General features: G+C 31.7%; 4 protein-coding genes across 5 annotated transcripts in view; all 4 read left to right on the top strand.

Annotated features, from left to right (window-relative positions):
- Positions 1–468: 468 nt before the first annotated feature.
- LOC145325704 (glutamate receptor ionotropic, kainate 1-like) lies at positions 469–13,780 on the top strand. Its single transcript, XM_080168657.1, has 16 exons — positions 469–661; positions 1,409–1,466; positions 2,326–2,435; positions 3,487–3,560; positions 4,012–4,052; positions 4,416–4,485; positions 4,690–4,773; positions 5,656–5,729; positions 8,147–8,212; positions 8,951–9,026; positions 9,446–9,549; positions 10,148–10,214; positions 11,064–11,135; positions 12,034–12,114; positions 13,147–13,251; positions 13,655–13,780. Exons 1-16 carry the CDS (start codon positions 589–591, stop codon positions 13,778–13,780), a joined length of 1,281 nt encoding a protein of 426 aa, XP_080024783.1. The 5' UTR covers positions 469–588.
- A 1,432-nt stretch (positions 13,781–15,212) lies between these two features.
- LOC145325702 (glutamate receptor ionotropic, kainate 1-like) lies at positions 15,213–21,975 on the top strand. The gene is made up of 6 exons (XM_080168656.1): positions 15,213–15,251; positions 15,835–15,925; positions 16,292–16,361; positions 21,274–21,342; positions 21,572–21,641; positions 21,898–21,975. The coding sequence occupies exons 2-6, from the start codon at positions 15,865–15,867 to the stop codon at positions 21,973–21,975; spliced, it is 348 nt and encodes a 115-aa protein (XP_080024782.1). The 5' UTR covers positions 15,213–15,251; positions 15,835–15,864.
- Positions 21,976–22,571: 596 nt separating this feature from the next.
- On the top strand, positions 22,572–34,683 carry LOC145325701 (glutamate receptor 4-like). Its single transcript, XM_080168655.1, has 12 exons — positions 22,572–22,698; positions 23,184–23,252; positions 27,528–27,584; positions 28,078–28,132; positions 28,322–28,366; positions 29,598–29,620; positions 29,724–29,800; positions 30,455–30,539; positions 31,270–31,322; positions 32,138–32,237; positions 33,894–33,948; positions 34,559–34,683. The coding sequence occupies exons 1-12, from the start codon at positions 22,621–22,623 to the stop codon at positions 34,681–34,683; spliced, it is 822 nt and encodes a 273-aa protein (XP_080024781.1). The 5' UTR covers positions 22,572–22,620.
- A 4,951-nt stretch (positions 34,684–39,634) lies between these two features.
- The window catches only part of Galphas (G protein alpha s subunit), a 21,791-nt gene continuing 477 nt past the window's right edge, over positions 39,635–60,948 (top strand). The window contains exons 1-12 of one of the 2 annotated variants that reach the window (XM_080169056.1): positions 39,635–39,870; positions 45,190–45,251; positions 46,599–46,647; positions 48,973–49,080; positions 51,561–51,713; positions 52,415–52,567; positions 53,060–53,144; positions 54,044–54,121; positions 54,782–54,959; positions 56,174–56,261; positions 58,663–58,811; positions 59,622–60,948. The exon at positions 59,622–60,948 is cut by the window's right edge and continues 477 nt beyond it. In XM_080169056.1, the coding sequence (XP_080025182.1) occupies positions 45,238–45,251; positions 46,599–46,647; positions 48,973–49,080; positions 51,561–51,713; positions 52,415–52,567; positions 53,060–53,144; positions 54,044–54,121; positions 54,782–54,959; positions 56,174–56,261; positions 58,663–58,811; positions 59,622–59,799 (1,233 nt within the window). In that variant the 5' untranslated portion in view covers positions 39,635–39,870; positions 45,190–45,237 and the 3' untranslated portion in view covers positions 59,800–60,948. Of the gene's footprint in view, positions 39,871–40,631; positions 40,881–45,189; positions 45,252–46,598; positions 46,648–48,972; positions 49,081–51,560; positions 51,714–52,414; positions 52,568–53,059; positions 53,145–54,043; positions 54,122–54,781; positions 54,960–56,173; positions 56,262–58,662; positions 58,812–59,621 lie in introns of those variants that run through there. The other variant, XM_080169055.1, reaches the window with a different exon arrangement.

Genomic DNA, 60,948 nt, shown 5'->3' with positions numbered 1-60,948 from the left:
AGCTTCAAGTTAATAAATATAAATATAATAGCGTAAACAGTTAAATAACAAGAAAAAAGATGTCTGCAATTTGCACAAAAATTAATTCAATGAAAGAAAATATTCTGGTAATATATTATATTAAATATAGAAAAACTGGTTTAGTAAAAATTTGTTCTTAAACTTAAGTTCAGCGTGCTAGAAAAAAAAACTTTTAGTTGTAGGGAAAAAATATGGATTGGCAAACGGTCAAAAGCTGCTTCATATAGATGTTATGTACTCAAATATGCACAATAATAATGGAAGTGAACGAGAAGAAAAATCTAAGTTTTAGCTTTAGCAGCTGAGTAAATGTATTTTCCGCATAGCGGACAAAGTGAATTATAGAGCAGCTTGCTATTAAAAAAGTAGGTAAATACTACGTTCATATTTTGGCAAAAATCGACAATTTTGCCTAGATCAGCAAAATTTCAACTTTTCCTTCCCCAGTTTCTTTATTGACAGAGCTTTCAAAGTTTAATGACATAAACATGCTCCAACTATTTTCAAAATATTCTATATAGTTAATTATAGTTAATTCAGTTAAATTGTGATTTATGAGTTATAAAAATGACTATTATAGTGCTATTGATTTCAAGCGTTTTTGGATCAGTTGCTACTCTCCCTAATTTGATAAAAATTGGTAAGTTCATAAAAAAAATTATTATTAAATTAATGAATTTTGAAAAGTTGTCATCCTAAGTATTACAAGACAAAAAAGAAACATTAGAAAAAAATCTGTTTAAAAAGAAAGAAAAAAATGGGAGAGGGTTCCCTAGGGTATCCTCCCTTAAAATAAAAAGTAACCTTTCCTTGAACTATACGAAGCATTCCTGTTAAGAAAATCCGACATATTGGTTAGCGAGATTTTAAGCTACAGACTTACAGATAGACATACACCCTGTTACTTTTATATAAGGATAGGCTGCCACATATTTATATCTTTAGTCAATAATATGCTAATTTTGTACATAACATCTTTTATTTGATCTTCGAATCAGGGAACGAAAGGGATAAGACAATGGCCGATAAATTGATTTACATTCCCAATGATGATACACAAAATTACTCCTTCTGTAGATTACAATTAGTAGTTGAAACGTTTGAAACTTAAATGAAGTCCCCAAGGTTGTTAATCCATCGAATAAGAAAACGTTATTATAAAACTTTGGAGACTAGTGTAATAAAAAGCCCAGTGCCCCCTCCCTCCCTGTCTTTAACTGGATCGAGGCAAATGTCCAGTGTGGTTTGTTAGACTCATTATCAAATAGGGAAATGCAAATATAGACCCCCCAAAAAAAGGGAAAAGTAAATTATAACTAGCGAAGAATGAGAAAATGTTGACAGAATAGATTTTTTAATGCTTTTTATTTTTTACTTGTATCTTTAGGAGGGTTGTTTGATCAAAGAGAAGGTGGAAGACCTAGCATAACAGAAACTGCTTTGAGGTAGAAATATTGATAATTTAAAAAAAAAATTGGGGGCTAGGGAGGGATGGGAAGATACAGGGAGGGGAAAGAATAACAAGGGGAGGAGTGAAGGGAAATTAAAGTAAATTGAATTATATGCTTTTTAAATGGAAATCAGGGCACCCTAGAATTACAGACAGACAGAAGAACAGAAAGACACTAAAACGTTTTGGAGAAAACGTAGGATAACGTAATTCTAAAACTTTGAATACAAGTGTAAATTACAGCCCAATGTCCCCTTCCTCCCAAGTAGTTTGCACATTAACCCTACCGGGACCAATATAAAGCTTCCATTAAATGGAGAGCTTAATGAATTCAGTGGTCAGAGAAATACAGGACAAATAATTACCTTTATAGACAACTTACATAAGTTACAAATTATTGATATTTTATTTTAAAGTTGATTATTAGTTATATTGGGCAATATTGTACAAATAATTAAATAAAATTCAGAGAAGTAACTTTCTTTCCTTCATAAGAAAATAATTTTCTTTTCATATTAAGTTTGGTTACATTAATATATATAATATAATAGGATTTGGGTACTTGCTAAAAAATGAGTTACTGAAATATTAAGTGGTCTTAGGTTAAGTAACATCAAATAGACAACCAAACCTTTCATTTGTCTGTAAATGCTTTTCCTTTAAAGATAGTAATGTGATTTGGCTGTTTGTGAAACAGGGCATTCTCCTTTACATTCTTACAATTAATATATGTATACAGCATCATGATGTAGTAATTCTAATAAATCTAGTAGTACTTAGTGTTGTCAAGACTGAAAACTGACACCCTCTTAGCTAAGAGATAGAATAAACTAATAAAAAACTTAAATTTATAGATATGGAGTTGAGCAAATAAATCACAACAGTGCTATTTTACCAAATACTCGATTGTCTGTTCAATCTGAACAAGTTTCTACTATGGATACTCTACTAGCTACTAACAAAGGTATATTTATTATATGATTAAATACAAGGATATTTGTATATTCTGAACAAGTATCTTCTATGGATACTCTACTAGCTACTAACAAAGGTATATATTTATTATATAACTAAATACAAGGATATCTGTATATTCTGAACAAGTATCTTCTATGGATACTCTATTGGCTACTAACAAAGGTATTATTATATAACTAAATACAAGGATATCTGTATATTCTGAACAAGTATCTTCTATGGATACTCTAATAGTTACTAAGAAAGGTATATTTATTATATAACTAAATACAAGGATATCTGTATATTCTGAACAAGTATCTTCTATGGATACTCTATTGGCTAATAACAAAGGTTTTATTATATAACTAAATACGAAAATATCTGTATATTCTAAACAAGTATCTTCTATGGATACTCTATTGGCTACTAACAAAGGTAAATCTATTATATAACTAAATACAAGAATGTCTGTATATTCTAAACAAGTATCTTATATAGATACTCTATTGGCTACTAACAAAGGTATTAATATATATAACTAAATACAAGGATATCTGTATATTCTGAACAAGGATCTTTTATGGATACTCTATCAGCTACTAACAAAGGTATTATTATATAATTAAATACAAGGATATCTGTATATTCTGAACAAGTATCTTCTATGGATACTCTATTGATACTAACAAAGGTATATTTATTTTATAACTAAATACAAGGATATCTGTATATTCTGAACAAGTATCTTCTATGAATACTCTATTGGCTACAAAGAAAGATATTATTATCATATAAATACAAGGATGTCTTGTCTATATTCCCTGGTAAAAAGATTTGTAGTTATTATTTAAGTCAACATAACTATGTTAATAATATGTAAGTAATTAACATTTGTGAATAAACCACTGTATTTCAATTGCATATCGTTAGAATGTCACAATTTTGACATGGTTTTGAGCCAACAGACATCACAAATATATATGTACTGGTGTAATGTCAGACATTAGACATTAATACGAGGGATACTCACTCTTACATTTGTCCCTTGTTTTCAGTGTGTCATATTTTGGGAACTGGAGTTGCAGCAATCTTTGGACCTGAGTCTGGCACAACTTCAAATCATATTCAGGCAAGCCATTACAAATTCTTAGGTACTTATCTAGCGTCCCTTTTGATTAGAGAAAGTACAGAAGCCATACATTTGGATACATAAAAGTAACTGGATGTCTATCTGTCTTTGTTCTGTAAAGGATCTCTCTAACCACTGAACCGATAGTGTTCTCCTTTACAATGAAACTTTTTGCAGGTCTAGGAAAGGTTTATAATAATTTAGGGGAGAGAACCTCAACCTTCACAAGAGAAATCGAAAACATAAATCTCCAGTAAAAAAAATTACTTCTACTTTTTTCTAAAACCAAAATTTTAACATTCCCAATTGCCAAGTAAATCCTTTACAATAAGTACACTAATTTATAGTTGAATTTTTAAGGTAATATGCAGTTTTGGTGATAACAAACTTTAAATTTTGTTGAATTAATTTCATTATACTCTTCCAAATTTTATTTATTTTATTTCTGCAGAGTATTTGTGATGCCATGGAAATTCCACATATCAAAACAAGGTAATATAATCATTAAAAAAACGTTTTTAAAACAAATTAGCATTAAATCTCTAAAGAGAGTCTATAGGACTTTCAAAGCTTACTGAACTTCCATCTATTTGATTTCAGGTTCCAGGACAAACGCATTATATTAATTAATTATTTCTGTACAGATTAGGTTAGTCTAAGATATGAATGTACAAATAAGCCCCTCGCAGGGGTTAGGCATTTAAAAAACCTATAAGATGGTCTAAAATAGGTTAGGTTAGGTTAGGTGTCCACACCGACGTTTGGGACTCTTGCGTTTGTCCTAGAACCGAATTTCAAAGTTGCATGCAAATGGTATATTTTATTTAAAAACTAATTCACCGTTTTTTCTTTTAGATATGATTATTCTGATGGAAAAACAGACTATTCTATCAACCTTCACCCTAGTTACCATACTATAAGTCAGGTATTGGCTCAAATTCTAAACTTGCTCTCTGATTGGTTATACTCACAGGTATACTCCTTTCCCATTGGCTCGAGCACAAATAAAGAATCTTTTTGCACATTGGCTTATGAGCTAAAGCTGGCCTCTTATTGGCCAATTACACAAAGACTCTAGGCTCTTATTAGTTCAAATTCTAAACACAAATAAATATAAAATGTATTTTAGGCGTATGTGTCTGTTATAGAAGCATATGGATGGAAACATGTAACAATACTATATGAGGATAATAATGCTCTTATTAGGCTAAAGGTAAGAATAGTTTTTCTCATATCGTGTTGTAAGCAGCTTTCTGCAGATATAAAATTACATTTTAAAGATTAAAACCAGTTTTTGTTAGCCCCGAGATACCGAAGGTTTGCGATCTTAGGACGTTTAATATACTAGCAATTGGCAATATTATCCAGTCTAGCCTAGGAGTTTCGTTAACCTTGCATAGGAAGTAAAGAGATTACACAAGAAAAATAATGCCTGATTCCACCAATAGGAGAATTCTTAAAGAACCTTCAAGAGATCTCATTGGTTGAAATTGTGTACACATTTTATTACGAACGCATGTAATATTTCATTTCATACATAGACAAAAGTCAGCTGTAAACAGTATAATTTCTTATTACAATCTTTTGTCGTAATTCTTTAAAATGTGAAAGCTTAAAAACAGAGGCAAAATTAGTTTTGTAAGAAATCATCCAGAATCGCATAAAAATCTACAAAAATAAAAGGGTTATTAACGTTAGATTTTGTTTAATTCTTGTAAATTTTTAAAGTGATTTTGGAGGATTTTTCACAAAAAAAATTTTGCCTCACCAGCGAGTAACAAGCCTATTTTTTCTAAGAATCCATACCAGCTTAAGTCAAGAAATCTGTCATCTGCGAGAAATGATCCTATTTAGATTTGACAAAAAATCGGGTCAAACGGGTAATCTAGTAATAGTATGTCTGTTGCATAGGACTATGAAAGGCTTAGGAGGCCCTACCTTTAGCTAGCATGAGAAATGTTAAAGGATTTGTCTTAATAAACACAAGAAATTCTGAAAGAAAAAAAACATGCACAGAAAAATGTAACTAAAGCGTAGACTGGATAAATTTTTGTAATGTTTGGACCATAACTCTAGGATCAAAATCTAATTTTAGAAAGTCCTTGCTTTGCCCACAAATTCAGATGTAAGACTGGTTATCAAACAACTGGGAGATGAGAATCATAATATGTAAGTAAAACTTTGTGAAAACGGAATAGTTCGCTAAATCATGCCACATGATAAGGTATAAAAGTTCTTAAAAGATCTATGTGCACGTCATTTGTCAAATTTTTGTTAACCCTGAAAAAAGTTGAAATTGCATTAGTAAACACAACAAAGATGTAACTTTAGGTGGTTTCGATGGTTATTTACAATAGATGTGTCACACAATGAATTGAAAAAAATGCATTAAATGGTCCAATTTGCAAGCAAAAAATTATGAGAAAAATTTAATTAAAAACTTAATCAACATAACTAAATCTCTATAAATCTTGAAACGTTGATATTTTTTTCTAAATTTTGTTACATGTACGTACTATATGGTCCTTTTGGTATTAAGTTTTTTTTTCATTTTGCATATTATCATCTAATTCACAATTGTGCAAATCATCCCCCTTAAAATTCAAATTGAGAATACCTTACCACTTTTTCACATCCTCAATTAATAAACCCCTATAGCAAAACCCTTTACACACCACTGAAATCAAATTAATTTATTATTATTCAAGCTTTGCTCTTGGTAAACTAAAAGTATAAAGTATAAACTGTAAATAGCTTCTGTTCTTCCATAAATGCTGAACACTAGAAGGATATCTAATAATTGGATTTAAATTTACAATAATGCTTTACAACAAAATTGACCCAAAGATATATTACATAACATATGACTTTTAGTACATACTTCATTTGGTTAATTTTTTTTATAAAAATATTTTTGCATGATTTACAACAAGCATACTTTAGTTTTGGAAACAAAATCTTTATACAGAACAGAAAAGACTTTCCGCTTCTTTATCCATAATCCATCTAAGACCTCAAACTAATTGTATGCATTCACTTGCGCTTATTATCACATCTGCACAAGTTCATGCTTGTGGAAGGTACAATAGCATCTACATCCAAAGTGAATTTCATGATAAGATTAAATTAAGCAAGGAGGCAACACTGTTAAGCACTGATAACCTCAACTTCCTTTTTTAAAATAAATTGAATATAATGGGGAGGGGGGGCCGGGGGATGACGGGGGATGACGGGTCTTTTTGTTTGTCTGTTTTAATTTTCAAATTATTGGGTACTGGCTTCAACGCAGGTTATGGAGCCGAAGGTATATGCCTGCAGGGGTTAGGCAATGGGCATAGGAAAATAAATTAACAATTTTCAATTTGAATTTATTAATCTATAATACAAAGTAGCTTGATGTCTGTCCGTCTGTCTGTCTGTCCCTTAAGATCTCGGTAACCACTGAACTGATCGGATTCTACTCTTCAGGGAATATACCTACTGGTCCTGTGGTGGTTTTAGGCTATTTGGGTTGGTGGGACACCCCCAACCCCCCCAAAAATAAAAAAAAACAACCCCCCAAAATTTTTTTTTACATTTTTTGTAAAATCTCAGTAACTGCTGATAAAATTGGGCTCTACCCTTCTGGGAATATACCTACTGGTCCTCTGGTGGTTTTAAGCTATTTTCTTGGGGGGTGGGACACCTCAACCCCCCCAAAAATAAAAAAATCCCCACTTCCAAAATTTTTAATTTTTTTAAATTTTGTAAACAAAAACCAGTAATTGAGGTGGGGGAACCCCACTGCAACATGGGGCGAAGCCCCCATGAATCCCCCCCCCAAAAAAAAAATAAAAATATTTTTTTTTAATTTAAATTTTTGTGTATGCGAACAACCTAGGATTAATTTTTACGAATTGAAATTTTTGTGTATACGGCAAACAAATTGGGTTAAATTTGTACAAATCAAAATTTTTGTGCATAAAGCGTACAACCTGGGTTTAATTTTACCGCAGAGTAATTAAACAAAGAATATTTTTTTTGAATATTTCTATTAAGAAGGGTTGACTTCCCATAACTATATAGGGCGAAGCCCCTAGAGGCTAGGGGCGAAGCCGCTAGTATATTTATATATTAATAGCGGCTTCTCCCCTAGTCTCTAGGGGCTTTGCTTTAAGAGATTTGATCAACCTATTTTTGTGTTAATTAAATTTAAAAAGAAAAATAAAAAACTAAATTTTTTTTCGGGGGGGGGCATTTTTCTATTTTTTTGGGGGGTTGGGGGTGTCACACTCCCTAATAAAATAGCTTAAAACAATTACAGAACCAGTAGGTATATTCCCTGAAGAGTAGAGCCCAATCGGTTCAGTGGTTACTGAGATCTTAAGATTCAGACAGACAGAAAGACGGACAGACAGACAGACAAACATCTTACTACTTTGTATTATAGATATGTATATGCATATATTGGTGGGTCAATCGGTGCTCGGCCGATATTTTGAATAAGGGCACCAATAATTTGCAGTTATATTAACCTAATTATATGATACAGAAGCGGAAATGAATGTTACCCCCCAAACTAACTGATGTAATTATACTTTTGACAGAAAAGTTTTCCGAGAGTTGAAACAGGATAAACAAACTCATTTTCTTCTAGATTGCTCCTCAGAAAGGTAAGCAAGATTTCTGTCCCTGTAGCCATTATTCCGTCATTGCATTAGCTGATATACAACTAAGGGTTGTCCGTATGTCGGTTGTGTCAAGTTTAACCCAAAAATGGATCTATTCTTTATTTGATCTTACACTAGATTTTCATGTTCACTAAGTAAAATTTCTTCACTATTCCCTCCCTACTACTGGATGTTCGAATAGGGAACTAACCAATAAATGACAGGAAAAATAGCAACCTAAATTGACGACTATTTTTCCCTGTAGTAACATCCCCGTATATTCTACATCCATAGACCCCAACAATGTAGTAAATTTTATTCCTAATGCCATTAAATTGTTTATTTCAAGAAACAATATCATAAATGCATAAAAAGTCTTTTAGTTTTCATCATTACTATATTTATTTTTTTCAGCTACTATGTAACCTAAATTTACCTTTAAAACTACAGTTAGTTATCAATTTTAATATTTGATTTGATATTATTCCTTTTTTACATGAATTATTATTTTAGTATTGAAAGCATATTGCAAACTATCCAAGCTGTTGAACTTATGAATTATTATTTTAGTATTGAAAGCATATTGCAAACTATCCAAGCTGTTGGACTTATGAATTATTATTTTAGTATTGAAAGCATATTAAAAACTATCCAAGCTGTTGGACTTATGAATTATTATTTTAGTATTGAAAGCATATTAAAAACTATCCAAGCTGTTGGACTTATAAATTTTTATTTTAGTATTGAAAGCATATTGAAAACTATCCAAGCTGTTGGGCTTATGTCTCATCATCAACATTTTCTTATAGCTAATCTGGTAAGTAAATACATTGTAAGGGAGGGGAAAGGACAATGACAGAAATTAAATCCACTCAAACAATCCAATCTGCATATTCAATTTGTTTAAATTTTTTTGCTCATTGAATCATTTCATGATATGCAAAAAAAATAGTGAGCCAAGCCATAAAATCTATTTCCAAAGATGAAATATTTTATTTAAAGAAAATTTTAATCGACAAAAGAAAGCCTACAAATATTCTGAAATAGCCAATACTCAATAATAAAAAAAAACTTGTATTGCGCATGTTATCTTTCTGGTGTTGATTATAACAATGTTTGGGTACAACATGAACGTTCAGCCGTTTGGCAGCTAGCATTAAGTTAATAAATTTTTTGAGATAATCGATTCAAGGAACTGCACCAGATCCATAATAATTATCACCCTCCCTGTTAAAGGATCTGCACCTTGCAAATTTGGAGAACTACAAATATGGAGGGACAAACATAACTTCTGTAAGATTACTGGATCCTGTTAATCCTATTGTTATTGATGTAGTCAGGTATAAACTTAATATTCAGTATCGAGAATGACTTACATATTATCTTATTTAAAAGTAATATAATCATTAACATATACTGTATGTGCAGTGCATAAAGTATATTTCAGTATCATATTTTATACTATAATTCATAAATTTTTGCATAAATACGACAAAATTATGTATCGCATTTTCGTAATATTGCACTTACGGGAATAGGTTTTTAATTTATTCTGTCAATATTATGATCAGTGATCACATGAAAAAAATTGTAATTTTTACCTTCCTTATAGATGTATATACAGATAACTACCTCACTTCCTTTTTCAATGACCTTATTCGTCTGCTACCAAATTATTTTATGCTACCTGACTGTGTTAATACACACCACACCATTGGTTGATTTTCAATGACCCAATTGAAAGTGGACACAAGGACAGTGAGATGGAAGATACAGTTATTTAACCCTTTCACTCTCTAGTGTTTTACTCTAATGTTTTGCCATATAATCAAACATTGACAGAATATTTGGAGTAACCATTCCAGCATGAACAATATTACGAACAAAATATCATAATATCAAATGCTTTGCTAAAGTCTAAAAACCAACTAATTCTAGTACATGGGTTCTTGGAGAAAGAAGGTTTCCATCCAGAAATACTTTCACTCAAGATTATCAAATTACAGTAAGTTTTAATAAAAATATTTTAAATCAACCTTCAATTAACATAATGCAAATGTGGAAATCTATTTACTCAACTATTTTGAGAGATAGTTGTCAATAAATGTCGCCGTAGAAAAGTTTGCTCTAAATGTCATCGAATTTTAAAGAAAACAATCATATTTTCTCAGCAGCGATGAAATATAAATGTCTGAAACGTCCTGATAGAAATCCTAGAATTATTTACCACCTAATATATAACTCGTTATTTATTGCATATTGGTGATACTGAAAATTGTTTGAAAAAGTATCAGATTCTTTACTGTTTAAAAAGTTGTAAATCAATAAATTAATAAGTTGTATAAAGATTCTTATGATTAACTTCAAATTTAATTTTGACTTCCTTTAGAATCACAAGCTTGGTAATAATTGAAGTTTTCAGTTTTGTTTAAGTTTGAAAATTTATATAAACCCCAAAAATTGTTCTTAATCAAGATGAGAACTATTGGTTGAGAAGTTGAAACACTTTTAGTGTGAATCCAACCAATCAAAATTCCAGAAATATACCCGAAGTGAAGCTAGTAAAAGTGGCTGACTCAGATTATGACGTCAAAAAAAATTAACAAATGAGAGGCCACTTTAAATTTTACCATTGGTCAATTACAGTGTATACTGGCCTCTCATTGGTTAATTTTTTTGACGTCATAATCTGAGTCAGCCACTTTTACTAGCTTTCCCGAAGTTTTGAAGCCAACGTATAAGATAATGTTGTTATCAAACTTTGGGTGTCAGTGTAATTAACAGTCCAATGTCCTCCCTTCCTGATGAAGTGCACAAAATGATGCCTTCAAAGTTTAATGCTGATTATGTTAAGACTGAAACAGCCCTGATGTACGATGCCGTCAACGTTTTTGCTTCTGCTTTACATGACCTAGATAAATCACAGGTTAAACCTTTTTTTTCTTCTGTCTTTGCTGAAACTTCCATTTTGTTTAAACCCAATCTAGAATCTATAAAAGTTATCAATAGTTTAAGGCTAACGAAGGAGAGAACGTGTAAATATAAATGTATGAATAATAAAACACTATAATCTACAGTCCCTTCCCTTCCTTGTAATAACTGATATTTTTAAAATGGAATTGCTCAAGTTTTGACCAAAATTCTTGTCAATAGGACCAAACATGTAAATTAGTTTCATAATACACAATGACATGAGTTTGAGTCTGTTTCGGCTATTGGACGACAAAAAGGTTTTTCTTAGGTTAAAATTTTCCATTTCTTCCGACATAACTGGAATGGAATGCACATTAACAATAAATATTATTATAATTCGTGGCCTTTTCTAAAAGAACGTGTCCTAACTTTTGTGATTTTTTTAACCCATTCATTATGAGCCACCAAAGTTCAAGGTTTTGGTTCAACGGGGTTCAACAAAATAGATTTTTTCAATAATTACTCAACAGAATTAAAAAAGTAAGGTGTCAGAAAAAAGATCTTACTATCTTTGTTCATAAAGGCAATTTTCTTCTTTTTTTGTTGCGTTTTAGTACCTAAAAACCAACTTAATTTTTAAAAAAAACCTAAATTACTTCAAAAATAAGAGGTCTACAAAAAAAATGTATTGCATATTCAAATTCGATGGATCAATTTACATCTACTAACTACTAAAAAAACGGACTAGCTATTTTTTTTTTAATTACAAAAGTTAGGACACGTTCTTTGAAAATACATTTTTAGAATTAAAATTTATGTAAAGTAACTTATTATATGACACTTTTCGGCACCAAAAAATATTTTTAAACCAAATGACAATTGTTTAAATATCCTTTTTTTCATAAATTTAGGATGTAGTGGCCAAACCATTGAGATGTAATAAAGACGAATCTTGGATTCATGGAAATTCTCTCATCAATTATATGAAAATGGTATATTTTAGTAGAGCAAGGATGATAACATCTCATAAAGCATAGCTCAACAAAGTGAAAAATAACATTTATAACATTATTTATTTATTATATAAAACATTAAAGTGACAGATTTAATAAGTTATAAACACAATATTCTAAAAAATAAGAATCTAAAGAAAAAATTATCTTAATTCATAGGTCAATGAAATATGGCATGGACTTAAATAATATGCTATGCTTTATTTATAACATAATTCCCAATTTACCATTTCAAATTAATTAATTGAAGAAAAAAATAGAAACAAAGCAATTTGATAATGGTAGGTTCATCTGTTGGTCTATAAAGGATTGCTCTGTTAAATAAGGCATGTTATAATCTTTTAATCATTTTAGGATAGAGGTATGATATGTTATATTCCCATAACCATCCGTGTACATCCATATGTTTGGGTGTTTATATTATTATTTTGTAGTAAAGGTTCGCAGGGAGGGAGGAACTTTGGGCTGTTTACTACACTAGTCCCCAATGTTTTTATAATAACGTTTGCTTATTCGTTGGATCAACCACTTTGAGGACATTTATTGATTGATTAGCCATAGTTTGAAGTTTCTTAGGGTTTGGGCCTAAGTATTCATGGAGTTGGCTGAGACACTTTTGTCTAGCCACTAGGGCTATCAAGCTCCACGTTCAAGCAAATTACGATTTGACCCGCTGTCTCATGAGAGCTACTCATTATTACCTCACCCTCGCCGAGTATAGCAGGTGTCCCAAATTAAGCCACCGTAATGAATGACGCTCTCCGCAGAGGAGCTTGGGATAAGGGTTGTACAGATATTATGTTCGTGACTATTAAGTATCCAAACCACTTAATAATCTCCCTTCTTACACAACCAGGGGAAGTTGTGTGAATATGTTCAACTGAGAATCCGAGTTGCCACATGGGGACTTGAACTCGAACTCTCATCACCGTAACTCAGTGCGTTACCACTGAGCTACGACGCCCCTGGACGCCCCTGACGTTCATGTACATCAATTAATCGGTTTTGCAGGTAGAAATGACAAGTTTGACCGGAAGAATAAAGTTTAATGCAGAAGGTATCCGTACAGACATAAAACTTGACTTGGTTGAGCTACAGAAAGAAGGTCTTGTTAAAGTAAGTTATTAGATATTTCAAACTTAAAACTGACTGGAAATAATGCTTTCCAAGAAAATAAAAAAAGGTTTTAAACCATAAAATAATCTCTATATTTTTCTTTGAGGGGGGGTAATTTCTTTAAAGTGGCGATTTCTCTTGGGATGGTTGTGGTACCAAACATAGAAAATAATTATAACCCTTCCCACGACCCATTTAAAGCTACTGCATTGTAAAAGAGAATCATATAGGGATCTTTTGGACAGACAGACATCCTATTACTTTTATAAAAGGATTTTTTCCCTTTAATTAGCTCAAAATAGTTGCTCTTGCGAAAGAAATGATTTAAAATGAAAACATACTTTACCCAAGCAATAATTTCAATATTATTGTTTATCATATGATAAATATACCTTTTTTTTAGATAGGAACGTGGCATGAAGGGTACGGTCTTGCATTTGACCGCAAAGATCCAGAATCTGATGGAGATAAAGTGGATTCTTTACAAAATAAAACCATAATTATAACTACAATTAAGGTTAATTTTTAATACTTAATCTGTCCTATAGCTAACTTTTCTCGTTGTCTGTCCAAACAACATATATAATCCGATAGCTTATTGTTATTGTGCTACTTATAGACATAATTATCATTACTTAAAAGTAACAGGATCTCTGTCTGTACCAAAGGATCACGCTCTCTGCTCGACCAATATGGTTCTTCTTTACAGGGTTGCTTCTAACCACCATCCCCAAGAAAATCGCAAAAAAACATAACTAAATATTTTTTGGTAAACAGTTGATCTTAACATAGATTGAATAAAAAATATTTTACGTGCCCCTAGAGGCCTCTAGAGACTTATCCGCTAGTATTAGTTATATTTTAGTCAGCTCCTTACAGTATGTATAAAGAATCATCAGATAGCCTATTGGGGAACCTAGCTTTCGAAGGAAAACCAACCAAATTCAAACTTCAATACCAACATTAGAGTAAAACACTAGAGGGAGAAAGGGTTAAATAACTGTGCCTCCCCATCGCATCAACCTTGTGCATTGTGCAACCTTCCTATTGGGTCATTGAAAATCAACCAATTGTGTCGCTTAAATTAATAAAACCAAGTAGCAGAAAATAATTTAGACGCAGACGTAAATGTCATTGAAAAAGAAAGGGAGGTAGTTGTCTGTATATACATCTATATACTATAGATCTGTTATACCAACGCTACTCTCTAACAAATAGTCTAAAATTTTGTAATAGATTTACGATAAGTCGGCGCAGATTTCAGGACATTATATAAAGGAACACTTTTCTCCCCCCCCCCCCCCTCCCCACAAAAAGGTAATAAATACAAAAAAAGAATTGGTTGGTTTAATTTTAGGCTATGCTGTGGATTTGATCGAAGAAATTGCTAAACAACTACGTGAGTATCTGCACATCAGTATAACAAAAAAATCACGAAACTTTGATAAACATTTATGTCATTTAAAGCATTAACGAAAGACAGACGGACATATATATACTAATATTAATAGTGTAAAAATAGCGAATATTTTCTATAACCTGTTTAGACTTTAATTACACATTAAAATGGGTGGCTGACGGTGCACATGGAGCCAAGAATCATAATACAGGAAAGTTCTTTTGTTTCAAACAACAAGGGTTATAATTTCTTGGATATTACACAAGATTATCATGTACTCTAATAAAGTTAAACTTGTAGGTGGCCAAAAACACGATCCTCACATCCATCTCTCCTCATCTCCTACTGGATGAATGAACTGACTAATAAATGATTTCCATATTGGCAACCTTAATTCACGAGAATTTTTCCCCTGTCATAATATCATTTGAACATTTTGATATAAATTTTAAAACAAATTTTTCAACTTAGGCAACGACCATTCTTTAACTTATTATTAAGAAAAATTTTACCTATCATTTTTAAAAAATCAGACACTTATTACACACAGAACTTAAATTTAGGGGAATGGAATGGTTTGCTTGGAGAACTTTTGTCTAATGTAAGTAGAAAATTAATGTTTCAACTTGAACACAAAAAAAATCTCAATACAAATATTATGTATATCTTACATATAAATGCTCAATTCCTAATATTCTTTCAGACTTTCTGATCGTTTTTTTCTCTACATTCAGAAAATAATGTTATTATGCATAGATTCATACCTTACAATTACATATTCGGTCATGTCTTAAACAAGGATGACATCCATAAAAGCGAAGCTATGAAAAGGTAGGACAAACGAACATTGACACTTGTATAGTGTCAGAACTAAATAATCAGAATATAAATACATTAAAGTCAAAACAAAATTGCAAGTAAATTTGTTGAAAAATTGCTGAAACACAGGTTAATGTTTAAGGACATACTTACATTTTTAGACCTTAATTATAGAAATGGTATGTTACGCTAAATCGTACCTAACTATTACAGGAATCACCATGCAAAGTTTGAAATCGATAGGACATTCTAACTAAAATACCGAAAAGAGCAAACCGTTCCACTAAAAAAGCTAACTGTAACAGACGGACGGTCCGACCCTAATTATAGAAAACCTACAATTTTAAAAATATAAAACTTTTTAGCCACCCGTAGCCGATTTAGCCATAGGAGATATGACTATAACTTCTGAAAGAAATGATGATATTGACTTCACACTGCCTTTCATGAAATTAGGTTAGAATTCTAATTTATTTTGTGTAGAAGAGAGGTAGGACGACTTTCTATATAATGAGATTTATCTAACCACTGATTTTTTTCTTCAGAGAAGTATTATTTTTAAGACAAAGCTACTCTATAATTCACTTTGTCTGCTGGTCCATAAATTCTGATATACTGCTGACCTTTTTTCATGCAACTCCCATGGTCTGTCGGTGTATCGATCATGCTATAAAGGGCATACAAATATTTTTTTTTTATAAAAGTTTCGTTATTTTCTAGTTTCTACATATAATATCAATTTTTGTTTCAAATAGTGTGTTTGTTATACATTACTATTTATTCTTTTTAGGGAAGCCTAAAACTGATATCTATGATATTTAGGAATATCTCTGTTGTACCAAGCCCCTAAGAAGGCTCCTCCCCAACTGTTTGCTTTCCTTGATCCATTCAGGTGAATAAACTCACTGAAGCTTTTTTTTCTAGTGCCTTTAAAAAAAGACGTTATGCTGGCCTATCACTGGTCAATGTATACTGGCCTGCTATTGGTAATTTAGTCTGTGTAGCATTGGCTTATCATTGGTCATTTGTATTATATGACGTCATTTTTTTATAGGCACTATAAAGAGCTTCAAACTAACTTACTTATACAACAGTGAACAAATATTAATATTTACATCATACGTGACTACTATAATTTAATACTTCTATACCTGAACCAACCCACCTTGTCCTGCTTGGGCCACCACCGAGCCACCACTCCTGACAACAACATCACCATTTTACTATTAATATTAATTACTCTATTCCGGAACCAACTTTACAGGCAAGCTTTCCTTGTAACAGTGGATAGCTTACATGCCTTCTTGGAATCTGGATCACATGGATCTTACCTTTTATGAACTCGACCAAAATCATCATGATTTACAATATACAACAATAGTAATAATTAATAAAAATATTTTATTTGTAAACATATTGTCAATTTGATCTCATGTAATAAATATTTTAGCATTTAGCATTTACAACTAAAACGCGGCATTAGCGTTAATAATAGCGTGGCTGCTTGTTGTCGGAGTGTCGGGTTCGAGTTTTGACCACAGTGCATCATACTAGAGAGGTTAAGATTATACATTCTGCTACTATTTCTGGTATGTGACGCGGACAGTAAGAGCTGTGGGGTTGATACCTTGGCTGTAAACAGGCTAATTTGGCAACTAATTACCCTGCAAAGTTAGGACTTCCATACATAGGTTCTACAATCAAAGGGTTACATCAGCAGATGATGCCCTTGTATTAACTAAGGGATCACTTGAAGGAGAGGTAATACTAGATAATATCTATATTTACCTTATTAGTTTATCAAGTTGCAACACTTTAGGTGTCATGACATGTAATGCAATTAAATGATTTCTAAAAACTAATTAAATTTATCTAATGAATGATATTTGAAAAGGATGTTTTATGCACTGTCATACAGTAGATTTTATTGTATTATTGTAAGCGGTTTCAGTGAAGAGTTCCACTTTAAAAAGATTAAATCCAATATGACTTGCTATTATCAAAATGTCTTTCATTTCGCAACTTCCTTGGCAGTTACTTGAAGTAGAGTATTCTTTTCAAGATTTATTCGTTTGATTTAATCATAACTTAATGACTTTCAATTTGTTATTAAGAAATTAAGGATTCAAAGGAGGGAAAAGTTATTTTTTTTTATAATTGCATACTCAATTTTTTTTAGAGTTATTTATAGCATGGTATTATAGACAGCTTTCCGCAAATAATAAAATATAAACTTATTTTACTAAAACCAGTTTTGTTAGCACCGAATTTCTGGACTAACGAAAATGGTATCAATATTAAGATTTTGAATTAGGTATTTGTGGAAAATTGTCTGTATTACGATGCTATGTATGATTTTTAAGAATGTCTGAGAACCGGATCTATTACTGCGTTTTTGAAGCCATACTGAAAATTCTGTAAATCGCTTCTTTTTTATGGATATTGCCATTCTTGTTATAATAAAATAAAATTTTGGATGATCCTGTTAAAATAGTTGAAAAATTAAGAAAAATCCAGAATTTTAACCTTCTCAAATACTGTTTTTCTGAGTAGGTAATTATAAAACAAGGATGGCAACATCCATAAAAGCGAAGCTCTAAAACTTTAGGACAAACGAACATTAACAAAAACTGAAAAAGCAGAATATAAATGTATAAGTCTAAACAAAATTGTAATTAAGTTGCAAAACTGATTAAATACAGGATACCGTTCAAGGCCATACTTACATTTTTAGGTCTTGATTATAGAAATGCTTCGCTTATAATATTGTACCTAGTTGTAATAGAAATCAATATCTCAAAAATCAGATAAAATAGGATAATATATCACATAAAAATAATTGTTTTAAAGGTTAAAAAGCAACATGTTTTTAATAACGTGCTTTCTGGTAACGATTATAGAGTTGCGAAATTCCTAAATCGTACCTAACTTTTATAGAAATCTTCATGCAAAATTTTAAATCGATAGGACAATTCTAACATGTCTAAAATAATAAAGCCATCCGTTCCGCACGGACGGACCCAAATTATATTATATTTAAATAAAAGTATATTTCAATATATTATACAACTATTTTAATAATTATAGATCCATCCACATATATTTCATTAGAAAACAATAAAATTATGTTTGTCTAGTAAGATCTCAAAAATGAAACAATGATTATGTTTAAATTTTTAAGTAAATCTTCAAATGTACCATGATTTTTTTGGTCTATTTTCATAAGATTTATTTTGTATCCTTATAATAAAGTAACAGGATGTTTGTGTGTTTGTCTGTACCGAAGGATCTCGCTAACCGCTGAACCGATCGGGTTCTCCTTAACAGGGTAGATTCTCATATGTCCCGGGAAGGTTTATAACTATTTTGGGGGAGGGTACCACCACCCTCCCTAGAGAAATTAATTTTTTTCTTAATTTTCGATTTTAGAAAGAGAGTTCAACGAAAATAAACGTCAAAAGTAAAAAAACCCACATATTTTAAATATATATAAAAAAAAACATTTTAAGTGCCACTAGAGGCCTCTAGGGGCGTAGCCGCTAGTAATATATATTACATTATTTAAAAATTACTTTTAAAGCTAGAACTAATTTTTTTTACCACAGGGCTACGGAACCTGTGCCTACTTTAAATTGGGGCTTTGAATATCAACCAATAGCCTCAGAAATATTAATACAAAAGAGCAGGAAGCAATTTTATAATTAACAAAAAAGGTCCCCATCATCTGGAAATAATTAGTATGGGTTCTTCCTTCAATTTTAGAGGCCTTGTCTGTTTATTTTAATTTCAAGTAAAAGTATGAAGACACTTCAATGTAGAGGCGGAAAATACATATTAAATGAAATATTATTTTCAGATTTTTTCCTGAATCCGTTTAATTTGACATTTGATAAATGGAAAATGATCAAAACCAAAATATGACATTTTCTATAGAAAATTTAAAGCTAGTCTCTTTGGAGTTTTTTAGGGGGAGGAAAAACATAATTTTGAGAAAATATTCGTCAATTAATCATTTTTGAATATCTATTTGCCTTTTGAATTTATTTTTTTCATTCTTTAAGATTTATTCAACAGATAAGATAATTATTACCTTCGCCTTTTCATGAAAGCTTCATATAAGTCCTGATATAGTTACAAACAAGAAAGTGTTAGAATAAAAAAAGACTTCTTCCCCTTTTTAAAAGCGAAGCTTTTCTATTATTAGGGTCGTTAATTTAGGCATGTTAGAATTGTCCTATCGATTTCAAATTTTGCATGGTGATTCCTTTAGTAGTTAGGTACGATTAGTAGCAACTCTATAATCATTACCAAAATGTCCGTACGTCCATGTTAAATATGTTGATTTTTCTACTTTTTTAACAACAAATTTTTATGTTATCTAATCATCCGATTGATCTGATTTTTGGTATATTGATTCCTGGAACAACACAGTATAACGTTATAAGCGACGCAACTCTATAATCAAGTCCTAAAAATGTAAGTATGTCCATAAACATTATTCTGTTTTAAAACAAATTTACTTACAATTTTGCTTCGACTCTTATACATTTATATTCTGATTATTCAGTTCTGACACTATATAAGTGTTAATGTCCGTTTGTCCTACCGTTTCAGTGCTTCGCTTTTATGGATGTTGTCATCCTTGTTAAAACTAAAATTTATCTTTAGCAAAGCAACTGCGAGGTAGAGAATACATAATATAGTTTTTTTTTAATCTCAATATCTCAGCTGAAATATTAAAATTGAAATATAAGGATAATTGTATATAATCCATATACAATTCAATTCAAATAACTCTTAACAAGTTATTATAAAAGTTAAATTATTTTGGCTGTAAAAACATAGAAACGTTATTAAACTAGAATTTTAAAATGTTATAATGTTATAATACAAAGTAGAATAATGTCTGTCCGTCCCTTAAGATCTCGATAGCCACTGAACCGATCGGATTCTACTCTTCAGGGAATATACTTACTGGTCCTGTGGTGGTTTTAGGTTATTTTCTTGGGGGGTGGACACCCCCAACCCCCAAAAAAACAAAAAATCCCCCCCAGTCATTTTTTTCTGAAGATTTACTTGGTCCTTTTATGAATTTCACCAAAATTTTTTTTTTGATCACCTCTTGGGGCAAAGCCGCTAGTATATTTATAATACTAAGTAGAACGATGTCTGTCCGTCTCTTAAGATCTCGGTAACCACTGAACCGATCGGATTCTACTCTTCAGGGAATATACCTACTGGTCCTGTGGTGGTTTTAGGCTATTTTCTTGGGGGGTGGGACACCCCCAACCCCCCAAAAACAAAAAAACCCCCCCATTTTTTTGCTGAAGATTTCCTTGGTCCTTTTACGAATTTCGCCAAAATATTTTAATCACCTCTTGGGGCAAAGCCCCTAGAGGCTAGGGGCGAAGCCGCTAATATATATATAAAGAACTGTAAGACTTAAGAACTGAGGCGTGCGGTGGACTGGTGTAGTTGGATGTCAAAACCCCCACTTAAATTTAAATTGGAAATGTTTGCCTTCCTCTTTTCTTATTCCCTAGAGGATTCAGACCCACTTAAACCCTATCTGTAAGGCGAGCCTAAGAAATTTTAAAGGATTTTTTTTGTAAATTTTCTCTTTTTACAAATTATATTTTAAACATTAATTGATTCCCTTGCTTGTTGCCTACTAAAATACAGTTCAATAAACTTTTGATGTATTTATAAAAAAAATTTCATGTCAAAACTCAAAATTACACCTATAATCTAATAATATAAAAATATATCTTTATATTTCTTATTGAAAACTATTTATGTTTCAGTGGACAAGTGTGGATATATGTGCTAGCAGCCAATATAGTTGTTTCAATCATGCTTTATCTTGTTGCCAGGTACACAACAGCTTTTCCAGTATAGCTTCCACACCGATTAGTATCCGCTGGATTAAAACCTGTTTTTAGCCATACTAAAATAATGTATAGCATTGTATTACAGACAATATTCCACGAATAATGAAAGAAAATAGTATGAGATCGATAAATTAAAATATTTATTATTAGAAGACATATATCTGTAGTATGCTGCGCTCGTGACTGACAAAGTTGTCCTTGTTTTACATAGATTTTCTCCATATGAATGGAAGTTTTTGGATCCTTGTTTGAAGGCAAAAGAACTAGATATCATCCCACAGGTCAGAAAAAAAACACTCTTAAATGTTGTTGACATTCAAAGTATATTACATAAAGCTTCGCTCTTCCACTCTGTAACTAGGTATTTTACACTTAAGTAACTATGTTTTGCAAATATGTATAAGTAAAGTTATCGTAAGCTGATGAACAGATATTTAGAGAAGTTGTACTTATATTCAAATTAGCATTAATTGCAGGATAATTAAAATTACTTGTACCTGTACTTAATAATCTTTAAAACATGACTTTCTAATATAGGAAATGAACATAAAACAATCATTTTGGTGGACTATAGCTGCTATCATGTGGATGGGATGTGAGAGTGCACCAAAGTAAGATTTGGATGTTTATAAAGTAGATTTTGAGGTTGTTCTTTCCTCGTGAAATGTATGAGATGCAATTATGGCACAACTCATTACCATGCAGTACAGTTAGAACGACCTTACAAAATATAAAAAGAAATTCTTATTTTATTATTTAGGACTTCATTACCTTGGAAAAAAGGGTATTTTTGTGCTAGGTTTTGTGACTTTTATGTCTGGGCTTTATGTATCTGATTTGTGGTTGGTAAATGGTATTAGCACATACCTGTGTTTATCCAGTTTCATAGGTCTACAATTTTTGGGAAGCTTTACATACTTCTTTAGCAGGATTTAATTCTTTTGTGGAAAGGGAGCATTCTATTATTTACTTTCCATCACCATAATCAAATGAGGAACTGGACAAAGTGTCTCATAAATCAGCCATGTGACGTCATAGAAATAAGGGAGATGAGAGGAGAAATGGGAAAGAAACCCCTAAAAAAGAGATGAATAATTCCTCATTTTTATGACCTCACGTGGCTGATTTTTGAGCCACTTTGTCCAGTTACATCAAAGGAGCATTGGTGCACATCCACTTGTAAATTAATTTGATACATTTGTATAAAGGGCTCTGTCTACTCGGTTTGTAGCTGGGATATGGTATTTATTTACCCTGATCATGGTTTCAACATACACAGCAAACCTGGCAGCCTCACTGACTGCTGAAAGCCTCCAGTCTCCTATTGATTCAGCAAAGGTAAAAGAAAAACTTTAAAAACCTAAAATTGTACTTAAACTGAAAGTTGAACACAAACAAAACATAATTGTTAAAAGCGAATCTTTTCTATAATAAGGGTATAGTGGGGTCCATCCGTAATGGTTAGCTCTTTTCGTTAATTTAGGATTATCCTATCAGATTCAATCTTTGTATGACGATTCCTATAACAGTTCAGTACAATTAGAAAGCGTGGCAACTCGATAATCGTCCGTAAATTTATTTAATACATGTTGATTATTTAACTTTTTTGACAACAATTTTTATGTGATATAATTACCTATTTGAATTTTAAAATACTGATTAATATTACAACAAGGTACAATGTTATAAGCGAAGCATCTTTATAATCCAGTCCTAAAAATGGAAGTATCTCCTTAAACCATATCCTCCATTTAAGCAGTTTTGCAACAAATTCACCTGCAACATATATGGTAACCCAAATATATTTTAATATCTTTTACAAGGACCTTGCAAAACAGACTGATATTGAATATGGATGTTTAAATGGTGGTTCCACATGTAAATTTTTCCAGGTAGGCAATACAATATTTACTTGAACTCTAATATATTAACTTTTCACCCAGTTGATTTTTGTTCTCTGTGAAAAGGGTTTATTTGTATAGTGTTAGAACTTAATAATTATCATAATATAAATTTATAAGAGTCAAAGCAAAATTGTAAGTAAATTTGTTGTAAAACTGTTTGATACAGGATAATTTTTATGGACATACTTACATTTATAGGACTTGATTATAGAGTTGCTTCGCTTATTACATTATACTTTGTTGTCCCAGGAATCAATATACCAAAAATCAGATCAATCCGATGATTTGATCACATAAAGATTTGTTGTTGGAAAAAGTAAAAAAATCAACATGTTTAAAATGGACGTACGGACATTTTGGCAGGGCAGGAGGTACTTCTTGAAGTACTGGGGGATATTGACGTCCCTCCCCTTACCAGTCACCCATCCTTCCAGGGATATGGAAGGTTTGCGTAGGACTAACTATCCTACCTATAAAACCAAAAAGTTCAAGAAAACACCCACAGAACCTCAAACACTAATGGCTTTCACACAGCCAGAGGTGTGCATGAAACAAGAACCGTTGGAACTGATGCTCAGTTTACTGAGAATATGAAAGATGATGGTGAAATCCGAAAGGAAGCTATCAACTTGATGACAGGACCAATAAGTTCTAAGCAAAGCTGTAAGATAGGAACCTGGAATGTTAGAACAATGTATGAGTCAACTAAAACAGCCCAAGTAGTTAAAGAAATGACAAGTTACAATATTGGAATACTTGGGATTGCAGAATGTAGATGGACAGGACAAGGACAAACTACAACCAAAGATGGCCACCTAATACTTTATTCTGGTCATGAAAGCCAACATATGTATGGTGTTGCTATAATTATTCAAAAACGACATGTCAATTCACTAATAGACTGGAAACCTATATCAGACAGAATAATTAAGGCTAGATTCCAATCAAGGCACTGCAAGTTGACCATTATCCAATGCTATGCCCCAACAAATGACAAAGATGGAGAAGTAAAACAAGAGTTTTATGATCAACTGCAATCAATTAGAAACTCAGTACCCAAACATGACATGTGCCTAGTTCTTGGAGATATGAATGCTAAAGTAGGAACTGACAGGACTGGAGTGGAGAATGCAATGGGACACTTTGGCATAGGTACAAGAAATGAAAATGGAGAACTTTTACTTGAATTCTGTTTAAATAATGATATGGTTGTAGGAGGTACATTATTCCAACACAAAAACATTCACAAATATACCTGGACAACACCTGATGGACAAACAAGAAACATGATTGACCACATTATGATCAATAGAAAATGGGTCAATTCAATGCAAGACTGTAGGAGCTATAGAGGAGCCGACATATTTAGTGACCATGAGCTAGTTGTCAGTAAGATTAAATTAAAGCTGAAGCGTACTGGTCATGATAAAAAGAGTGAGATTGGTAGACAATATGATTCTTCAAGATTAAAGGACCCTGTGATAAAGAATGAATTTGTCTTAAAACTCAGAAATAGATTTCAAGTCTTAGAGGACCTAAATGACGAGACTGAGATCACATGGACTTCAATTAAAGAAAACTTTCAATCTACTGCTAAGGAAATCCTAGGACACAAGAAACCAGAGAAAAAGGACAGGATCTCTGAAGAAACATGGATCAAAATAGAAGAGAGAAAGAAGCTCAAAAACAAAATCCATAATGCTCAACATTTGGCTGACATGAGCAATTTAAAAGCTGAATATACTGCTAAAGACAAAGAAGTCAAAAAGTGCACAAGGAAAGACAAGAAAGATTACATTGACAATCTGGCTGAAAAGGCCCAGAGAGCAGCTGACTTTGGTAACATGAAAACAGTATACAACATAACCAAGCAATTAAGTGGCAAATATAGCAAAAAGAGTGGTGAAACTATCAAGGCTAAAGATGGTAAATTACTCACTACAGAAAAAGAAATTGCTGAAAGGTGGAAATCACATTTTGAAGAAGTGTTGAACAGACCTGAACCAGAAATTACTGCTGAACCAGAACCAGGACATGAAATAGACATAGATATAAGACCACCAACTATTCAAGAAGTTAAAGCTGCTATACATAGCCTAAAGAATGACAAAGCACCAGGACCTGACTTGATAACTGCCGAAATGCTTAAGGCAGACATAGATCTTTCTGCTAGGACTCTAACTGATCTTTTTGATAAAATTTGGAGGCAAGAAAAGATACCAACGGACTGGTCTAAAGGTATAATCATAAAACTACCTAAGAAGGGAGATTTGAACAATTGTGATAATTGGAGAGGAATTATGCTGCTTTCTATCCCAAGCAAGGTCCTATGTAAAGTTATTTTAAACAGAATTGATGAGAAAATTGACAATAAACTGAGAGAAGAACAAGCTGGATTCCGTGCTGGAAGGGACTGTGTTGACCAAATTTTCACCCTTAGGACAGTTATTGAACAATGTGTTGAATTTAACAAGCCACTTCACGTAAATTTTGTTGATTTCTCTAAGGCCTTTGACTCCATACACAGACAAACACTCTGGAAAATACTAAGAAGTTATGGTATACCAGAAAAGATGATAATTATGATAACTAAATTTTATGACAACTTCCAAGCCTGTGTTTCAGTTGGAAACAATAAGACATCTGATTTCTTTAAAATAAGCACTGGAGTTAGACAGGGATGCATTTTATCACCTATTCTATTTATATTGGTCATTGACTGGGTGATGAAGAAAACCACAGAGGACAAAAAACGTGGTCTCCAGCTGGGCATACTAGGACACCTAGAAGATCTGGACTTTGCTGATGACCTGGCACTGATTTCAGAAACAATTAAACATCTACAAGCTAAGACAGATAGACTAGTCAAATATGCAGGACAAGTCGGGCTCTTTGTTAATGTCAAGAAGACTGAAATTATGAATATACCTACAAACCCTGATCAAACTATAACAATAAATGGTGAACAATTGAAACAAAGCAACAAATTCACCTATCTGGGGAGTGTTATCAGCAGTGAAAATGGCTCAAAAGCTGATATTAAAACCAGGATTGATAAGGCTAGGGTTGCTTTCAACAGTCTACACAACGTTTGGAATTCAAAGAAACTTGCTCTGAAAACAAAAATCAGACTTTACAACAGTAATGTGAAATTAGTTCTTCTCTATGGAGCGGAATGCTGGAGAACTGTGAAAACTGAAACAAATCAACTTAATGCATTTCACAATAGCTGCCTAAGAAGAATTTGCAAAATATTCTGGCCAAACAAAATATCAAACCTTGAGCTGTATGCTAAGACCAAGTGCAATAGTATTGAAGCAGAAGTGAAATATAAAAGACTAAGGTGGCTAGGACATGTGCTCAGAATGGAACAAAATAGGTTTCCAAAAAAGTGCTTAAAATGGAACCCCACCACTGGTAAACGTAATCGGGGACAACCAAAAATGACCTGGAGGCGGAGCACTGAAAAGGACCTCTTTAATTTGGAATTAACATGGGGAGAAGCTGAGAAACTTGCCAAAGACAGCAGGAATTCATGGAGCAAGGTGTCCGTATTCTCTGGCCTTCACAGTCAAAAAGAGAGATGCGTCTGATGATGACGGACATTTTGGTAATGATTATAGAGTTGCTACGCTTTCTAAATCGTACCTAACTACTAAAGGAATCACCATGCAAAATTTGAAATCGATAGGACAATTCTAACATGCCTAAATTAACGGAAAAAACTATCCGTTACGGACGTACGGACGGACCGACCCTAATTATAGAAAAGCTTCGCTTTTAAAAAATGAGAAAACACCTCTTCCCCTGTAAGTATGGAGCATCAAAAGGTTTATGCCAAAGACATCTTTTTTAAATTAAGAAAAAACTAGTGATAGAGTCCCCTGTAGGTGTTAGGCATATGGACCTCCACCCACCTCAACTTATTTTCAATTTGTTGTAAAATGAGGAGGGGGAAGTTTTCAGTGCTCAACAGACACTTTGGGTGAAAACACCTCATTTGATAATAGTTATTTCTTTCATCGTATTATAGACGGCTTTCCGCGGATATAGAATGTACAATTATAAGATTAAAACCAGTTTTTTAGCCCCGAGGTGCCGAAGGCATGGGCTAAAAAAACTGGTTTTAATCTTTTGATTGTACATTTTTATATTTGTAGAAAGCTTGATATAATACAATGCTAGACATAGTTTTTTCGTATGGATAAGAACCGGTTCCTATCCACCGGATTCGAATGAATACGAGAAATATTATTAATTTAGAATTCTGAAGATGTTATTTACCAACAAATGTGGAATAATATGGCAACAAATCCAAAGGTAAGTTCTCATTTAAAAGCTTTGGATATGTTCTGTGTAAACTTCCGAAGCTTTTCCATAATTTGAGTAAGTCCGTCCAAAACAGATAGCTATTATCGATTCTAACTTTGCATGATAATTGCTATAAGGCAAGGTACAATTTAAAAAGCGTAGCAACTCTATAATCATTACCAAATAGTCCGTACGTTCATTTAAAACATGCTGATTTTTTACTTTTTTTGACAACAAATTTTTGTATGATAAAATTATCCGATTTATCTGATTTTTGGAACACTGATTCCTATTACATCAAGGTACAATATCATAATCAAAACTTAAAAATGTAAGTCCTTAAAAAGTATCCTGTATTTAAGCAATTTTGCAACAAATGTATATATTCTGCTTATTGAGTTATGACACTATACAAGTGATAATGTTCGCTAAACCTTATTTCTGGTTTTAGAGCTTCGCTTTTATTGATGTTGTCATCCTTGTTTACTAAATAATTGTTAAGGTTTTTACAAAGTCCAATCCTGAAGGTATTCAAAGAGTTGTCAATTCAAAAGGAGGTATTTAGATTTTAAATTACCTGAAAAAAATATTTTTAAATTGTCTATTATTCGTTTAAATTTAGGATGTCATAAAATGTTATAGAATTAATAAGTTTTATTCACATTAATTTGGAATATTTTTAACATTTATAGTAGATTTTGGATTATATCTTTTATTTAATATTTGATATTATTTTTCTTTTACAGGATATGCTTTTTTCATGGAAAGTACTTCAATTGAATATGTCATAGGTAGAGTGTTTTATAAACATTGATTTAATACAAAAAAATATTATTATCTCCTAAATCAGGGAACTTAAGGGATAACCAATGGACGATAAATTTATTTATAATACACTCCCATTTATGATAAACATAATTATCCTTAACAATTAATAAAAATAGACAGAGCTAGTTTAAAGTTTGTACAATTAATCAATGATTTTAATTCAACAAATAAGAAAACGTTTTTACAAACTTTGGGGATTGAAATAATTTAAAGTCCATTGCCCCATCTTCCTTGTTTGAATGTGAAACACGGCGACATTCGAACATAAAAACTTAAAGATAAAATGAAACGTAATAATAGTTGTTGAATCATTGTCAAACTAAATTTCTATGGTTGATTTCGTCAATAAGTAATCAGAAAAAGTGGACATGGTTTATATATCAGTATACTAGAGTTGGCTCAATATAACTATATCGCTATTGGCTAGTTTTCTATAAGTACATGTCTATTTATCTATTTCTCAATAAATCAATTTTCCTCACCCGCCATTACTATTACTATCTAAAAGAAAGAAGTAAATATTTATTAATTTAAATGATTTTAAAAGATTTTTTCAATTATATTTTTTTCACATTACCATCACCAAAGGGTTAATATGATTAAAATTTTTGTTTTAATATTTTAACACAAAGGAAGTGTCGCCACAATCGAATTCTTTTAAAATAGAGTTTTCTTAGATTTACTCTATTATGAACGTATATTTTTTATTTATGAAATAAGGATTAAATACTTCAATGTAATTCAAATATCTACATGAAGTGAAAAACTTAATTCATTCCATAAACAAATAGAATAAAGGTCTTATCGCTTTGGTCAATGAGAGTTTATTATGGATTATTGGAGCACTATGAGTTTTAAACACTTTACCATTGGAAGACTCGAGCTCGTTTATAGACGTTTATTTCCTATACAGATCTGTCATGGATCTTGATTTCATTAAATAAAAATAATCGCAAATATACTTAGTAAATAAAAGTAACAAGATGTGTTTCTGTGTATTTGTAGCTGAAAATTTCAACTACCGCTGGAACGATATTTATCTCCTTTACAGTGAAGCTTCTTTAGGCCTCTAATGTTATAAAAAAAAACATTACAATTAGAATTTATATCTATATTAAAACTAAATCTTATGTGGATTAAATGTTTCATATTATTTTGATTGATTCATTTAAATAATTATTTGTATTGTTTTAGAAAGAAACTGTGGCCTTGCAAAGGTAATCTATTATTATACTATAAAAAGATGCATATATCTAGCTTTTTTCCAAAACTGATTATGTTGGATATTAGTGAACTTGTTTAGATCACATCTATGTCTAGATTGGAGGCGAGCTAGATTCTAAAAGTTACGGAATAGGACTAAGAAAAGGTTCCCCTTACACAAATGAATTAAATGGGTAAGTTAAAATCTTTCAAACTTTTTACTTTTTAAAATTGTTCAACAAAGATGATATCAAAGCTATCAACGCAATCAATCTTACAATTATAGAAGCTTTTTGAAGGGGTATGTCACACTCCCAAAGAGATCTTAATAGTTAAAATTGAAATAAAACACAGCTAAAATCTTTTAAGTTGCGTGGCTTCTCTTGAGATACTTACCAATTGTGAAAGACTAGCGCCTGTGGATTAGCATTAAGGGGCTTTGTAATCAAAGGGTATGCAATGGGAAGAAAAATCAACACTAAAATCTAAAATAAAAGTAGACTAAAACCATCCCGAATCTGTTTGAACCTATTGTGATATTGACAACTCAATCAGTTCGGTAGTTATTGAGATCTTAAACTTCAGACAACAACCATTCTACTTTAAATAACAGGATAAAGGTTCTTTTGTGTACCTACATCCCCTTATAGGTACGTGTCTAAAAATTGTTACTGATTCTTGACTGCTTATTTTTTTGTATTAACTGTTGATTGCCATTTCTACCTGTTTTCTGTTTTTTGGAATCTAAGAAGAAATCGCCTGAACTCTGAACTTTTTATTGACATCCTGTCAGATCAATCCTTTTTTAGCTGCATCTTTATCTGCATATTTACATTTTCTAATCGCAGAGCGCTGTTAAAGCTACAAGAGGCTGGTGTTCTTCACAAACTCAAGACAAGATGGTGGAAAGAAAAAGGAGCAAAGAATTGTGCAGTAAGCTATTTTTATAGCGCTGAATAGGCATACTCCAACCTGATTAACCTCTAGAAGAGGGTATCAGGGCGGGAGGGGACATTGGGCTGTTTATTACACTAGTCCCCTAAGTTTTCAATAGCGTTTTCTTTTTCGTTAGCTTAACAATTTTGGGGACTTTTATTAAATTTGGATTGGTTGGTTCATTTAGTTGATTGTCCAAACGTTTCAACCACCAATTGTATTTTATAGGAATATTTTTGTGTATCATCATTGGAGTTTCTGAACCAAATCACAAACATCCAACCCTTTAACTGTACAACCTTTGTCTAGAAGTACAAATAGTGCACAGATATGAGATGCACCTATGTTGGGCATAGACATTCCCCTGACATTATAGAAGAACGATTTTAACATCTTGCGTTATGACGCAGTGTTCTAACCTTTCACCAACCTAACAAAGATCGCGGATGCGCTATTGTTCTGTCACCGTTGTATACTCTACAACAATTGTTTATCAGTATGTCACAGAATCACTAAGTAAGCAAAAATAAACGAATTGTAATATAAACAATTTTAATAGACATATTAAAAATACTGATTCAAACAAGCCCAAACGATAAAGTGCTTGATATATTTTAATAACATTATCCAGAAGTTTTTTGTATTAAGTTAACTTAAAAATATGTCTTCTTTTTGCTTCTCCGTATATATGACGTTTTTCCAAAAAAAATTTCAATTCTATTTTTAGGCTTCAAGAAATGCGCCAACTCAAGCTAAACCATTGACCCTTGCTAATGTTCTGTGAGTATCTGTTTTACACTCATTTGAAAAGCACTCTGATACACACCTTCTAGTTGCGATGCTACTCTACAAATGACCGTATTTGTCTGTCTGTTCCTCATTAATACTAAACTCGATACTTTTTTACTTTTTTTACTTTGAATCTATTTATTTCTAACTTAATAATACATACTTTTTGCAATCATCAGAAAGATATTAATTGCAAAAGTTAACAATATATTTTACTATAAATATATTCGTTTATGTACGCCCTATGGTAATCTTATTGTTTTAATAACTTTTTAAAAGCGAAGCTTTTCTATAATTAGGGTCGGTCCGTCCGTACGTCCGTAACGGATAGCTTTTTTCGTTAATTTAGGCATGTTAGAATTGTCCTATCGAATTCAAATTTTGCATGGTGATTCCTTTAATAGTTAGGTACGATTTAGAAAGCGTAGCAACTCTATAATCATCACCAAAATGTCCGTACGTCCATTTTAAACATGTTGATTTTTTAACAACAAATTTTTTGTGATCTAATCATCCGATTGATCTGATTTTTGGTATATTGATTCCTGGGACAACAAAGCATAATGTAATAAGCGAAGCAACTCTATAATCAAGTCCTAAAAATGTAAGTATGTCCATAAACATTATCCTGAATCAAGCAGTTTTTCAACAAATTAACTTACAATTTTGCTTTGACTCTATTACATATATATTATGCTTATTCAGTTCTGACACTTTACAAGTGTTAATGTCCGATTGTCCTATCGTTTCAGTGCTTCGCTTTTATGGATGTTGTCATCCTTGTTTTAATATCAATTATTTTTTAGTGGTGTGTTTGTAGTACTGATAGCTGGACTTTTCTTGGCTACTATCATGGCCTTTATTGAGTTTATTTGGAGTTCAAGAAAATTATTTATGAACAAAAATGTAAGTAGAAGAATTAATTACTGAAATAGCTAGATATATACTATCTGATTTGAACTTAAAAAAAACTATTCAGTTATAAATCTTTCTCAACCCAATTTAAAAGGAAAAAAGTCTTCTTCATCATTCCGAAATATATTTCAAGTAAAAAATACTCATTATCAATCGCATCTGGAAAAAAAAACAACAAAATAAGTATATAATAAAACATTCTTTAAGGGTAAAACATTTAAACCTAACTTTGATAACAAATAATTATGATAAAAAGCAAAAAAAGCATTATATACCTAGGTACTAACAATTCACTAAGAAAAAATATGTATGACTTTACTATAAGATGGTTGTACAAAAAATGAAGGGGGAAGCGGTCAAAATAATGTGAATTGAGAGGGGAAGGGGGAAGGTTTGAGTTTTGTGGGGTGTCTATAGTAGCACAGCTGCTCTATAACTGGTGATTTTTTAAAAAAAATTGCAACTGCATTTTGACTAACAAATTTACATTCTGCGATTTAACAAAGGTTCAAGTTTTCTAATATAAAATTTTTCTCTGGCTAATCTTACCCAAGGATTATTGCTTTTAATTTGTTCAAAAGGAATAAATTGTAAATGACTGAAATTATGGCCACTTTCTGAAAAATGTTGGCCAACTGCTGTGATTGCGTTAGGTGAAATTGAATTTTTATGCTCAGAAAATCTTTTAACTGCTTTGCGGCCAGTCTGTCCAATATATTGTGGGTGTGTTTTACAGTTTCCATTGTCTTTGGTACATGTTATTTATGGCTTTTTATATGTTGTTGGGTTGCTATTTTCTGTTTATAAGGGGGGAAGACCCATTAATTTTAAAAGATCAATTAGTATGGTTGATACTCCTTTAGGTAGAGGCGAAGAAATTAGTGATATGATGATGAATGTCTTTTATTTTACCCATATTATTTCATCACATACATAGATGACACAATCCAAAAGTAACGAAACAAAGAGTTAAAAATATTGAATGCACACTAATTCTAAAATATTATCCACAATCTAACAGATATACTGCTACAAAGCTATCATTTGACAGACAGTCGGACGGGTAAAGTGAGTTGTCGAAAAGATGCTTATTAGTTATGATAAATTTTTTTTTATCTTTAATAACTACATTCAATGTGTTTTTACTTAGAATCTTAATGAATAATCGACTAAGCAATCCTTATTTGATAGTAATAGGATGTCTGGATCTCATTAACCTCTAGACCGTGATGGTTTTTCCTTTAGAATTTAGATTTTCGTGGGTCCTGGAAAGGTTTATTGCTATTTTATGGGAGGATATGACAACCCTTACAAGAAAAATAGTCCCTAGAAAAAAATTACCCCAATTTTTTTTCCATTTTGAAACCTTCCCCCCTCCCCCCTTAAGAAACATGCATTAACAAAAATAATTTTTTTAATATTAATTTTTATAAACGATATGGTTTTTCTTTACGATGTAGATTCTCACAGGTCCAAGGAAAGGTTTACAACTATTTTGGGTGAGGGTACCACCACCCCTAAAGAGAAAGCTCCTAGTATAAAAAGACCTCCAATGCTTTTACTTTTTTTTCTTCAAAGGAAATCCCTAGAAGAATCTATATCTTCCAAAAATCTTCACTTAATTAATAATTTTGCTGCTTGATTAAGGTTGACATGCTGAGTCAGTTGAAAAACGAAGCAGCCAGCAGTTTCAGCAGAAGAGGTATCTACCTTTTTAACAGACAAATAAAATAAATTTGAGGACAATTGAATTTTTCTTTATACTTAAATGATAACTGAATGCTTTACATTTTCGGATCAGATAAAGTTTATATTAAAATATTGCTAAGATCAATTATCTCTAAAAAGTATATCTACTTTAAAGACTGCTAGCTTATAATAATATTTGGGCAAAACTTTTATGTTCAATAGTTTGGCAGCTAGCAGCCTTTAAAGTTCAAAGATATTTTGGGGACTATCAATACCAGTAACATTTGACTGTGAACTACAACAGATCCACATTTTCACGACAAAAAGATTCACATGGGATTTCTCATATTAACTTTTCATAAAACTAACATTCCCTGCAATAGTTTGGAAGTATGACCGGGTGCGAGACTTATATCTTCAATTTAATTGATATTTTTTATGTATTTTTCTTTTCTTTTCATACTGTAATCATGCTGTCATATCCTTAATTATAATTAACAGCCAGGTAGTCATAAAATCCCAAAATAATAGATATTTGAAAACATAGAGTAGTTCACCAGTTCACCTATACAAAGTATCATTTTAGGACTTATGGCATATGAAATTTTTTTATAAATTTGTAGGAATCAAATCCAATCTTGGGGCTGGAAATAGTATGAGGAGTATACACAGTGGTTATTTTACCCCTAGACTTTCCAGAAGGGGCACAAGGAACAAAGCTTCTCTAATATTAAATAAGTTTTGCTGAAAACCAAAGTTAGACCAGCGAATAATTAGTTGGTTGGTGCATTAAGTTGAGTGTCCAAACGTTTCAAACCTTAATTGTAATCTACAGAGGTGGTCATGTTATGTATCATTATTAAGGATGTACATTAATTTATTGGTCATTGTCTTTTCCCTTTAGATCCTTGACCTAAATTACTTTCATATGTATAGTGTTGGGCACTGACAAATGATTTATAAAACTAAGGATACTGTGGAAGCTGTTTATAGTGCAGATAAAATTTGACGTCATACAATACAAATGACCAATAATAGGCCAATGCACCGACTAAATTACCAATAGCAGGCCAGTATACATTTTAATTGACCAATAGGGGGCCAGTATGATGCAAATTTTAAGGAAGGAAAAGAACTTTCATAGACAAACAGACTGACTGACCTTCAGAAAAGCTTTGTCTGCCTTACCAGAACCTCTTGGTCATCAGAATCTATACCTGGAGCCCTGAACAGTACCAGGAATTATATCTTTTAACATGTTGTTTTTTTGTATTGATTAAAGAGTTCTCGTGTAGTAAGTTGTACATCGAACCTATAGGCCTTCAAAACATATAATTAACCGTCAATCGCCACCTTACTTAAAAAACCTAAATCTTGAATTTTTCATGGAACTGATTAGACAGAATATCATGAAAAGTGGGTTGCTTCCTACTGACATAAATCTACCCTTAAAAAAACTAGCAGCTGCATATACTTGCTGAACCTATTGATATTGGAATTATCTTATCGATTTAAAACTTTGTAAGATGATTACTGTAATAGTTATGTACGAATTAAAAACGTAGCAACCCTATAATTGTTTACAGAGAGTTTGTATTTATACATTTGAAAAATACTGATTTTTAAAAATATAAAAAATTTGGACAATGAATCGTGGACAAGATATAATACTTTAATTGAAGTTTCTCTATAGTAAAAATGTAATTATATCCTAGAACAGTATCCCGTACATTTATGCATTACAGCATATTCATGTACAATACCTTTTATTAAGTTAAGACACTCTACAAGTGTTAATGTTAATCACTTTTATGGATGTTTTCTCCCTTTTTTAATTGTTTTACAGCTACTTTTCGTAATGACATTTGGACTTTAAATAAATAATCTTAATGACGCATAATGAATTTATACAAAAGATAATATATTTTAAATAGATCGGTATCTCCAAGATCAAATGGTTTTAATCCAGAGAATTCACCTGGGTCATCTGTGCTAAAATATTCAAAGTAATTTCTTTTTCTATCTATATCAGAGTAGCTACTATATAATTAGAGTCTTTCCATCCGAGTAACTTCATGCCAATTGTTTAACTTCTTTGTTTATTGATAGATTTTAAAAATTGAAAAAATATTTTACAAATTTCGCACCTTCTGCGGCTTAATGACTTGATTAATTAACCTAATAATTGGTTTTATTTTGTGCAGATCGATTACTGTTTTAGATTTTTTTTGAAAGTTTGATGTAATTAACCAAATTTTGTTTATTTAGGTAAAAAGAATATTAAAGGTACAAGACCAATAGTGTATTTTTCTGTTTCTGTGAAATTTTTAATTATTGTGAAAAATCATTGTGAAAAAAATGAATAGTAAATAAATTTTCTTTGATTTGTTTAATTTCTGATATAATTATATATACATTATTAGCAAGATAGGCACCTAGAGGTCTCTAGGGGCACTTGGATTTGGGGGAAGGGTGTCAATTTAGTGTTAATTAATTAGTGTAGGATTGACGTTCCAGCGTAGCCAAGGTTGTGCCATTATTTTTATTTATCGCATCGTATCATAGACACTTTTTCGCGGATTTTAAAAGACACAAATATAGGAATAATCATAGTTTGGTTGGCATAAATGGACCGAAGACCTGTGTTATTAAGTCCAGCGTAAATTAATTAGATTAAGAACCATATTGGATTAACAAATTAAGAATTTATTTGATTTTATTATAGTTTTAAAAAATTGTTAAAAAATCACGAAACCTTTACGATTATTTTTGTTGGAATTAACCAAATTTTACATTAAAAGTAAAACCTTGCTAAAATAATTCTATTTGTAAATTGTTGGTGAAATATATTAATGTCTACATTTTTAGTATGACTAAATAGTCTGAATGGTTTTAGGCTATTATTTATTCTAGGGTCAAAATGACTTTGCTATAATTACATAAGTGCTACCAATTTCAGGCTTCGAAGCTGTAAAGGTTAATATAAAAAGATCTAAAATAGCACGAACTCATGAATTCAAAGACAAAGATCCATTTGCCCTTGAAATTTACAGGTATATTTGATTTGAGGATTAAACAACAAGAGATTTTTTACTTGAGGATTGGGGGGGGGGGGGGTTAAATTTTTTGGGAGGGTTTACCTGACCACCCTTATTTCAAAATAGATAGATACTAAATCAGGATCTACTCAAGGGCCAGCGCTTAGGGAAATCGTATAAGACATGCAGATCATTCTTAATATGTCCGTTTATTTATTATAATATTACTTTTATTTAAGCTTCTTTTATTCTTTAATATCTAAGTGCGTTGATGGTCAGAAAAAAAGCCTACAACCACCCTTAGACATTAATACAGCTTTCCTAAATAAAAAAGCCTATTCGGACCGACCATTTTCGAGATCTTTAGCCTCAGACAAACAACCTTAAAACTTTTTATTATTGGATGGTTAATGTTATAGCTGCGCTCCTATATGATATACAATTCCTACCTGAAGTTAAACGGTCAGGTCGTCTTTGCCACACACAACAGAGACTACACAACATTTCATGAATGAAATTCAACAGAATATCTATCCATCTATCCATCTGGCATGTTGGTATCTGTCCACTGTTTGTGGTGGGTGTGTATCTATCTATCCCTGTGTGTGTATCTATCTATCCATCTGAATATTATTATACACTCTGCTCACAGCTATAAGAGAGTTATCCCGTCACACAACAACAATTGTCGAGCTTAAAAACGTAAAAAAGGTTATTTGTCATTTACAAAAAAAAATGATGCTCTATCCTATTCTATAAAGTAGTAAAAGTTTTTTTTTGTCTGAAGCTTAAGATCTCAATAACCACCGAAATGATTTGGTTCTGTATTTTAGGTAAGATTCACATAGGTCCTGTGATGGTTTTAGGCTATTTTGTGTCCTGATGTGAATCTCGGGATGGTTTTAATCTGTTTTACAAGCCTCATTCTGCCCCTTTGAATACAAGAACCCCGAGATGCTAGGGTCGCAGTCGCTGGTATAATAAAAGTAATCCTTGAGAAGATAGGTGACACATACAAATTGTCTGATCAAAAGTTTCAAGAATGAATTCATCTGTTCAGAATTGCGTAAATGCAGGATACTTTGTATAGAATTATTCCTTTTTGTAATGACATTATTGCAGAAATGTTATAATTAAAATATTGTGCCTAAATGTTTTAGGATTCACATAAATATGGTAACTATGACAAATGCCACAATTGATTGTCAAATTGCTAAACCTCAAATTTTAAATGGATTATGGCAGACTTTACTTTCATAAATTTCGCTTGTACTACATCGTTACATTAATTAAATTTTTTTGCTGTTTCGATATAATAATTTTGCTGTATTCTTTATAACTTTTACAAGAAGAAGACAAAAATCGAGGACTTGGACAAGCTTGGCCCCTTTCTCTCCCCTTCCCCAATTCTCTTCCTTTTCCATCTCTCTTTTTTTCTCTCGTAACCATCCTTTTTTTGTGTAAGATGGTTAAGGTTACGTATCAAACATAATGTCATCTTTAAGGCTCCCCAAAATTAGATTACAATAATACTTTTTTATCATTATAGCAAATGAAAAAGATACGTCTATAAGCTGTACATAAATAATAACAATTTACGGCCGTTTTTATATTTTATGTTTATAAAATTTTGATATGATTGTAAGGAGGAGCAATATTATGCTCAGGGAGCCAGAGGATAGTGGACTGAGCTGGATCTTTAAATCATTTCAATGGTGCGCCAAATCGGGGTGAGCCAAATTACCACCAATGACAGCACAGCATTTTACGAAATGCCGCGCTGTGATTAGCTGAAATTCGGCGCACCCCGATTTGTCGCATCATTGAAATGATTTAAAGATCCAGCTCTGGTATTAACATTGCTGCCCAAAGTTTTATAAACACGCTCTCTTACTCGATGGTAGAGCAGCTGTGTACATGTATGAATTCTTTGATTGGTTGGTTGAAACTAGATGTTTCCAAGCTTTCCTTTTCTATAATATTAATCTACAGAGTGGGTAATTTTGTTTGACATAAATGAGGATGTAGCAAAACTTTATAGTTCATTTTCTTATCCCTTACGGTTCCTGTAAATAGAAAGAGAGAGAGAGAGATATTTTTAAAGATGGGGATATTTCTAGCCAAGGGGGGAGAGGGGAGACAAGATATGAGAGGAGGGGAGGGAGGGGGGATAAACAACTGTCGTCGGAGAACTTGAATAGATAGATACATATCTCAACAAGGCCGGAATTTAATAAATTGTTGCAAAAGCTGGCTGTAAACAATGTAAAAGTTGACTATTTAAAAACTGATAATTTGAGGCTTTCGTAATTATTAGGTGTATTTTTATAGATATTTTACAAATTTCACACAATATTTTTAAATTCAACAAGTTGGGAGTCTTTTAAATACAATTTTTTATAAATTCAGAACTTTAAACTTAAAAATTTGTAGTTTTATTTCAAAATTAATTTAAAGGTTTATCAATATTTTATACAACTTCTATTAAACTTCATAGATTAACTTTTATAACTCAAAAAAAACTTAAAGAAGTCGACAGCTAAAGTAGCAATACAATCCCAGCCCTCCTCTCAGAGACAAGAGAGAGAGAGAGATTGAGAGTGTTAAAGGGGGATATTTTACAGAAAGAGAGAGAGATAGAGAGAGGAATAAAGAGAGAGAGAGAGTGAGAGAGAGGAACAATGAGAGAGAGAAGACTTTCTTTCTAAGGAGTTGGGCTGCTTTCCTGAAAAACCTTGTGTAAAACGAACAGAGGATAGAAAATATGTATATACTATAGTCTGGAACTTTTACACAGTACACACACATAACAAACTTTAACATATTTTAATTTTTACCAAGCAATGACCAAGTTAAACCTAACCTAAGTGTTGTGCCTAAGTAGTTACCACCCCTAGGTATGTAAAACTCAAGTATATGGCAGCCGTCAGGTGGTGCAAAAGTGGCTGTTTTGCCACGCAAAAAGTTGTGCTTTTACAAAAATGGAAAATGAGATAAATTTTAGTGTTTCAAAAAAAATATTAGGGTTCTTGTAAGTTACCATTAGTTATTCTAAGTGAAAAATTATGTATCTATATCAAACCTAATAAATATCTATATTTTTCTATAATTGTATCATTTTATTATATGTTTATATATTGTATAGTTAAAAATTGCTTTCACTACCTCCTAATTTAAAAAAAAATTTACCTTTCCTATCATGTAACTTATTTTAAATCTATCTCCCCTTCTGCCCAAATTCTCGCCTCCCTTATCTCTAACTCTCTTTATAACAATAACCTATCGCCTCTGAAAATTAAATTCTCATGCAAAAAGCCTCTATTTAGAATTTAATTTATTACAGAGAAATAAATCATTTCTACCTTTCTTTCCCTTATCTGCTCTACATAAAAAATTATTCAAAATTCCCCCCCCCCCCCTCTTTACAAAATTAAATAAAGTCTTTAAAATCTAAAGAGAAAAACATAGGTATAAAGAGAGAAGTTTTGTTGAAGCGTGTAGATTTAAATTTTGAAGAGAAGCATCCCCGTTGTCATGGACACGATAGTTGTGGTTGATATGTAAACAATACTCTAACCAGACAAAACATACAGATATACACAGAGAGCCAGATAGAGAGAGACAATTCAGAGGAATCTTAACAGCCTATCTCGCTATAGTCGTGTTTCCACTTAGAAAGAGTGATTCCAAATAAATTATCCTAATCAGCATTAACTGTTAAAAAAAAATACTGTAGCTGTAATTTTATCAACATAATTAAGTTTTTTAAAAAAAGCTACTTGTGGTGAGCTTGTGTGATTGTTGTCTATATGCGCATGTGTAGCTGGGTCGGGCGGGTGAAATGAAAGAAAGTGGCAAGGGTCATTTTCTGATCAATTGCCGCCCCAGCGCTTCTAGCCAAGTTCAGGTTTGTCCTAAAAGTCTTTCGGACAAAGTTTGTGCAATTAAAGGGTTGGTTGTTATTGAACTCAGTCTCATCTAGTATATTTTATATTAGATCTGTCATTTGGAGGCTAAATAAGTAATGTTACATGGCTTAGAACCCTTTAATTGCACGAATGTTGTCTTTAAGCCTTGCAAGTATACTTAAATTAAGCCCGTTATGACACAATGTAATTACCTCTTTATGCTTGCTGTGAATTCTTGACAGACAGTGCCTACCACTCTAACTCAAAGCCCTTTAACTAGTTTTACTTTTTGTACATCGTTTGGTACATCTTTCAATCTTTCTAACAATCTATTTTAAATATGATTTAACCTTTCTCGTGCTTGCCAAATTTAGTTTTATCTGTCTTATTTACTTTTAAATTTTAATAAATCTATTTATTTAGACTGTCTTGTCTATCTAACTCATTTCAAAATCTATCTTTCTATCTGTCGATCAATTATTTTTATTTCTATCCAACATTAAACATTAGTCATCTTTTTTTTCTGCAATTAATTTTTTTGTGAAAATTTATTTGTCAATCCATTCTATTCATCCATTAATTTTTTGAATAATCTACTCTGAACCGGTAATAATTCTATTCATCTATCCACATCTTTAAATCCTTCCTGTCAATCAATAAATCCATGCCAGTCTATCCATCCATCCATTCAAAGATTCAACTGTAATCTTTCTTTATACTATACAATCTATTCACCAATCTATTAATTTGCAATCTATCAACATACATACAATAAAATCTATCAATCCATTTATCCATTAAATTGTAATCTATAAATATACTATAAAATCTATCCATCCATTTATCCATTAAATTGTAATCTATAAATATACTATACAATCTATCCATTAATACATTTAACTGTAATCTAACAATATACTAAACTATCTATCCATTTATCTATTCAACTGTAATCTATCAATAATTGTATACTAAACTATCTATCCATTAATAGATTTAACTGTAATATATCAGTATACTAAACTATCTATCCATTCATCCATACAACTGTAATCTATCAATATTCTAAACTATCTATCCATTTAACTGTAATCTATCAATATACTAAACTATCTATCTATTCATCTATTCAACTGTAACCTATCAATATACTAAACTATCTATCCATTAATACATTTAACTGTAATCTATCAATATACTGAACTATCTATCTACCTTTTTTGTTCTATTCATATAAATGTATATATATTGAATGTATGTTATTCTTTCCATCTACCATATATTTATATCAAAAGAAAAAATCTATTTATCCAACCAGTAGCGTACAAAGCTCTTTACAAGGGGGGTGTGAAACTTTATACGGGTTAAAAAAAGGGGATAGAGATTCTTTCATCCTATTGTCTTGGTTCAGGGAGGTGATCATTTTGGGAGCATCAATTTATTGTCTATTGTCTTATCCAATAGGATTCCTAATCCTGCACCTGTAATTAATTTGCTGTAATAATACATTTAGGTAGCCTTTGATAATTTACTTTTATGTCTTTATTTGGATAGTCTTGGGCAATATTTAGGCCCCCGTTTATTCACCTCTTTGAATACAGAGCCATTAGGTATTTCTTTATCTTGGTGCGCCTTCACTTGCGCATTTTATTAACATCCATATAAAATTTCACAAATAAAGAAAAGAGGAAGTGTTAAATGATAAGAAGAGGGGGCATTACTATTATACTTGTGCTGTTGTATAATATTATGCGGTCCTTAGTATTTGGAAATGTTTTACATTCGCGTAAATGAAGACACACCTTTATTTGACAAAACAAGTGCTTTACTTCTACAGTTTGATACCACCCGCCCCTTTTTTTTACTTACATAGAAGAAGAAGGGATTATTAGGGGGTTAGTTGGTTGAAAGAAAGAGGAGTATGGGGGTTGTAAATGGTTTGTTCTATGCGTAAGCGTGCGCGTTTTTGTGCGTGTAAATTGCGTCGTATTTTTAGAGTCAGTGTGACCAACGCATTTTGGTCAAAGCTTTTGCGTATTTTGCGTCATTTTCAGGCCAAAAACTAAAATACCAAAATTTCATATTTTTCCCTAAAAACTCACTGTTTTATGATAAAATTATTGTTTGTTTAATTATTGATATAAAAAAAGTACTTTTTATCATTTTATATTAAAAAAAAATATTTTCAAAAACACTCTAAAGTTCCATTTAAACAGGTTGAACCATAGACATTTTAAAATATTTTATTTATCGATCTAGATAGGGCTTATTTAGTCCGTTTCTAAGCCATAGTGCTTTAGGGAGGTAGAAATTGTAAGTCAACGCTAGTAGATGTTATGATAGCCTGTAGAAAAATACTGTGTCTTTCATTTAGAAAATTCTATGTATTTAAAACTATTCCTTATATCATACATATATTTTTTTAAAACTAATAAAAATATTGCAATACATTTCTCATATTGTTACTAGTGATAGTTATGATAAATAATGAAGTTTAATCTAATTTAAGTATATATGAATTTACATCACATACAATGTACATATTACTTTAGAATTACTATACTACATATTTCTATTGAAGTAGTAAGGTTTTTTGTGTGTCCAATAAGATCTTATTGACCCCTAAATAGATTAATTTCTCTATTTTAGAGAATCTTGATGTAACTCCCAGTATAGTTTAAAGATATTTCATTTTGATTAACGTTTTATAACTCTATTGCTAAGGCGGAGCCACTTACTTGAAAATATTCTCTAGTATACCTCTATTCGTGTGTGTAGCCTCTATTATGAACTTATTTGAAACTGGTTCAGCATAACACCATATAAACTCTCTCACACATATAAACAGATATATACAAATACACAGATTTTAATACATATATTTTAAACATTAAATATCAGTGACTCATTATATTGGTAGCACAGCTACCTTATAGTAGAAAATTTATGTATGTTTGTCTTTAAATAAGCTACGTAAATGAAAGAACGTGATTTTCTTAACTTTTACTTGAAACATATTTTTTTAGTGAAGATTCTCATATGATTCATTTAGTCTGTTATTTAGACTTTAAAGTAATACAGTTTATCTCTGTGTGTTTGTTCAGTAAGTGTTGATCACTAGTCTTTCTACTTATGGGTAATGTCACCCTTGTTTTACATATTGATTATAATAAGACAAAATGTCTAGTAGAGAGAAATTATTAAAATCAAGTAAATGTGTGTATGTGTGTGTGTGTGTGTGTGTTATTTAACGAGTTAAAACATTTGTTAATAATATCTAAACTTATAAATATCTAACACACTACTTTTATATGTTTCTAATCAAAGTACTTTATTATTAATAAATATTTGCTTTTATACTATAGGATCTTTGATTTTCAATTAAACTTTAAATCAAAAGATTTTTATGTTAACAAGGGTGATAACATTTATATGAAGCGAAGTGCAGGAATAGACTAAACTTCATTTCATGAACAATGACATAAAAACGGACTTCAAGAATTATAAATTAGATACCCAATTAACATTCCAATTTGAATAAAAATACTTATACTTTATACTTGTAGCATATGTATGATATATCTAAGTTTATATCCAGGCCTATCAGAAATAAAATATTTAATACCTAACTATAATGTATAACTACACCCACACGGGATTAAACCCCTTTAAAATAATTACAAGTCAGGTTAGGTACCTAAGGAACAAGAAATTTTATTTTAAATTCAATCTAGATACCTACCCATATTTTCATGCTTAAAAAAAGTTTACCCCATTTTTACCCCCGCTGTAAATCATAATTTTCTAATTTAATTATTTTTTTTAATAACAGCCCCTTAGGTTAGATTTTGTTAGGTTTGTTAATAGTAATGACCTTCTCATATGTAGGTAAGTTTAGCCCAATACAAAGGTTAGGACCCTGCAGAGACTTGTCTTGTTGATGGAATCCCGTGTGGGTCAAATTTAAATTATTATAACTTATAGTCAATTTATTATACTTTTTACCGAGGGAAAATATTTTTATCTCACCTGTCTAAGGGGTTTTATTATAATAAAATAATTCCATAAAAGTATTCTTTCCATCATTAAAATATACAAATTTTTGCATTTCATAAGCTTCAAATATTTTAAGAATACCAGGTTTTCATATGTTTTGTATTGCAACAAGGCTTAGATACCTAATATCAGCAAATTGAACTTAATAAAAAAATAATTATAGAGTTTAATGACAAGGTTTTTTATTTGTAACTTGGACTTACAAATTTTTATTATTTTTATAAATCCATTATTAAAGAATTCATTTTTTAGGAGTTAAAGGCGAAAAATGATGAGACGTGTGTTTATGCTGCTATCTACATGAAAAAAGAAAGGTATCCAAACATATTTATCCCCCCGTTTTAGAGTAATTTGGCTACAGATTGGCAAAATCGAAATCTGGGGTACAATTTTGTAACACCCCCCAACCCTTCTCGAATTTTAACTTGATTTTAACCCCAGTCGAAAGCACTAGCCTTATGAGGCAACCCTAACCTTTGAAAACTAGAAAATTTTAATGAGAAAAAAATCTTATTAATGGTGTCAAATGTAGGTTAGGCTAAATAGTAAATAAGCGTTAAAGATTATACAACTTTTTAAAAACACTTTGGTTACCTCTAAAACTGCATAACTTCAACCCTACGGGAATTAACCTTAAATGATATGTATAAACATAAGAATTGTCCTTTTGTTGCTCCTAAATAGGTATTTTTTCTAATTTTCGTATCCGTGGTCAACTAGATAAAAAACTAGATACAAAGACTAATCATGATCATCGCTCGTAAACGCATCCAAAAGAGTACACTTTTGCACGCGTTTTCTCTAGCTTTGAGCTTAGTGTATAAAATTGGGTCCTGGCTATTTCATATTGCGAAGGTTCTTATTCTGTGCAGATACTTTCCTTCACATTTCGACGTGTATCGATACATCTAGTATCTTATAGACAGTTGACCTCGGGAACGGAAAGAAAAGGATTTATTACCTACTGAATTTTATTTACATCTACAAAACCAATTTTAATATTACTAAAAAAACAAATTTTGATTCTTTCCTATATTTTAACAAAATTTTAAGACTTTAATAAATTTTTTAACTAAAACTTTAAATTTAACCTTATCAATGAAAATATTTTATCAAACTGAGACATTTTGTTAACTGATAACAAAATTATGTTTACTTAAGTTTTTTTTATCAACTTAAAAAATACTTGCAGGTTCAAGTTTAAATTGATTAGGTATTTAAGGTTTCAACTTCGGTTAGGTTTCTATTTTCTATTCTAATACCTATGTATTTAAAAGAATTAAGAAAACCGATAATCAAGAATTAAATTTAAAAAGGGAATTAGAAGTAAATTTAATAAAAAATCAAGTAATGGTTAAAAATATCAGGGCCAACAAAACAAGAATTTTAATTTACTATCCGCGGAAAGCTATATGCAATAATAAAAATCTTACCTAAATAACTAGGTATTTATTGGAAGCAAAGCCAAAAATGATTGAAATTCAAATGATAGATATATGTATTAATATGCTTAAGTTAAATAAATGTTTTTATATAACCTATTATACGGCTTAACCTATAGGTAGATAATTTTAGGAGATCCTAGGATTTATCCTAAACAGGTTTAAAAGTAAAAAAAAAATTGGTAACTGACCTCTTTTTAATAATTTCTCCATGTTTAGGTTTGTAATGAGTGAGGAGCCCAGCATACCAATTATCAAAATCTTAAAGGTAACAATTATTTTCTTTTTATTTAATAAGAACAAAGGCCAAGGGAGGATTAGGTTGCGCTAAAAATCCGTAAAGGTTGTGAGTTTTAAGTTAAAAACAGAATAAGAACAATACAAATTTATGTTAACTTTTTTAATAAAAAATGTCTATTCTTTTCAATAAGAAGTACTCATATTTCGTGAATATTATCGTTCTACTACTATTTTTAAGCCTTAAAACTCACACCTCTATGGATTTTTTAGCGCAACCTATTCCTCCCTTTACAACAAAATTTTCCAAAATTGAATAACTACCATAGTCAGAATTTCACAAATGAGCTTCGCTTTCGCGGATTTATTAATCCTTGCTCGTTTTTAGGGTTAGGTAATAATATTGTAGACCTAAACATAGACAGTTTGTATTCTTGAAACGGTGTACCCTTACCTCGGCATATTTTCATATAAGAGTTTCAAACTCACAAAGGATGCTTCAATTCAAACCCTTTTATGGACCATCATATACCCCCTCCCTTATTTTATAAGAAACATGTTTCGGGGCACTGCAGGTGAATCTTAACCGTCGGGGCTCTATCCATGTGAGGCTATTCTAACCCTTACTTAACCTAACCTATCAGGTCCATAGGCAATTTAGGAGAAGTTCTTAACAATAGCAAATGAATTATGGGGGGCGTTTAATGATGAGATGAAATAACTTTTCCTAGTGCCTAAAAAATAACGTCATAATGGCCCACCATTGGTCATTTAAAATATAAACTGGCCTGCCATTGGTAATTCAGTCTGTGTATTGGCCTATAATTGGCCATTTGTATTGTATGACGTAATTTTTTTATAGGCATTATTAAGAGCTTCATTTGGAGGAAGCAATGGGACCTCTTTTTAAACATATCTTACTTAACACAAATATCAAGCAGTTTCCACTTATTGGTGCAAAAATTAGCAGTTTTTATGACAACATCTGCAAGATAAGGACTAATTTTGAAAAGATTCATAGATATAGGGAAAGGTATATTCCATATTCTGGAGAAAAGAACAAGAATTAGACTGATTATTAAGTAGATGCCTAATAGTTATGAGAATCTCCACGAGATACATTACATTTATTTATTTTATGGCAGCTGAGAGTAAATAACATTTCTTCCATAGATTTTAAACTACACATTTAAAGATTATAAAGTAGCTTTGCTACAGACTAAACTTTAAACAAATCAAATATTTCTCAGTTTTTAAGAATCAAATTCTTGAAGGAAATATTTCAGGTACTTTTTCACCTTGTTCCTGTAACTCAGGCAGGGATGGGAAAATGATAGGAATTAATTTTATATCCCCATTTCCCCCCTAATATTTAAAATCAAAGGAGGTCGAGTTTTAAGCATGAGGGGGGGGGGGGAGGGGTGTTGTATTTCATTACGATCCCTGAATCTCTGTTTAATATAAACAAAGGTAGAGAAGGGCGTGCTGGCCTAAAAATATCCTTCGCGTGAAAAAAATGAAAAAATAAATAATTGCATATGTGTATGTATATACAATCCCTATGGATGAGAGAAAAAAAGAAAAAATATTGTATTGAAAGTTGTTTAATGTTTCTGTGTATATGTGCTTAATTAGAGACTAGTGGCGGGTCCCCGAGCATTTAGGGGATCTTTTTTGTTTGGAAGGGGTTAGAAGTTGGCAGAAAAATAGCCTTAAACCCCCCCAAAACTTTTTTAAAAAATAAAAGGGGGTTTAACAACACTAGGAACTATGTAAATCTTCTTTAAAATGGAGAACCCAATCGATTTAGTGGTTAGCAAGATCTTAACAGACAAACAAAAAAACTTTAACACTTGATATTATAGGATTAAAAGGGCTGATACGACTAGGTTTGACTTTAAGGGTTGCTTTGTATTTGTTCACGTATTGGTAGGTAAAAAAACTCCAAAATAGGAATGACCTGTTTTAAATTTCCACAAAGATTATCAATTAAATGGCAGAAAATAAAATAAATTGTAGGTCTACCATTATAAGTATGACAGGTGTACCATATTCTTGATTACAAAGCAAAAATTTGGGAGACCTGCCATACTCAACAACCGGCGGGGGTGAGGTAATAACAATTATCTAAGGGGAAGCTTGAGCTGACTATAACAGACATACAAAAATGTCTGGTACTACTCCAGGAGTCTTGGGTCCAAACATAAGACACTATGGCAAATCTGACATTTCTGGCATAGTATTTGTCACGGCTGTCACATCGGTTCTGCCACGGCGGTTCTAGATACATCGTCTTATATACTTTCGGCACTATTATAATCCATGACAAAGAATAATAATGTCGTCTCTGTTTCAGAATATGGGATGTTGCGGAGTACAGGGGGAAAAAGAAGAGGCTGATGAGGAAAAACGAATGAGGAAGACAAATAAAGAAATAGAAAAACAAATTCAAAAGGACAAACAGGTAAATTATAGAAAATCGCCGAAGAAAATTTTAAAAAATCTTCCAAAAAAATAGACAAATTGTTGAAAATAAGTAATAATGTCTACCTACATTCTACTGGTTATTTAATTTTTGAAGCACATCTTCTTTATAAGTAAGTTATTTTCGAGAAAAAAAAACTATTTATCACAAATATTAAAAAGTCTATAACTTAATAAATTATGCGAGGTCGAATAGACATTAATTTACTTTACCCAAATAAAAGAGAAAATTTACTTGATTTAAAAACCAGAAAAGGAAAATAGTCTATATTTTAACTTTATTTACTTTAAAAGGCTTCTAATCCTAATTTGGAAAATTTCTTTATAAAACTGAAATTTTTGATCAAAATAATGAAGAATTATCTTTTTTTAAAAGGATAAAAATCAAAGTAAAAAGCCTTTCAAATGTTTTAGTAAGAAGAAGAATATATATTTACAGAAAAGTAAAGGAAGAGTTATGTCAATAGCTGGTATCAAAAACATTATCTTTTTTATTATGTAAAATCGTTTTAAATATCTTAAAATAATATATTTTTGTATAAAATATTGAATCACGCAGGGTGGGAGGGAAGAGAACAAAATCTCAAAACAATCAACAACACTTTCGTTTCCCTTTTTTTACTATATTAAATAAGATTTTTATGGGGGAGAGAGATTATTTTTGTGGGCCTTTGTCCTTTCCTGAGAATGACGCCTTCCTTATTCTGAAATAAACCGTGTCTGACGTAGACACTGGTCATACCAAAGAAAAACATAGATATTTCTTCTGAATAAAAAAGAATATTATATCCCTGTAAAACATAGAAGCTTTTTATTGACTTTTTATTTGATTTATGAATGTCGACAATACTATATTTTACACACATCATAATACTAGCAAGCAACCCATAACATTATTTCATTTCTTGGGTTAAAATTGGGTCCTTTTATTTAAATCTTGAATGGTCGGTCAAAATTACCTCTCCACTAAAAGTTTTAATCTACAGAAGGAGTATTTTTTTGTCCCATAAACGCAAACCGGGTTTAAAACAAGAAGAATTTTAGATTAATAAATTATTTTTGATCTTATTGTTTTTAAACAACTTTTTGTTAGGAATATTCGTCTTTTTCTTTGATTTGATAGAAACAATGCAAAAATTATGACACAGAAAAAAAATTTATATCAAATAATTTAAAATACGTTAAAGGTATAGATATGTAATCATAATAGGTGGAGTCGTAAAAAGGTAGTTTAGGTATACCTGTCTCCAATTTAGGTTTACAAAGTCAGACACAGAAAAAAAAACTTTTTTTTGTAACGTTTAGTTACGAATAAAACTATAATTAAAATTATTTAAGCGCAATAGATTCGGCTGTTTATTACACTAGTCCCGAAAATTTTATAGTATTGTTTTCTTGTTCGTTGGCTGAACAACTGTTGGTACTTTTACTGGTTTTTGATTGGTTGGTTCGTTAATTAGATCGTCCAAACGTTTTAACAACTAATTTTAATCTACAGAAGGGGTAATTTGGGTATCATCAATGGGGATGTGCATAATTTTTTCGGCCATTGTCTTTTATCCCTTTAGATTCCTGGTTATTTTTTAAATTCATATGTTTATATGTAAGAATAGATGTAGAATATACGTGGATATAATGACAAGGCAAAATTTCCCCTGCCATTTATTGATCAGTTCGTTCATCCAGTAGGAGGGGAGGGCATGGATAAATGAGGTGGAGGAAGGGGATGTAATTAAGGAGGTGTAAGATAGGGATCGTTATTTTATCCCGCTGAGTATGTTGCTTTATTAGAGAACATAAAAATCTGGCGTAATATCCAAGTCACTGTGGGCTAGAATTGTATCAAGACAAAAGTAAGTGCCGAGCCCTGGGACCTATGTATGGTGAAAATAGACATAAAACCATGATGATTCCAGGTAAAACCAAAATATTTCAGCGGGGGCTTTTTGAGAAAATTAGATTTGAAAATTTCAAATTCAATTTTCACCCCCTAGGAGTTGCCGCATAATCATGACAAGAAAAGCAAATATTATTTATTTTAAATTTTGAACAACTTTGCTTTTATAAAGTTCTTCATAAAACCACTCCTGAAGGGAGTTAATTATTGGCCATTTTTATCACTTGCTTTGCAAAGGTCACGAAAATTCAGCCTAAAATAAATCAATTATAGAGAGGTTTTATGAAAGACTTTATAAAAGCAAAGTTGTTCAAAATCTAAAATAAATAATATTTGCTTTTCTTGTTATGATTATGAGGCCACTCCTAGGGGGTGAAAATTGAATTTGAAATTTTCAAATCTAATTTTCTCAAAAAGCCCCCGCTGAAATATTTTGGTTTTACCTGGAATCATCATGGTTTTATGTCTATTTTCACCATACATAGGTCCCAGGGCTCGGCACTTACTTTTGTCTTGATTCAATTCTAGCCCACAGTGAAGTAATAATGAATCTATTTGTGTAGGTATACCGTGCCACCCACCGACTATTGTTGCTGGGCGCAGGCGAGTCAGGGAAGAGTACGCTAGTCAAGCAGATGCGCATTCTCCATGTCGAAGATCCATTCTCAGAAGAGGAGCGGCAGGAGAAACGTCAGAATATCCGGTCAAATGTTAAGGTGGGTGTTTTCTTTCGGCTTTTTGTAAAATTTTTAAAAGGTAGGTTTTTTTTAAAGGGGATGAAATATACCTATTGTTACTGTTTTACATTCTTATTTCTAAGTTCTGAAAATTTCATTGATTTTGAGCAACATTTTTGTATCATCAATTTCTAATTTGCTTTTACATAAAAAATTGCTTCTTTATTAACTGACCAATTTTAAAGCTTCTTTAGAAAGAAAGGTTTTTAAAAAAACATTTATCAAGATTTTTAACAATAATGAAAAACATGGCTTTAATTTTATAGTAGCTCTGCTACTTAATTCTATTTTTTTTTATACTTTTAGTTGTTTTATACATCTTACATCTTACTTGCAGTATGTTCATAACACTTAAAAAAGGATGTTGCGCCTTTAAAAACTATATTGCGCTTAACTATTTCTTTAATTCAAGCAAGAACGTTTTTCCTTCTCTTTTATTATGTTGAATACCATTTGATTATACCACTGTAGTTTAGAGAGCTAAGTACACTATGTTAAGTATTAGGATGTATGTGTGTATGCCTTGGAATGAAAATTTGCATACCTTTCCTTTTTTTCTTCGAATTTTTGATTGTTAATTTTTTTTTGATTTAAAAGGCATCAGTTTACATGTAAACAAATCCTGTTAATTATAAAAATAATGGAAGAATTTTCATAAAAATATTTTTTTTTCCTGTCAGGATGCCATCCTGACGGTAGCCAGCGCGATGTCGAGTATCAGCCCGCCGTGTGAGCTGGTGAACCCCGCCAGTGCGCCCGCCTTCGACTTCATCATGTCTCGGTGTCCGGACCCGGCCTTCGACTACCCGCCACAATTCTGGGACCATGTAGAGGTAACGTTGTTGTTTTATTCTCACGCTACAGCTTTTTTTCTCACACTTCAACGTTTTTTTCCCATGGAATTTCGATCATGGCATGTGGGGCCACTTAAATCATAGACATTTACGAAATCAGCACTTTCATTTAAAGACATTGTCTTGAAGACTGTCATTCTCAATTTTCCTACTATTTCTGCTGAACACAGTAGTTCCCCTTGTTAAACTCATGGCTGTGGTGTTGGCATTCCTAGTATTTCATTATTTTGTCAACTGTATAGCATTTAGTAAAAGAGGTGAAGGATGACTTATTTTTTACCCTCTAAATAATTGTTAATTTGCCTCATATTAACGTCGGCATTAAGTAAAAGTGAACCACAGAAAATGGGATTCTTAGAAGGGTAAAAATTAATAAATCTTCCAATAATAATAAAAATGAATTATTTCAATAAAAAATCGGTCTGTCAGTCTGTCTGTTAGGATAATGTTGTAATTATGCTTCGTGTTAAGGTGTTGTGGGCAGACCCTGGTATGAAGGCGTGCTTCGAGAGATCAAATGAATATCAGCTAATAGATAGTGCCAAGTATTTTCTCGGTAAGGATTAAGCAATTTATCCCATGCTATAAAAGATAGAAGTCTGACTTTATGTTTGTAGATGCCCCTTTTTGGCATACGTACAGTTTAAACAATAATAATGATTTTTGGCTTGCTGAAAAGTTGGATAATTACTTTTAATATCCCACAATTTTAATCTTCTTGTTGATCTAATACTAATTTTATGTACTGTACGATCTTCTAAATGATAATACTCAAAGGTTTAAATGTCTTTTTTTTGTTCCAATAAAAATTTATATTATTTTTGAATTACTCATTTGTTTTCCATTCGAATTAAAAAGTTTTAAGAGATAAGAATGATAACATATCAATTTACAAAAAAGTGGAAAAAAATAAGGATGACAACATCCATAAAAGCGAAGCTCTGAAACGTTAGAACAAACAACCATTAACACTTGTATAGTGTCAGAACTGAATAATCAGAATATAAATACAGTATAAGTGACGAAGCAAAATTGTGAGTAAATTTGTTGAAAAAATGCTTGATACAGGAAAATGTTTTTGGACATACTTACATTTTTAGGATTTGATTTTAGAGCTGCATCGCTTGTAATGTATTTTGCTGTCCCAGGAATCAATAGATTAAAAATCAGATCAAACGAATTATTAGATCACATAAAAATTTGTTGTTAAAAAAGTTAACAAGCAACATATTTAAAATAGACATACGGACTTTCTGGTAACGATTATAGAGTTCCTCGCTTTCTAACTCTTACCTAACTCCTAACATGTCTAAATTAACGAAAATAGCTATCCGTTACGTACGGACGTACGGACGGACGGACCGACACTAATTAAAAAAAGATTTGCTTTTAAAAAACAATGCATTTTACCTTAATGATCGGCGTAAAAGTTTAATGTTTTTTTCTTTACTTTAGACAAGTCATCGGAAGTGCGAAAGGATGATTATAATCCGTCAGAACAGGATATTCTCCGGTGTCGAGTTCTTACTTCAGGTAATATGTCCTGCCAGAACAGGATATTCTCCGGTGTCGAGTTCTTACTTCAGGTAATATGTCCTGCCAGAACAGGATATTCTCCGGTGTCGAGTTCTTACTTCAGGTAACATGCCCTGCTAGGCAAAATACAATGGCCGATAAATGGATTTACATCTCCAATGATGATACACAAAATTACCCCTTTTGGGAATTACAATTACGTTGTTGAATTGTTTGGACACTTAATTTAATGAGCCAACCTACCTATCAAAATTTAATAAAAGTCACCTATGTTGTTAAGTCAACGAATAATAAAACGTTATTATAAATATTTTGGGACCAGTGTAATACACAGGCCAGTGTCGGGAGTGGTCGGGTTTGATTCCATTTAAGCCCATATAGAGAAAATATAATGGTACATACTATTTTTGTTTTGCTATGCATTTTACATAGGAAAATGGTATTTATGAATATAAGAAGACAGTAGGCAACAATTACAGGGTTGTTGTCTGCTCGGGTTTTGATGTTGTTTGGAAATTAATTGGAGAGTAAAAAATATTGGCGCTTCTCTCAGTCTCATACCCTTAGCTTTATCAGTCCTTTAATAAAAGATTTATCTGAATCAAGTTACCTGCCAATCATAATTATAATATTTGACAGAAACAATATATATTTTAGGAATATTTGAAACAAAGTTTCGAGTGGATCGGGTCAAGTTTCACATGTTCGATGTGGGCGGTCAGAGGGACGAGAGAAGAAAATGGATCCAGTGTTTCAACGATGTGACAGCCATTATCTTCGTGGCAGCCTCCAGCTCCTATAATATGGTACTCAGGGAGGATCAAACACAAAACAGGTTAGTTTAGTACAAATTTGCACGCTAGGTGTCCATAAAACAGGGCTCAGCAGCTACGTATCACAGAAATAATTACATTTAATGGGTTTAAAATCAGTTTAAAGAAAAAAGCAATTCGTTGGGATCCATATGGGTTAAATTTATGGCAATTTTTAAGCCCTGATTAAAAATGTGCCTTATCATAACATTATGGGATGATAGAAAAATTATATGTAGGTATGCTTAATATTATGAATTTTTTGTTTACAAGCTTTTCCTTTCAAATGAGCATATTCCTTACAACTTAATTTACCCGCCAATCTATATATACGTTATTAGAAGAATATATTTATTAGGTATTTCATCATAATTAAATTTGTTTTAGAAAATTCTCTTCACAAAAATTATAACGTTCATTTCTAATTGTTTATGTTACTTTGAAAATATTTATTTAACCAGAATTAGATTTTATATGCATAGCTTTTTTTTGAAGGATTAAGGAAACGGTATCCGGAAAAAAATTTGTATTAAAAAATTTCCACTTAATACTTCCTCTTAAAAATGAGAAAATTTTGTTCAGTAATTATCATTTCGTGAAATGGTATTGGAAAAAATTCTCAGATATAAAATCCTCGAACACATGTGAAATTTTTGTACTATGAGTCATCTAATTCATTAAATTAGTCATTTTACAGGTGAAACGCAAATTAAATGTGTAAAAAAAATCTGTGTAAATTTGTAAACTTAAACTAATTTTTTTGATGCAAACTATATAAACATTGCATAAAAGAGAAAAGGGCGAAATTCTCTCTTGTTTTAGAATTAAAATTACAATACAAGTATGGCTTTGATGCTGATAAATATCTGCTGGATTAGAACCGGTTCTCAGCCATACTAAAAATTCACGTACTAGACAAATATAGACAATTTTCAACGAATATTAAAATAAAAATCATAAAAATATTAGGAGTTTTGTTAGCCCGAGACTTCGGCCCTCGGAGATAACAATACTGGATTTGATCTTATAATTTTTCATTTGATATCTGCGGAAAGCTGTCTATGATATGATGCGATGAATAACTATTATCTTACCTCTGTCTTATGTTTAATAAACAACAATTAGAAATACTTATTATCTGGATATGAGATCCTTCGGTACAAACAGACTCACAGACATCCTGTTACTTTTATATAAGGATTGAAAGGATTTATTTAAATAATGATTATTGATTTAGGCTGCGAGAAGCATTGGACCTATTCCGATCCATTTGGAACAATCGTTGGCTGAGAACCATTTCTGTGATCCTCTTCCTTAACAAACAGGCACACATCATATTATAAAAACATTTCAGACGCCTATCTTTCATTGAATATTAGAGAAAAACTATACAAGGGAAGGGGTTACATAGGGGTATGTCCTTGTGCCGCCGACTTTCAATTGGATGTTTGAATATCAGCCAATAGCGTCACAAAAGCATTAACAAAGCCAAGTCGCTACAAAAGAGCAGAAATCAATTTTCTAGCAGACGAAAAAATTACCCAACACTGGATCCAGGTAGTTATCTGGATTATATATCTGTACTTAAACATTTATTTCTTAAATAAAGCTTAGTTTAACCTAGCTAACCTACTTACTTCACTTGTTATGACCAGTGGACGTATTCTAAGGATGGACGGACAACCCATTATTACATTGTGCAACGCTACTAGTCACTAGTGGGAAGCTTCTAGAAAAGTAAACAAGACAATTATGTCCATAATTAGCACAAATTATTTGGAATAAATTATTGGCTTTTTTATAAAGCTTTTTTAACTTATGATATTTGTGTATATTTATGTTTTATAGTATATTAGGTGCCAGGAATAAGGTATAACCAACAAGCGAAATAAATCTAAAATAATATTTGGGGGGAAATTGGAGAGGTCGTCAATTTTACGATGTGTTGCCCCCCCCCCAACGACAGCTGAAAAACACGTATAGGTTCGTGATTTTTTCCGAATTAATTTCATTGTTGGTAGAAGCTGATTAGGTGCTAGCGGATACGCCCCTAAAGGCCTCTAGGGACACGTAAAATAAAAAATTGTTTCTTTCAATCTATTTTGAAATCAGCTATTTATCAAAAATAATTTTTTTTCGCCGATAGATGGTGCTAGTTATGTTTTTACCTAATTTCAAAAATGTCCGCAGGGCAGCGGTTTTTTATATTTTTGTTGATTTCCCCAAAATAGTTATAAACCTTCCTGGACCTATTAGAAGTTATTCTTTTAAAGAGAACCCGATCGGTTCAGCGGTTAGCGAGAACCTTAGGTACAGACGCAGACAGACAGAAAAACACACATCGTGTTACTTTATTATAAGGATAAGTTTTACAGCAAAGAATGTTTATTTTGTGTAAAAAATTTGTTTTTTTATCTTACTTTTTTTTAGATACTTCTAACAATTAGACAAAATTGTAGGTACTATTTATACATACATAAACAAACAAAATCTGATTACTATCATAAAAAGTACGTTCCTTAAATAGAAATAAAATATAACAAAATATATGTTTATATATTGGGTTATAATTAAGCCAGTTAGGGTTTGTACCAATACTAAATCTAAAGTGCATCGAAAAAAAATATATTTTTAGATTTTAGCAAAGATAGTTTACACTAACATTTGAAATAATCCTAAATTCTAAAGGATACAAATTTTTGTCTTAAGAAAACAATTTGATAGACCTACATGATTGTCCTTTACTGAAAAGCTTGGTATATGCCTTGTGAAGGATTATTGACGATTTGGTATCTAAACTCCAAATCGAACCTAGAAACAAGAAATTCCCATAAATATTTTAATTTTCTTCTCAAAGCCAAATATAAGGTAACTGGTTCAATTTTTAAAAATTCTAACTAAAACAAACTACCTCTCATAGTCTTAACTGTAATATTATTATTAGAACAATTGCAATATAAAAAATCATAAAATCATAAAACTCTTGTTTACTTTGCAAACCTTCTCTATAGGTATCTTATTTCCTATTGACGTAGTGTGTATATTTATGATGTGGTTTGTAGATATTTATGTCTAAAACATACAATGTTATATTTCTTTTGCTTAATTTAGAAATAACAGTAAGTTTTTTTTACGAGTTTAATGTCAAATTTCATTAGGTATACTTTTTCAAAAAAGTTTTGAAATATATTTTTCACAAATTTCATTTTATAAAATCAAGATGGATTGTCTTTGCCCATAAACAGACACTTCTCATTGCATTGCATAGCACAATGAGGACTTTAAAACCGAAGGGTTGGTTGTCTGCCAATTAGCCCGATGATTAAACTGTATGAGCTAATGAATTTTTTCCTTAATTTGAAAATGATATACCTACCTTTTTCCCTCAATTTTGAGGGATATAAAAATAGTTATTTCTCGTATCGTATTATAAACAGCTTTCCGCGGGTATAGAAAGTACAATTATGAGATTAAAACCAGTTTCTTTTAGCCCGAAGGTGCCGGAGGCACGGGCTAAAAAACTGGTTTTAATCTTATGATTGTGCATTTTTATATTCTTAGAAAGCTGGATATAATACGATGCTAGACATAGTTTTTTTGGATGGATGAGAACCGGTTCCTATCCACCGGATTCGAATGAATACGAGAAAAACACTTACTACAAAATGGTTTACTCTACCATGAAACATAAATTTTGATATGATGTGAACAACCTAACCTTCTCAGGACCTGCTCGAGGAAAAAATCAGGTCAGGCAAATCTAAGCTTGAAAACTACTTCCCCGAGTTTGTGCATTACATGATCCCCCCGGAGGCCGGGCCGGAAATCGACCAGGGCGCCGATAGGGAGTTCACAAGAGCAAAGTACTTTATCAGGTACGTACAAACTGTTTTAATTATAAGGCAGCTATGCTTTTTTAAATAAAAATTGTCCATGACGGAATTATTTAAAGATCAATAATCCTATTATATAAAGAAGTACAGTTTATTTGTATAAATCTCAAGATTTCAATAAGTACTGAACCGATTTAATCTTGTTGGGGAAAGTTCGACATATGTCCCGTGAAGATTTTAGGTTATTTAAATGATAAGTAAGGGTATGGTTTTAGGCTATAGTTAAGTCCTCTCCATAACCCTCCTACTACTACTCCTTGAAAGACAGTGGCTCAGCTGCTAGTCTGATATCTATCTACTCGCGTGTCTGTAGGTCATTGAAGGGTCAAAACCTTTGTGGGAACCTGAAAGACTAAAACCCTGGGCACGCCACTGAAAGAACCATAGCTAATTGTTATAACAATAAAAAATAAATCTTGGTATTTATAATTGCTTTTCTGAATTATCTTTTTCTTTGATAATGTTTTTTTTATGATACATACATGATTTGATGTTACAACCTATACAGGTATAAAGGTTTAAAAACACTTAACATTTAAAATAATTATAATTGGCCTCTCCTATTGGGAAGTTTTTTGGATTGGAATTTTTCATCGATTTTAGTGCTGTTATAATGTCAAAATAAGACAAAAAGTAATGATGTCTTGTACATTTAACCCCCGAAGTTGAAAGCTTGGAAGGCAAAAAACTGCGCCATTTGATCATTTTTATACTCTTTTTGACCTAAGCACGACCATTTTTTCTTTTTTCCTAAATGACCGTTAATCTAAATCATATTTCTTTCTTTTTCAGGGACAATTTCCTTCAGATTAGCCAGCAGCCCAGCGGTCCCGACTCTAAGCAGCACTCAGCCCACCATTGCTACCCACACTTCACCTGCGCCGTCGACACGGAGAACATCCGGCGGGTCTTCAACGATTGTCGGGACATCATACAACGGGTACACCTAAGAATGTACGAGATCCTATAAACAATTATAAATACAAATATATAAAATTATATATATATTAACTATAAAAGTGCGGGGGTCTGCAAGGGGGCGCTCTCTAGAGCACGGCGGGTGTGGGAGCCAAGCGGGGGGCGAGCTTGAGCGTGATGCAAATGGGGTGACTTTATAAATATGCACTGTTAATGTGTGTGATAATTGGTTTTCCCCGCAATCCCGATGCTCCCCCCGCCGCTCCCCCCATGTGCACCTCACTCCTACTCCGCTACTCATCTGTGCACAAACTGCAGTTAGAACGCCATTTATTCCCGTGCAAAACGGACTCCTTTCAACAACCGCCACTCATCGGTGCAGAAACTCCTTCCCGCCACCGCCATTCCAAAACCTTCTGCCCTTTTAACAACTGTGCCCAAGCCATTGAGCACTGCAACTCAACCCCCAAACAGTGACTCCTTCATATTGTGACTTGCATCCATCCCGCCGTACACAACGTGCACAGTAAGCGCTCCCGCGCACCGCCACGCACCCGCGTAAAGTGTGTTGTCATTGCGCTAGTCCGTCATACAGTTGTTAAGTTACCAGAATTCTTAACACACTAAAAAAAATTACAACCAACGAGACGATAAATATTTTCAGAATAAAATTGAACCAAGGAAAATTCAAACTTTTCAAATCATTATCTATAAAACTATTATGTATCACCAGCTAAATGAAATTCAAACCCGTTATAAGCAAAAAAAATCCTAGATTTTAAAATCGAAATTATCAACAACAACATAAAGAATTAAAAGACTTTGACATAAAACGCAAGGAAATGAAATCGCTTTTAATTTTTTTACGGGATCAGTGCGGTTATTAAAAAATTATGCCAGTATGTTTTACAAAGAGTTAAATATATAGAAATGACTTGATATATATAATTGTTAATTGGAAATTTTGGACTTATGTTGAATCCCAAATTATCATTTAGGAGATATTTTTTCATATAAACACAAACACACACACACACCAAGACACACAAAACTAAGTTCTAAATCGTCAGTCAAACCTAATATATATTTAAAAAGATGCCAGTTCTAAATTTGTACACAGAGAAAACTAAATATTCCCTCCAATAATTAAAAAAGGAGGATATACTACTATATTATTATTATATATTATATGTGAGAAACC

This window comes from Acartia tonsa, chromosome 8 (assembly GCF_053477335.1).
Source record: "Acartia tonsa isolate MP-2025a chromosome 8, ASM5347733v1, whole genome shotgun sequence".
Taxonomy (NCBI): domain Eukaryota; kingdom Metazoa; phylum Arthropoda; class Copepoda; order Calanoida; family Acartiidae; genus Acartia; species Acartia tonsa.
The sequence above is the reverse complement of the archived record's forward strand: the minus strand, read 5'-3'. Positions and strand labels throughout refer to the sequence as shown.

What these genes read in the sequence shown, in the direction of transcription:
- LOC145325704 (XM_080168657.1), top strand. Translation starts at nt 589, where the DNA reads ATGACTATTATAGTGCTATTGATTTCAAGCGTTTTTGGATCAGTTGCT. An exon ending in CTCAAGATTATCAAATTACA is followed by an intron (nt 10,215 to 11,063) that starts GTAAGTTTTAAT and finishes GATTATGTTAAG; the next exon opens with ACTGAAACAGCCCTGATGTA. An exon ending in ATGACCTAGATAAATCACAG is followed by an intron (nt 11,136 to 12,033) that starts GTTAAACCTTTT and finishes TCATAAATTTAG; the next exon opens with GATGTAGTGGCCAAACCATT.
- LOC145325702 (XM_080168656.1), top strand. Translation starts at nt 15,865, where the DNA reads ATGACTATAACTTCTGAAAGAAATGATGATATTGACTTCACACTGCCT. An exon ending in GCTTTCCTTGATCCATTCAG is followed by an intron (nt 16,362 to 21,273) that starts GTGAATAAACTC and finishes TTTATGTTTCAG; the next exon opens with TGGACAAGTGTGGATATATG. An exon ending in ATGCTTTATCTTGTTGCCAG is followed by an intron (nt 21,343 to 21,571) that starts GTACACAACAGC and finishes TGTTTTACATAG; the next exon opens with ATTTTCTCCATATGAATGGA.
- LOC145325701 (XM_080168655.1), top strand. Translation starts at nt 22,621, where the DNA reads ATGGTTTCAACATACACAGCAAACCTGGCAGCCTCACTGACTGCTGAA. An exon ending in ATATGGCAACAAATCCAAAG is followed by an intron (nt 27,585 to 28,077) that starts GTAAGTTCTCAT and finishes ATAATTGTTAAG; the next exon opens with GTTTTTACAAAGTCCAATCC. An exon ending in AAGGAGCAAAGAATTGTGCA is followed by an intron (nt 30,540 to 31,269) that starts GTAAGCTATTTT and finishes TTCTATTTTTAG; the next exon opens with GCTTCAAGAAATGCGCCAAC.